The following is a 72,089-nucleotide window of genomic DNA, read 5'->3' as shown; positions in this document are numbered from 1 at the left end:
GGTTTCAAACCTGCGCGATCCTCCTGTCTCTGCTTCCCAAGCGCGGGGATTACAAGCGTGCGCCACCACGCCCGGCAATGAGACCCTATTTCAAAACAAAAAGAAAAAAAGGGCTAGGGGTGCCAGGCATGATGGCACATACCTATAATCTCAGTACTTGGGAGACTGAAACAGGAGGATCCCAGGTTAGAGGACAGCCTCAGCAGTAAGTGACTCTCAGGAACATAGCATGACATTGTTTCAAAACAAAACAAAAAAAAATTTTTTAAGGGCTGGGTGTGTGTCTTGGAGGTAGAATGCCTCTGAGTTCATTCTCTCATACCACAAACACACACACACACACACACACACGCTATTTTTGTTTGCTTGCACCCTGGATATCTTTTGAGTTTTATGTGTGATGCGCCATCTCAAAGCAAGTGTGTTAGGTGTGATATCCAGGAAAGAGTAATTTATCCGTAACAAGGATACTTGGCGTCAATAGAATAGCTTTTTGGATAGCTGCAATTTTAGAAACAGCGAAGTACCCAGGCATCAGAGGCGAGCAGCCGCCTTGCTAAGGAGGGGACAGTCGGGCGACCATCAGAAAGCCGGGGCTTAATAGCCGCTTGGGCCTGGATCTATCTCTACAGCCACGCCCAGAAAAACAAACTTCCTGGAACTTGTGAAAAGTGTGATTCTTAAAAAGTGACTAATTGCCAGACGTGGTGGCTCACGCTTGTAATCCCAGCGCTTGGGAGGCTGGCACGGGTTCGAAGCCAGCCTCAGCTACTGAGGGAAGCTCTCAGCAACTTAGTGAGACACTGTTTCCAAACAAAATAAAAAATAGGTCTGGGAGTATAGCCCAGAGGTAGAAAAGCCCCTAGGTTCCACCTCCAGCACCACAAAAAAGTGACTAATTCACAGTCCTAATTAATTTCCTTTTCAAAAACAAGAAAAGAAAATCAGGCGTGGAGGTGCACACCTATAATCTCAGTGCTTAGGGGTTAAGACAGGAGGATCCCAGGTTCAAGGACAGCCTCAATAATTTAGGAAGACTCTCAGAAATCTATATTTCGAGTTTTTAAAAAATTAAAAGGGCTGAAGGTATAGCTCAAAGATGTAATACCCCTAGGTTTAATCCCCAGTGCCACAAACCAAAAAAGAAAAGAATTTTAACTTTATCTTTTAAGCCTAAAAAATACACGATATTCTTTAAATGTCTTCACTCTCTAATGACAATCCATTCTGTATTGATTTGATTGGTTGATTAGATTGATTGATTACTGTCTCATTACTGATCATGTAGGCCGGTTTCTCTACATGCCTATTTTTTTTTTATTGGTTGTTAGACATGGTGAATCTGACTTTAACTGCCGAGCATTTGTGTCTTCTCAGGAATACTCTTGAGCTCTGTTTTGGGGTTCAGTTAAGTCACTCAGAAGCAGTTTGATCCTTTGAGGTCCTGCTTTTAAGATTTATTAGAAGCCAGGCGTGAGGGCACACGTGTGTAATCCCAGCATTCGGGAGGCTGAGACTGAAGGATCACGGTTCGTGGGCAGCCTCAGCTATTTAGCGAGGCCCTTCATAATTCAGTGAAATCCTGTTTCAAAAAATAAAAAGAGTAAAAAATAGGGCTGGGGGTGTAACTCAGAGGTAAAATGGCCCTGGGTTCTATCCCCAGCACCGTGTACTTGTAATCCCAGCATTTGGGAGGCTGAAACAGGAGGATCATGGTTCGCAGAAAGCCTCAGCTACTTTAGTGAGGCCCTAAAAGACTAAAATAGAGGGCTGGGGTGTCACTAAAAGGTAGAACCTCCCTGGGTTCCACTCCTAATACCACAAAAAACATTGTAAGACTGAACAGCCATCATTCTCCATTTGCCATTGATTACTCCCCATCACTCACGGCAGCAGACTCTTCTGGACACATTCGCCATACACCAGGAATCTCGAGGTTTCCTGCTGCAGCCAATGGGAGGAGGCGTCCTCCTCGGCTCTGTGGGTACCGAGATGCTGAACCCCGTTCTTTCTAGTTGTACTTCTGAGAGTCTAAAGTTATTTTCTCACACCACACAGGCATCAATGGATTCTCAGCTGAACAATGAGGGTGAAAGGGTTTGGGTGTAGAATGCCCCCATCCCTCACAGAGACAAGGTGGCAATGTTGGAAGAAGGATGGGCTTGGTTGCTAAGGAGGGTCCCAGGGGTTTGGCCTTGGAGATTATATATCCTTCATTCTCATTCTCTCTCTCCTCTCTCCTCTCTCCTCTCTCCTCTCTCTCTCTCTCCACCCCGCCCTTGACTTCCAGCCACCATGCTCTGAGCTTCAAAAACTGGTCTCACGTAAGCTGAATCCAGAATCTTCAAAAAACTGTGATGAAATATATCTTTTTCCCTCTGAGTTGTATGGTCCATTGTTTGGGATGACAGCGGGGAGCGTGTTGACTGAAACAGAGGGCCTCCCCAGTGCATCCCCTGAGCTCTTTGTACAACTCTCTTTGCCTGGTCCTTGGTCCTCGGGACTGTAGTTTCTATGGTCCTTCCCGGCTGTCAGATCCATCTCCTCAATGTGGTGGGTCTTCCGGGCACCTCCTTTCTTCTGACCTGCCCCACAGTCTGTAATCTTCAGGCAGTGAGCTAGAGGAGGCATAGGACTCACCTCCCTCGGTCCCTCTCTGTCTTTGTTCATTTATATTTGGTGTCTTACGAATCAGTGTGTGTGTGCGCGCGCGTGCGTGGTACTGGGCATCGAAATACTCACGGGCATTCTACCTCTGATCCACACCTCCAGCTCTATTTTATTTTTTTCTTGGAAGAGGTTTTTTTCTAAGTTTCTGAGGGTCTTACTCAGTTGCTGATACTGGCCTCAAAGCTGCCATCTCTCTTAGCCTTCCAAGTCCTGGGATTGCAAGCATGTGCCGCCACCACGCCCGGCTCGTTTCGTATATTTTCTAATCTGTTTTTTGTTGCTGCTCTTGTTTTAGGCAGAAAGCTAAAACCGGTCCCTATAATTCCATTTTTGCTAAAAGCAAAACATATCGCTACAGATTTTCTCTTTCAAGAATCCCTTTGTGTGCTTTGGTGCATGATTTTGCTACCAAAGAACTTTAAATGAAACACTCCCACGGAGGCCCAATTTGAAAGACGCACTTATTTGAAATTCAGTCACTCAATCACACACTGTAGATTCAACAACCAAAATTGAAATGTGACTTTTAAACTCATTACAGACTTCACCCAACCAGCAAGGACTGTTAGCAAGTAACGGCCTGCAGCCGTCTGCGTTGCTGGTGCAAGCATCGGCCTGTATTCTGGAGCAGAAATGTGGGTCAGCTGTTTACAGAGCAGTCTCCTCTAACAGATAACATCTCCATATGGAAGCCAGGCCTGTTTCCAAATGCAAGAAAGGTGCCACGGTGCTAAAGACCATCATAACGACAGTCATAAGAATTAACGTTATCAATGATGCATGGGCCAACATCAATGCTAAGTCTTACACGTCATTGGTTGGCGGGTTTAGACACAGAGTGTCTCCTGAAAAGCTCATGTATGTTCAGAGTTGATGTAATTAAGTCGTGCGGGTTGTAATCTCGTTGGTGCATAAATCCACTGTAATAGATTTACCGGATGGTAACCGAGACAGTGGGGTGTGACTGGAGAATGTGGTCCCTGGCTGGCTTGCTCTCTCTTGCTTCCAGCCTTCATGATATGAGAGTCAAGCTCTCTCTCGCTCATGAGTGCAGTCTCGGTCGGTCGGTCGCTCACTCTCTCTCTCTCTCTTTCCATCACAATGCTCTTAGCTTGCATAGCTAGCCTCACACGGACTGAGCTCTGGAATCTTATAAAAACTGTGAACAAACCAACAAACCCCACTCTAAGTTGTGTGGGGTTTTTTTTGTACCAATGAGAATGGATTTTGAGAAAGTAGAGTTGAAAATTAGTACAACCTGTATAGAGACCAGCACTGAGGTTCCACAGAAAACTGGTAATGGATCCACCTTATGATCCAGCTATGCTACTCTTGAGTATTTTTACAAAGGAATTGAAATTAAAATATCATAGTGGTACACACATAGCCACGTTTCTGGCAGCACGATTCACAAGAGCCAGGTCACCGAATCAGCCAAGGTGTCTGTCGACAGATGAATGGCTTACAAAGCTATGTGGAATTTTACCCAGAGATAAAGAAGAACAAAATTATATCATCTGCAGGAAAACGGGTGGACCTAGAGAACATGATATTAAGTGGGTCATATGGTTTCTCTCAAATGTGGACGTTAGGGAGAAGTCAGAATACAAAAGGGAATTAGATAAAGGAGGGGAAAAAAAAGGAGAAAAAAACAGTCAAATGACAAAGAGGTCTTGGGAAGGGTGGGGTGGGGATAATTAAGGAAAGACGCTTTCCCGTGATTCTATGTACATATAAGAAATTACAAATGACAATCTCAAGATCATGTATGGGGAGGGGGAGGGGGTTGGAAGGGAGCCAGGGGAAGCTCACCAAACGCTGTATGCATGTCTTCATTTTGATGTGAGACTACAAGGCACGAATAAAAGTATTTTTAATTCCCGTGTTATTTACCCTCGTCATTGCAGCAAACTGAAGAGGTGAATCCCACCATTTCCCCCCACTTATAAGATGGCAAAATTGGGGTCAGAAGAAGTACAGTAAGTTGCTGTCTGCGGTCACTCAAATACCAAGTAGCAGAGGTGGGATATGTATGCAGCCCTTTCTAACTACAGAGTCTACGGGAGCCATCTCTCATTCCTTCTGCCATCTTGTGTAAAACGAGACTTAGTCTATAAAAGTGTGTTTTACATAACTTTATTGGTGCCTTAGAGCCTCACACCATAATGAAGTTTAGAAGTTTAGCATGACAGGGACAGACGTGGACACAGCGTATGGTGAGCTTTCCCCAGGCTCCCCCCACTCCTTCCCCTCTCCCCAAAAATGATACTGAGATTGAAATTGGCAATTTCACATATGCACACATCAGTGAAAGTGTTTTGTTTCATTTTTTTCAATAATTCTCTGTCTCCCTCCTCCCCCAAACCCCTTCACTGGTCCATTGGGGTTTCTCTTCCATTTTCTCAAGTCCCCCTGGTATCCTGATTACTCCCTAGAGTCCCCATATGAGGGAAAATATTTGACCCTTCACTCTCTGTGACTGGCTAATCGCAATGTCCTCCAGGTCCATCCATTTCCCTGCAAATGATGTAATTTTGTTCTTCTTTGTGGATGAGTAGAATTCCACTGTGTGCATATTTCATAATTTTGCAATCCATTCATCTGTGGACGGACACCTAGGTTGGTTTCATGATTTGGCTATTGTAAATTGTGCTGATACAAACACAGATACGCACGTCTCACTATGATATTCTGAGTTCAGTCCCTTTGCAAAGATACCCAGGAGTGGTATATCTGGATCATATGGTGGATCCATTCCCAGTTTCTGAGCAATCTCCACAGTGACTGCACTAATTTACAATCCCACCCGCATGGTAGAAGCGTTTCTACTTCCTCACATCTTCACCAGCAATTATAAAAGTGCATTTCACCCGGCTTGCCTCTTAGCCCCAGCATTCTGCCTTGCAAAAGGAGAAGAGTGTTCTACCTGTGTCTCAGTCACGCTCGAAGCTGCCTATGGAGATCTGTGCTAAGGAGTCACAAATGAGCGAGGGCGGTATGCCAAGATCAATGTATACTACAGACCACACAACATAAACACCATGTAGCATATTAGGATGAAATGTGACCCGCCATAACCTTCGTACGGGGTGGGGGGGATTATTATGGCAAAATCGGCTCAGTAAATGTGTACTAGGGCAACATACTCGGAGCTTTGAATGGTATCACATCTCAACAAGTGTATTAACCAGGGCTCTCCAGAGATCAAAACCAACAGCATATAGAAAGATACAAAAAATTAGATTTGTTGCAGGAAGTGGCTTATGCCATTATGGAAGCCGAGGAGTCCCACAGGTGTCCCCTGAATGCTGAAGAGACAGAAAATCCTGTGGCTAAGTTCATTTGGAGGCCTAAGACCTGGGAACAGGGAGGTGGAGAAGCAGGGAGGTGGGAGTCTGGGGGTCTGGTGCATGGCAGGGTCGGCTACGTTAGTCCCAGAGTCCAAAGGTCCAAGAACCAGGAGCTCCGGTGTCCAAAAACAGTATGAGGTGCATGTCCAGGGTCAAGAAAAGGGAGGGAAGGAGGAAAGGAGGGAGAAAGAGGGAGAGAGAGAGAGAATATCTCCTTCTTTCACAGGCTGAGACAGGAAAGTCACAGGTTCAAGGCCAGCCTCCTTGGCAACTTAGTAGGGTCCTCAGCAAGTTAGTGAGAACTTGTTTCAAAACTCAAAAATATGATAAAACAGAGCTGGAGGTATATCTCAGAGGTAGAATTAACCTGGGTTCAATCATCAATGAAGAAGAAGGAGGAGGAGGAGGAGGAAGAGGAGGAGGAGGAAATGAGGAGGAAAGGAGGAGGAGGATGATGACGATGACAACAACGACAAAAACAGGAGGAAGAGGGAGAGAAAAAGGAAGACAAAGAAGAAGAAAGGTCTTCTTCAGTCAATAAAAATCAAAGAAGGAGGAAGAGGAGGAGGAGGACAAAAACAAGAACAAAAACAGGAGGAGGAGGAAGAGAAAAGGAAGAAGAAAAGTCTTCTTCGTAGTCAATAAAAATCTGCCTTTCTTAATGTTCAGAGCCCAGTCATCAAGAAGTCTCCAAACACATTAAAACTGCAGGCAGCTTCTTCATTCCCTCCCTCCTGCCTGGGGAGATACTGGCCCTTTGGCAGGTAGAGAAAAGCAGTTGTAACCTGAAGACTTTATCGATCACCTGCAACCACTGGCTGAGAGGCCGCCGTGTGCCTGGCATTCTGCTGGGTTCTGGGAACGTAGCAAGCTCTTTGTAGGCTTCCTAAGAGACTAGAATCCACCAGGAAAATTCCACGGTGACAACTTATGTTCAGGAGAACATTTTCTGTTGTTTCGCCTTCTTTCCTTCTTTTCTTCTTGCTTTCTTGCATTCTTTCTTTGTGTGTGTCTGGTACTGTGAACTGAACCCAGAGACGCTCTGAGCTACACCTCCCTCCATCTTTATTTTTGCTTAGAAACAGGGTCGCATGAGGTTGCTGAGAGTGTTGCTACGGTGCTGAGGCTGCCTCGAACCTCAAGTCCTCCTGTCTCAGCCTCCCAAGTACTCGGATTACAGCTATGCACCACCACAATGGGCCATCTTCAGATGTTTCCCCAACACAAGAAGAAAATACAGACAGCCATGATTCCTATATATTACAATTGAATTGTTGGTATATTAGAGATGGGGGTATAAGAGATGGGGGTAAGAGTGATAGCACTAGTACTATCTAGTAGACATCTGTTAGTACTCCTGAAATACTAGCACTAGATTATCTAATAATACTGCAAGAACAATCCAGTAGATTCTTGGTCTTATGCTAAACACATTTTATGCATTATCTCACTCCATCCTCTTGAAAGCTGAAGGAAGGGCACCATTAATGTCCCCTCTCCATATCTGAGGACAGTAACAAGGTTCAGAGAGGTGAGGTTCCCTGAGGACAGCCCAGGGCTCAGGTAATCTCACACCCACAGCACATGGGCTAAGACCTTGGTTTCTCTGTATTTAATTCTTGATTAAAATCATGAAATATTCATAATGAACTTTTTTTGCCAGAAGCCAACAGAGCACACACTGTCCCTCTATGCGCTCCTTCACCCCTCCTTAGATTTATTCCTGTTCTACTTGAGGAAAGTTGGCCAGATTCACAGGAGGCTGTGACCTAAGAAACCCTGGCCACACTTTTCTCAAGGGATTCTTTTTTTCTCTGACTTAACAAAGGAACCTTCCAGCTACCTCCCTTGTTGACTCCGTGACCACGCTAAAGGCTCAGCACTTATTAGAACAAATAACTTTTCTGCTCCCATCTATATAACAAAGTGGATCGGGAGACCAGGGGAGGTATATTCAGCCACCAATCGGAAGGCAGCATTTTCTCTCCCAGGTGTCTGAGACTTGAATCACAAGAGAATCAAGATTGAATCTGCATTCGGCAACAGCAGAAGGCCGCAGAGTCAAAGGGAATGATAACCTTTCTCCCTGGCTTCTCCTTGCAGAGAAGTCTCCAAGTATCTGAGATGTAAAGGCCTCTTTCATCCAAACTTACTCTGTAGAGCGAGAGGACAGACCAGATGAACTTTTGTGCAGAAAACTTCAAAGTGCAATTAAGCTGTTTGCCACTTCCTCTGGCCCTCTGACTCTGGAGGTGGAGAATTTTGGGGTCGCCTGTTTATTAATTATGGACCAACTTTGCTGGGTAGGATGCTGGACAGAAGCCATCAGCCTGAAAGACTTTGCCCAGAGGAATTGTAAGAGGGCCCTAAATAAGAAAGGGGATATTTAGGAAGTCAGAAAAAAAAAAAAAAAACAGAAAGAAAACCCAAAACTTACAGATGATTTTCAATTCTCTCCTCTGTAGGCAGTGAGAACCTGGGAAAGAATTCATAGCTTGATCTTGGATTTATTTTTTTTGTTTTTTGGTATGAGGTATTGAACCCAGGGACATTCTACCACCAAGTGACACCCCTAGCCCTGTTTTTATGTTTTATATTTTGAAACAAGGTCTCACTAGGTTGCTGAGGCTGTGGGGGTTATGAAGAGACAACCGTTTGCATCTAAAGCAAACGTGGGGTTCACTTTGATGGCTGGATGTAGTGGGAATACCTATATTGGAGACAACATAACATCTCATTTAATCCTCTTTAAAAAGCTGGGGAAACTGTGGCTCAGCTCAGAGTGCAGGGAATCGATGGTTTAGTATGAGAGCACCATTTGAATCCAGATCAGTTTCCCTGTCTGTGACCCTCCTGACTCAGTCCCCCAAGTACTGAGATTGCAGGTGTGGGCCACCACACCTGGCTTAAGCTTGCACTTATAAAGCCACATACTGCAAAACTGAAGTTCTGGAGAGTTCTAAAATCAAATGATAATAAATATCATCGGCCCGCTATTCTGATTAATTGTATACTCACAAGAAATAAATGACTCCATTTCAAATGACTTCCATTGGGGGTAAGGAAACTTCATAAGCGATGTAATTTATAATCCTTGTTTCTGGATAAAACAGATCCCAACAGTAAGCACTGGCAAAAAAGCCAGCATTCAACATGATCTTTCTGCGTGTCCTTTTTGGCATTTGGAATAATAAACAATAACAATAAACCCAAGTTGACCCTTGAATTTCAAGAAGAAAATAAATTTTCCAAGGAGATTTCCTCAAAATGCTATTTTTTTTATACTTTTTGGGAGAAGTGGGGGTTGATACTAAGAATAAACCCAGGGGCATTTTTTTTCTCCAAGCTACACTCCCAGCCCTATTTTATTTTTATGTTGAAACAGGGTCTCACTAAATTGATAAAAATCTCACTACTTGCTGAGGTTGGCCTGGAACCTGCGATCCTCCTGCCTCGGCCTCTCAAGCACCGGGTTGTAGGCGTGCACCAGCACGATGCCCAGCTTCTTTTTGTATACTTTTGTTGGCGTGTTGTAATTTTATATCCTCATGAGGTTTAGGGTGGTAGAACATACATGAACACCACACTTGGTGTGTTTCTCTCTGCATTCCATCCTCTCCCTCTCTTTCCTCGCACATGTCATTGAGATTAGTATCGATAATTTCATATATGCATACTTAGCGCTACAGAGACATATAAAGGTAATAGAAAGCTATCTTTCATATGAAACCAGCTAAGGAATTTTGCTTCATCTACTAGCGAGACGTGTGGATTTTCAAAGCATCTCTGACTGTTACTCATTTTTAGCCACCAGGGCGTGCCAGGTCCAACTTTTACCCGGTTTCACTTAGTTAAACAATGTTTAAGCTAAAATTAGTTTACTCACAGCAAGAGTAAAACATAATTAATAGGGAGAAAGCTCAAGATAATTCATCTCAAATAGACCAGTTAGGGAAAGAACTCTGGTGCATGAACCCTGGGAAACACACACATACTTTAATCTCTAAAGATCCTTCATTGCCAAGGCCAATCTCATTGGTGGCCCCAGGCCAACACCTTCCTGAAAAACACCACAACTTTATCCCCCCATTCAAAGTCAATATAGAGTCACAATTTTAAAGGGGTGGGGTGAGAGGAAGTAAGGTATGGTAACGCATATCTGTAATTCCAGTCCTTCGGGAGGCCGAGAGGCAGAAAAACCGCGGGTTTGAGGCCAGCCTCAGAAACTTAGTGAGACTCTGTTTCAAAATAAAAAGAAAAAATGGGTTAGGGAGTGTAGCCTGCAGGTATAATTCCCCTGAGCTCCATCTTCAGTAACAACAAAAAAAAGGAAAGAAAGGAAAAATGAAAACAAAAGGAAGGGAGAATCATTTGCAATTCACCAATCCTACCGCCCATTATGGAAAAGCATTTTTTGTGCATGGTCCTGGGAATTTAACCCAGGGGCGTTCTACCTCTGAGCTACACCTCCATCCCTATTTTATTTTTTGTTTTGAAACAGGGTCTCATTAGGTTGCTGAGAGTGTCACGGAGCTGCTGAGGCTATTCCCGGACCTCCTTGTGATCCTCCTGTCTCAGTCTCCGAAGTGAGAATCCAAGGGTGTAGCAATCGTGCGGAGTCCCAGAAGTCTCCCGCCGTGGGTATGGAACACCTTGATTGTTTAAGAATTAAATAAAACTATAAACCAAATAAACCTAATAGACATATACAGTATATTTCAACCAGGAAGAGTAGAATACACAATCCTCTCAGCAGCCCATGGAAAATAGATCACATCCTGGGCCACAAAGCAAGCACCAGCAAAATCAAAAGATGTAATATGATTCCCAACATCTTTTGTAGATGACACAGAACACAATGGACTGAAAGTTGAAATCAACAGGAAGACCAAAAGAAACTATGTAAATATTTAAAAACATGGAGCTTGAATGATACATTATTCAATGATGAGTAAGATCAGAAATAAGGAGGAAAATAAAGAAATTCCTGGAATTAAATGAAAATAGAAGCAAGACTTACCAAAATCTATGAAACATTTTGAAGGCGCTGTTAAGAGGAAGGTTTATAATATTGAGTGCCCACCGAAGAACAGAATCGCCAAGTAAACAACGTAATAACACATTTCAGGGACCCAGAAAAACTGCAACAGCCTAATCCCAAGGCCAGCAGAGGGCAGAAAATAATTAAAATCAGAGCAGAAATAAATAGAATAGAAAAACAATTCAAAGAATCAACAAAACAAAAAGCTGGTTCCTTGAAAACATTAATAACATTGACAAACTCCTGGCCAACCTAACCAAAAGAAAGAATCAACTAGGCTGGGCGTGGTGGTGCGCCCTTGTAATCCCAGCATTCGGGGGCTGAGACCAGAGGATCGCAGTTCGTGGAAAAAGCCTCAGCTACTTAGTGAGACCCTGTTTCAAAATAAAGAATAAAAAATAGGGCAGGGGGTGTAGCTTGGAGGTAGAATGCCCCTGGGTTCCATTCCCAGACCCTCAAATCATTAAAATCGGAGATGAAAAAGGAAAAAGGAGACATCCCCACAGACATTTGGGGAAATTTAAAGGATTATAGGAAACTATTTTGAAAATTTATTCTCCAATAGACTGGAAAACATAGAAGAAATCAATAGATGTCTAAGCACATATAACCTACCTAAACTGAAGCAAGAGGACATAGCAAGCCTAAACCAAACAATATCAATCAAAGAAACAGGAACAGCAATAAAAATTCTGCCATCAAAGAAAAGTCCAGGCCCAGACAGGTTTCCGGCTGAACTCTACAAAACCTTCAGTGAAGAACTAATCCCAATACTTCAAAACTTGTTCCGGGACATTGAAAGAGATGGAATTCTCCCAAATTCCTTCTATGAGGCCAGTATTATATTAATCCTAAAAACAAATAAAGATACTTCAAGAAAAGAAAATCACAGACTAATATCATCAATGAACATAGATACAAAAATTCTAAACAAATTCTAGCTATACGCATTCAAAACCATAGCAAGAGAATTGTACACCATGACCAAGTTGGTTTCATCCCAGAAAAGCAAGGCTGGTTCAACATATGCAAATCAGTACATTCCATTCACTACATAAATAGAACTAAGAACAAAAACCACATGATCATATCAATAGATGCTGGAAAAGCATTTGACAAAATCCAACACCCATTCATGTTAAAAACACTGCAAAAAAACTGGAATAGAAGGAATGTATTTCAACATCATTAAGGCAATATACAATAAACCCAAAGCTAACATCATATTGAATGGGGAAAAACTGCAAGAATTTCCTCTAAAATCAGGAACAAGACAAGGATGCCCACTATCACCACTCCTTTTCAATATAGTTCTCGAGACTCTTGCCACAGCAATAAGAAAAGAGAAAGATATCAGAGGAATTTAAATAGAAAAGGAGGAATTAAAATTTCTTCTCATCAAAGGAAACCATCAAGAACCTAAAGAGAAAGCCTACAGAATGGAAAAAGATCTTTACTAGCCACCACTCTGATAAGAGCTCAAAAGACTCTATGCTAGCAAAACAAACAACCCAATCAAGAAATGGGCAACTGGATTAGACAGAAATGTCACAAAAGAAGAGATACATGGGAAAATGTTCCACATCATTATAATCATCAGGGAGATGCAAATCAAAAGTACGCTGGGACTCCATCTAACCCCAATCAGAGTGGAAAACATAAAGAAGTCAAATAACAAATGCTGGCAAGGATGTGGGGAAAGAGGAACTCTTTTACACTGTTGGTGGGAGTGCAAAGTAGTTCAGCTGCTATGGAGATCAGTGTGGAGATTCCTTAAAAAACTGGGAATGTATCCACCATATGACTCCCACTCCTGGGTATCTTTCCAAAGGGGTTGAAATCAGAGCCCTACAGTAACATATGCATACCTATGTTCATAGCAGCACAATTCCTAATAGCCAAAATATGGAACCAATCTAGGTCTCCATCAACAGATGGATAGATTGCAAAATTATAGGAAATACACACAATGGAATTCTACTCAGCAATCAAAAAGAACAACGTCATGTCATTGGCAGGAAGATGGAAAGACCTGGAGAGCATTATGTTAAGTGAGATCAGCCAAGCACAGAAAGAGAAGGGACATATTTTCTCTAATATGCTCAAGCTAGGGAGTAGTGGGGATGCCAGAGGGACTCCAGATAATGAAGGGGAGACCTCAGCAAAGCTAGAATGGAAGGATAGGAGAGGAAGAAGGCTGAGGTTGATTAATGGAGGCGCTACATTCAAATATGTGTAGAAGTGTGAATAGTCAACCTGGACACTTATTGTTGGGAGGGGAGAAAAGAAAGCAGGGGGGGCACCAAGTACTGTGTGAATGTATGCCATTGTTAATATGATCTACAATATGATGTGAGACTATCACGCACCAATAAAAAATAAAAAATGTGATTTTAAAAAATATTCAAGAGGATAAAGATCTTTTAAAATACACCACATGTCAGCCATGGTAACTTGATTTTAAAGATGTAATTGTCATTTTCTCACATCATTAAGGATGTTTTGGCAGCGTGACTTTTCAGTGTGTCTTTGTTTTCCCTTGTATGGGTCGATTAACTACTTTCCTGTCATTTCATGCATGTCAATATTATTAATAACACTGTGAAAAAGCATTCTTTTGGAATCTATGATTGATCACTTCTCTAATTACTTTCCAGGATAATTTCCTGGAGGTCGAATTTCTGACTCAAAAGTTTTGCAAAATGCATAAGATGTGGAAGGGGTATTTACCATCTCCCTTCTCAGGAGCTTCAGGCCTTTCCTCCCTCAGTAGCATTTATGAGAAACTGTGGTCCCCACATCTTCTTTTGCCATACAGTTGCCTGGACAGGAGTCTTCCTCTCCAGCTTCCTCTCTGGTTTCAGGTGATCAGCTAATGAATATTCACAAGACAGAAACCTCAAATATGGCTGAGGGCTGAGGATTCATGAGAAGTATTATATTTGAGGTTTGTAATTCTGAAACGGGGGTTTCTTGAGAGGAAACCCGGCGTTTCCTTGAGATGAAATGGAGTTCCCTAAGAAGGAACTCGACGTTTCCTTAGCGGGTTCTTGTCTACGGTGAGCGAAGAATGACACCCGCAGACCTCAGGAAGGGGAGTAAAAGGTTTACTGGAAGCAGCAGGGAATGGGGGGAGGGTGGCTGAAAACCCCAAAGGGGCTGGAACTCTGGGTCCAGCAGCTGCCTTCAGGACAATACTTGAGAGTAGCCCAAGCCGAATTGCCTTCAGGTGCAGGCTGCTTTCTTCCAGAGTCCACGCGATCTGCCAGAAGGGAATAGAGAAAAGTGGCTGAACACCCCCAAAGGGGCTGTTGGGTCTCTGTTGTCCAGTAGCTGTCTTCAGATCACTACCCAAGTGTCGCCTGAGCCAAGTGCCGTCAATTACAGACTACTTTCTCCCAGAGTCCACACGACCTGCCAGAAAAGAGGTGCAGGTCACCCCTAAAGAGGTGCAGGTCACTCCTAGGGGCCCTGGTCAGCCTTGATGTCCAGCAGAGGCCTTCAGATCACTACTCAAGAGTAGCCCGAGCCACGTGTCCTCAGATACACTCTGCCCTCTCTCAGGGCCAACATGACCTGCGAGAGAGAGAACAGCTCCCCAAAAGGGGAGGGGTCCCGAGAGGGAAAAGTCCCAATTTGCTGTCCGACCAAGGCAAAGGCCTGACCGCTTGCAAGTCCACTTTTGGTTAGTGTGACTTTGGGAATTCTGGGAAGCAGCTCTCAGAATTTGCATAGGGTATTTGCAAGTCCTTTGAAGGGTTTTATCTCCTTTCTTTCAGTAGGAGTGTTTGACTTGCTCTGTGCTGGCTCCTGGGTTTGTTGATTAGTAAACAGATGGCTTTGCAAAGCTCTGGCCTTCTTATCTCTGAGCCTTTGGAATTTTAGGTATTTGTCGCCCCTCAGGAAACTCAGGAAATTAGCTTTTTCTACCAAGGCCTTTTCCCTATCTGCCCATTTCCTTTCTATCTCCTCAATTCCAGGTATTGAGGGTTGTAGTTCCAGAAGGATAATCTACTGTAATGGATGTACCTGAGTAGTACCTGGTAGTATGTGGCTGGAGGAGGTAGTCCCTAAGGGTGAAATCTTGGAGATTATATATAGTTTCTCCTTCCCCTGCTCTCTCTCTCTCATCTCCATTCTCCATGATGTGAGTACAATCCATGTGTTTTCCCCTCTCCACGTCCCGTCCCCATGCCCTAAAATCCATGGTCCCTGTCCTCACATGGGCTGAACCAAAAATTGTAAAAAACTAAATATTCTTTCCTCTAAGTTATGTGGTAAATCTTTTAGATTATAGCCACAGAATGCTGACTGGAACATAGGCATTGCCAATGGAAGAAGGGGTCATGATTTCCTGAAATTTAGGTTTCAGATTCATCTGTTCTCAATGGAAACCCTGGTTGCAAAGCAACCATTAAGTACAAAAACAAAAAGGTGCATCAATAAAGTTCAATGAATGACGAGAGTGGAGATCTGAACTATAAACAAGACCACGAATTCCTGTGTTCCTGAGCTGCCTCGCTGAGCCAAGGTCAGATAATAAGGGGCAGATGAGCAAGCAGGTGGTCATCTTGGCCTGAGGACTTCACACCTGACTTTCACACCGTGCTGCTAAGAGTGGGCTTGGCCCTTGTTGTGGTTAGATATAGAATTTCCCCCTGAATAGCTCATGTGTCAATGTTTAAAGTTGGTGTAACTAAGTCGTGAGAGTTGCAATCTCATCAAGAGACAAATCAATTGTAATGGTTTGCTGGGTGGTCCTCTAGGTAGGTCCCTGGGACTATGGCCACAGGGCCTTTGAACCTTGTGTCTTTGAGTCTCTTTGCTTGCTAGCTAGCTCTCTTGCCTCCAGCCTCCCTGATGTGAGAGCAGAGCTCTGGCTCTCTTCTCCTCTCTGCTTCCAGATGCCACATGAACTCAACTCTAAAAATCTCCAAAACATTGTGAGCAAATCAATCTTCCTTGCTCTCAGTTGTGTGGTCAGTTTTTTGGGATCCCAGCAGTGAGAATGGTTACCTAGATAGCCCTTTGGTCAGAACAAAAATAAGCACTTGTCCTCGGCCGGACCAGACTTTTCTGTCTTTTAGTTTTAGAAACGGGAAAACAAAACAGAGCTAAGAGATGTATTCCCAACAGATTCCATTCCTAACAAGACTCTTCTTTAAGGATGATTCATAAAGATGCATCTCTGGGAAATGAGTCTGCAGAATTATCACTCCACGCAGAGTGTGCTGTCTCATCTGCAGGCCCCAGGTCTGCTGTGAGCTCCCCGCCCTGAGCCCAGGGTCTCCCATTCCTTCGTCCCTTCTGTCCCTCCAGCTTATTGCTTCTGCTGCCTGGGAATTTGTTCCACTGACAGCTGCTCCTGGGTATTTATTTCCTAATTAGCATTTTTATCACGTTGATCAGCATGCTCCATCTCAGTGCCTGGCTCATTTGACATGGACTGCATCCTTATGTTTAACTTAAAGGCAGTGTTTGTTTTCTGGGGCGGTTTCTGTTTGAATTAATAGGGTGAGAATCTGAGAGGAGAAAGAGAGCTGCTTTCCTCTGGAGAGTGGGGGAAAGAACCATCTTGAGTGGTTGGTGAGGGGCACCTTCTGCCACCCACTCTTTCATTAGACTTGAAGAATTTCACTGACTTGCTCCAGGAGCGCAGAGTTGTTTGGGGGATGCCCAGTCACTGTGTTTGCAGCTATGCCTCCACCTGCCAAATCTGCAGCATAATCAAATGCTTGGGGGACCCTCCCCATCTCCTTAGAGGTCAAGTGGTCACCTTCCCAGAGAGCCAGCTATGTCTCATGCCACTAAGGAGATCAGGCCAGCTATTTCTATCGAACCTATCCATTCTGATAAATGGATTTATCTGCATGCAATGGATCCTGAAACTTTACATAGCCTTGGTGTGAACATGGGAAATTAGGCATGCATGCTCAGTACACACAGTAGAAAACGCCACCAGCCCTTTCTGTACTGCAGTCCCACAACTCAGTGGACGGAGTCTCAGATACACATCTCAGTATGGTCCCCATGCACAGGATGAGAGCTGGGTCACATTTGTTAGGTAGTGCGGATGCTTAAAACATTTTCAGCCGGGCATGGTGGCGCACGCTTGTAATCCCCGTGCTTGGGAGGCAGAGACAGGAGGATCATGCAGGTTCAAAGCCAGCCGCGCTGGCTTAAGAGACCCTGTTTCCAAATAAAAAAGTATAAAAATAGGTCTGGGAGTGTAGCCCGGAGGTAGAAGGGCTTCCAGGAACCCCAGTACCACAAAAAAAAAAAAAAAAAAAAACATTTTCAGCTGGAATCTATTTACCCTTATTCATTCGAAGTTCATGGTATAATCCAAACACTAACCTCAGCCACCATTTAACAGAAGTGGATGAGGAAGACCCAGTCCCAGCCTTCAGAGAAATGAGAATCAAAAGAATGTATCTGTTCCCAATTGCTGCTGTAACAAATCACCACCGGAACAACAGCTCACAACCCAGACTTTATAATTATCATATAGTTCTGGGAGTCATGAGTCTGAAACAAATCACACAGGGCTAAGATCGAGGTGTTGATGGACGCAGAATTTTCTGGAGCGTTTCTTTCTCTACGTCCTCCAGCTTTGGAGGAACTTTCATTCCATGGCTCATGCAGCTTCCCTGCAGCCTCTGATGTTATCACCACAGCTTTCTGTGATGCTGATCTTTCTTTCAGTTCTAAGAATCCTCCTTATTGTCACATTGGGATCCACCTCAATCAGCCAGGGTCATCTCCCCATCTCAAGCCCTTATCCTAGTCACACCTGCAGACTCCCTTTTATAATGTGAGGGCCAGAGTGTCCAGGTCTTGGGGGTTGGAACGTGGACATCTCTGGGGCATCCATACCATGGACATTCACATTCTGTCTCCAGAGATAGCTCGGCATCAGGTAACTTACAACTACGGAAAATATGAGAAAAGAAGGCTTACTGGGAGCCATAAATCTACATTAGCGTTTATGCCAAAACCCTTTCCTTCCGACACAGATTTTGTCTTAACCTGGTGATCTGAGCCTATTTGCTTTCTATCCTCCAGTTTAATCTGATTTTTTTTATATGAGTGTAATCTATTCCTCACCACTTCTGTTGAATTTATGATGTATTTTTATCCTGGGCATTAAATATGTAAAAGTGCTGATAAACTTCATTAGAGAATATTTAATGAACTGCTAATGGCTGCAATTTGGCTCTTTACGACAAGGGAGACATAACGCACTCCACGCAGTGGATATTAATAACATATTGACACAGTAAATCAAAGGGAAATTTCTGGAAACAGTAACAAGAAAACTGAAAGATAAAAAAATGCCCTTCTTGGTTTGTATGTGGAAGAGGCCAATGGTGAGACTGTGTTTCCTCACGACAAGAAAAAATATTGAGGTGTGAGAAGCCTCCCTACAGCCCAGCAGGCAGAGAACAGCCTGTAACCCAGCCTCTGGGTTCTGGGCTTTAGTTCTGATCCAACACATTCTACCTGCATGAACAGGGCTCGGCTTCTTAGCTCCTCGTTGGTTAGATGGGCGTGGTGTCAAATAGCAAGCAGGTTTGCCACCTTTAAGAGAGAAGCAAGGCCAGGCGTGGTAGCACACGCCTGTAATCCCAGCACTTGGAAGGCTGAGACAGGAGAATTGCAGGTTCAAGGGTAGCTTTAGCAACTGGGAGAGTCCCTCAGCAACTCAGCAAGACCATGTTTCAAAAAAGGAGAAAAGGCAGAGATCTGGGGATAAAACACGCCTAGGTTTAATCCCTAGTACTCAAACATTAGATAAAAGAGGAACAACATATAATCAGTGCCAACTGCTGGCACAATTCAACTGTCATGATTATCCTAATGGGGAGTTAATAGATGCCAACCTCTCCCCTTCCCTGGGAAATAGGAGAGCGCATGGCATAGCCAGGCATCTGCCTTGTCTGGGTCCTTCCCTTTGCTGTATCCGGGGATCCCACTGTCTCAGAGCTGTGCCACCTCCCACACAGGAGGGCACAGGTCCCAGCTCCATATCGGATGTACCTGCCTGACGGTACCCCACGATGGCAGTGAGGTGGCCTCATTCAGTGTGTGGCAATAATCCCAGGGCAGCTTCAAGGTTAGGGGTGTCAGAGATTCAGGTTGGGGTCCCCAAGTTTGACTTTGCCCCTTACATACTGTGAGAATCCACAAAAGTGACTTCACCTCTCTGTGCTATTGTTCCACCTGCTGGGATAGCCAGGGTAATAACAATGTCTCTGTCAAGAGCTACTGTGGACATTTAAAAGCTCCTGAGAAAGTGCTCAGTCTCTGGACCAGATTGAGTGCTATATAAAAGTATGCTATCACTAACATAAATAATATAAATAATAAGCACAGTCTAGAAAGAAGATTAAGCCAGGCATGGTGGCACATGCTTGTTTTGGGGAGGCTGTGACAGGAGGGTCACAGGTTCCGAGACAGCCTCAGCAACTCAGTGAAACTCTCAGCAACTTAACCAGACCTTGCTTCCAAATAAAAAAATAAAATAGGGTTGGAGGTATGGCTCAGAAGTAGAATGCTCCTGGGTTCAGTCCTTAGTACCAAAAAAGAAAGGAGGATTAAATGCAAGCTAAGACAGTTAATTGTCCCATCTTGTCCCTGGCAACTGTTCCAAAGGAGCTCAGGGCATATTGGGAGACAGGAGTCCTTTGAAAATTTCTCTTTCAGGCAAAAGAGCTGCTGAAGCTCCTGCAATCCCAAACCCATTTTCTATGGCTCTGTTCTGTGGTAATGCATAGAAATAATAACCACAGAAACATAAAAAATGTCTTTCAGGGCCCGGGCGTGGTGGTGCACACTTGTAATCCCAGCATTCGGGCGGCAGAAACCAGAGGATCGCGGTTCATGGACAGCCTCACCTACTTAGCAAGGCCCCTCGCAACAGAGTGAGACCCTGTTTCAAAAGAATAAAGACGCTGGGCATGGTGGCGCACGCTTGTAATCCCCGTGCTTGGGAGGCAGAGACAGGAGGATCGCGCAGGTTCGAAGCCAGCCGCGCGCTGGCTTAGGAGACCCTGTTTCCAAATAAAAATATAAAAATAGGTCTGGGAGTGTAGCCCGGAGGTAGAAGGGCTTCCAGGAACCCCAGTACCACCAAAAAAAAAAAAAAAAAGAAAGAAAGAAAAAATAAAAAATAAGACTGGGGGTGTATCTCGGAGATAGAATGTCCCTGGGTTCCATTCCCAGTACCACAAAAAAAAAAAAAAAAGTGCCTTCCAGGTTCTCTGGAACCTTCTGGAATCCAGACAGAGCTGGATGTTAATTACCTCTGATGGTGGTCACGACACATGTGGAGCTAGACATGAGATAAAAGAAATTCATCTTTTCCTGTGTTTAGTGAGCAGAGAACATGGTTAGGAATCAGAAGTTATTCCTACTTGATCCTAGGAAACAAAGCAAGCTGGGTTACCTTTGTCCCTTCCTAAAGATTGCCCTTTTAGTTAACATTTTTCAGTTTAAAAAGCGTATCTGTGGCCATGCATAGTGGCACACACCTAAAATCCCAGTACCTGAGAGGCGAAGACAGGAGGCTCGCAGGTTTAAAGACAGCCTAAATAATGTAATGAGCTGTTCAGAAAACCGGCAAAAGTCTGTTTCAAAAGATTTTTAAAAAAAAATTTTTAAAGGGCTGTGAGCAGTGTATCTTGGGAGGTATCATGTCCCTGAGTTCAATCCCCACAAAAATTAAGTAAAATTTAAAAAGCATATGCGGCCGGGCGTGGTGGCGCACGCTTGTAATCCCCGCGCTTGGGAGGCAGAGACAGGAGGATCGCGCAGGTTCGAAGCCAGCCGCGTGCGCTGGCTTAGGAGACCCTGTTTCCAAATAAAAATGTAAAAATGGGTCTGGGAGTGTAGCCCGGAGGTAGAAGGGCTTCCAGGAACCCCAGTACCACCAAAAAAAATAATAATAATAAAAAATAAAAAATAAAAAGCATATGCGTATACATATAGACATATATCTACATGTATATATATTGAAATGTATATAAATATGTGTATGGTAACTCATGCACATAGGAATCTTTGTGCTTTCTGCAAAGGCACAGAGACCTACTCTAAAAAGAGTGTTTGCCATCACCCAGGCTCCGAGCACGCAGGGTAAAGGGCTCGCTGCCTTCGGTGACCAGCAGGCCAGGGCTTCTATGACGCGAGCTGGGTAGTGGGCTGGTAGAAGCTTGGCAGCACAAACTGAGCCACCCGCTCTCAGCCCAGGCACAGACAGGTCAGAACTGGTGGCAGGCTGAGGAGTGTGTCTCAAAACAAGAGCACCAGTAATTGCCACATCACAGTGGGAAGGGATATTCCAACCATGCCCAAAGATGACACCCATCCATTAGCCTTTGCAATGCCTAAAAGCCCAGCCCTGGTAAACCAAAGCCACCAGCCACCCATCTTGCTAGAGTGTTGGAACATGTCCCCATCGGGGCAGGAGGAACAGCCCATCGTTAGCTCTTTTCTTGTTCAACATCTAATCATGGTGTCTCTAGGCTCTGCCACAGTCAGAACCCTGCTGCTACCTCTCTTTTATCTGATAAAGCAAAATAGAGATAAGTGATCTGTTCCCGGCACAGCACCTGTCTAACAATCCCTCTCCTTAAAGGTGAGCTATAGGCACTCGGTTTCCTGGTGCAATTTCCCTCCTGAAGGCAGAGAGGCTACAGCAGGTGTGCCCCGGCCAGGGACGCTGCTCTGGAGGGGGTCCTCATCCGAGACCACTCCCTCCTGCTCTCTGTAAACTGTTCCTGTGGTGAACACCAGGCCTGGTCATTCCTTGCTGCCATCAGCAAGCCACATGGTCTGCCTGGCTCATTTTATGTGGCCTGAATACTTGTGTTCCATGGGAAAATAATTGTTTCCTGGCTGGTTTTTTGTTTGTTTGTTTTTAGTCAATAAAGGCTGTAGAGGAGGAGAAGTATAATCTTCTCCACTCCGGTTATAGAAGCAGTCAGGAACTCAATGGTGCCTCTGCCCTGGAACTGGGGATCTGTGTGGGGAACAGCACGGTGTCTTGTGTAAGGAAGAAATCATCTTGTAAGATAACTCCAGTGCTGGAGTTGGGCCAGGAGCCCTCCACTCCTCTACTTTGTAGCCTAATAATCATGTTCTGAAAGATCCATCTTGCCTGTAATCGCAGTACTTGGGAGGCTGAGACAGAAGGCTCGCAGGTTTGCAGCCAGTCTCATCAGCAACTTAGGCCCTCTGTAAGTGAGCAAGACTTTGTTTCCAATTTAAAAAAAAAAAAAATTAGGTAGGGCTTCAAGTGGGGCTTGGAGGTAGAAAACTTCTGGGTTCAATCCCCAGCAACAACAAAAATGACCCAGCTCTGCCTCCACAGAGGGCTGGCCCAGTGTTCACGTGCCGGTCCACTCTGATGGACTGGCTGTGTCTACCAGGGTTGGATAGTTCACAGAGACGCTGAGGCTCGGCCTGCCTCAGTAGCAGTGCTGTGATTGGTTAGCGATGCCTGATGCTTGCCCGAGGACCCATGCTAGAAGGAAAAGAGATGGAGGCTGGGTGTGGTGGTGCACACCTGTAATCCCACTTTCTGGGAGGCTGAGACAGGAGAATCACAGGTTGGAAAACAGTCTCAGCAAGTAGTGAGTCTCAGCTAGCTAGCAAGACGCTGCTTCAGAATAAAAATAAAGTAGGGCTGAGGGTGGAGTTCAGAGGTAGAAAGCCCCTAGGATCAATCCCCAGTGTGAAAGAAAGAAGAGAGGGGGGAGGGAGGGAGGAAGAGAGAGAGAAAGAGAAAGGGAGGGAGGGAGGGAAGGAGAGAGGGAGGAAGGGAGGAAGGAAGGAAGGAAGGAAGGAAAAAGAAAAGAAAAAGGATGGAAAATAGAAGCCATCCCAAAGCTCAGGTGAGCAGTCTGCAGATTAACTGGTACTGGTGGCCATGATACCACAGCTGTACATGGGACCATCATCTCAGATTGTAACCATAGCAACAATCAGACTGCTTAATATGTGTAAGTCTCCGCGGCCCACACTGTGGGCAGCTGGATTCCAGGCTGAGCTGATTCTCTCATGCTTGCTGTTATTGGGTCACCCAGACAGCAGCGTGAGGCAGGACTGTACCTCGGATCCGACACCAGAGGATGAGCAGAGGCTTCCCTCATGCTTAATTCCCACAGATTATGACAAGCGTTTCGTGCAAAAATAAAATAATATTTAACTTCTCATCATCAAAAGTAAATGTGTTGCGTGTGATGCAATGCATTAAATACATGCTAACCAGATGAATTTATTGACTTGCTTATTTATCCATCCATCCATTTATATTGTGGTACTGGGGATAAAACCCAGGGGAATTCTACTTCTGAGCTATAACCCCAGCCCTTTTCGCTTTTTATTTTTATATGAAACAGGGTCTCACCAAGTTGCTCAGGTCAGCCTCGAACCTGCAATCCTCCCGTCTCATCCTCCCAAGGCCTGGGATGACAGGCCTGTGCCATCGAGTTCCTCTTCAAATGCATTTATTGAAAAGCAAAAAAGTAGCAGTCAAAGAAAATAAGCTTCGAATCACAGAGGTAAAAGGGATGATGGGCAACGGGTCCACGGGAAACATGCGGAATCGTGCAATCTCGGTAAATTGCTCAAATTTCCTGAATAAGTCTCTACTCTCTATTCTAGAAAAAAAGACTTCACACACAAAAGCCACTGGAGAGTGAGTCAGGGGGTCCACAAGCGACAGGCCCCATGCTCTTGGGGCTCAGTCCTGGGCCTCAGGGAGGTTTGGACCTGCACGGCTTTCCCGTGGTGGTGCTACTGATGCCACCCACGGAGGGATGGATCTTCATATTATGAAAGTGGCCAGCATCTGCCAGAACTTTTAGCATCCCAGCATCCCTCTATTCCTGAACCTGAGATGTCACGGCATCTTTTGCTTGTTGTGGCAGCTAGAAATGCCCCCGCGTGTTCAGCAGCGCTCTTGGGGACGCTCGGCCCTCTACTGGGATGCCCTTGTGGTCAGTAGACAGTGCGCTGGCACTTTGTGAGAAGAACCACGGAGACGGGCAATCCTGAGTGCTCTCTGCAATGGGAGAGGCGTCCTTGGGTGCCGCATCAGCTCCTGGTACTTCTTTGAAGCTGACAGTGGGTGGTCCCTGCCTGGGCAGAGTATGGAGCTCTCTCGAAATAAGCATCTGTGCTATTTCTGAACTCTAACTTGGTCCGTGGAAAGTAACTTCTTTACCCATCTGGGGAGAGGAGACCAGAATGGCATCAGATAACATATCCTCTGAGACATCCCTAGTTTGCTCTCAGCCTAATTAAAGACTTTGATATTGAAAGTTGAGAGTTTGCTGTCTGGATTCTAGGGATCTCATGAAAGTATGCATCTTTGAATAACGTCGAGGTGTGAGCGAGGCACTCACTGCGGTGAGCCCAGAGCGGGGTCCCTCTGGGAACCCCCTATTTTACCTGCCCACGTCTTGCCCATTATCCAATTTTACCACCTTAAATTGGAGAAAGGGGAGTAGGTTAAAAAAGAAATCAAAGATGGAGCAGGTTTTCAGCAGATAAATATTTCAAATTATTGAGTAAAGCCTGCCAACGCAGCTTTCTGGGAAATGTGAACGAGAGTCCATTTGTGCAGAAAAATGGTACAGCCTTCTTGCAAAGGCTGAGAGGTGGTACCCTGCTGGGTATCCCCAGAGACGCGGCGGGGGTGGTATGGGAGAGAAGGGGGGTGAAGTAGAGTTCTAACCTTCCCAACACAGGGAGAGGATGAATTTTGAGAAGATGAAAATGCTGGTTGTCCTGATTTGACCATTACATATTGTATGTATGGATCAGATTATTATTAGTAGTAGTAGTACCATCAGCAGCATCAACATCATCATCATTACCATGGAGTATATTATCATATACCCCATAAGCATGCACAATTATTACATGTTAATTAAAAATGGAAACCCCAGGTAGATCGGTGCATTCCTGTGATCCCAGTACTTGGGAGGCTGAGACCAGAGGATCACATGTTTGAGGACAGCCTCAACAACTTAGCGAGATTCTCAGCAACCTAACTATACCCTGTTTCAAAAAAAAAGAATAAAAAAATAAAAAAGGGCAAGGGGTATAGCTCAGAAATGAAATATCCCTGGTTTTAATCCCAAGTATCACAAAAAAAAAGTTTTTTAAAATGTTGGAGAGAAAAATTGACTCTTGAAAAGTGTCTCTTCAGTTTGGTTGCCCATGGTTTTTTTTGTTTGTTTGGGTTTTTTTGGTGGTACTGGGGTTCTGGAAGCCCTTCTACCTCCGGGCTACACTCCCAGACCTATTTTTACATTTTTGAAACAGGGTCTCTTACACCAGCGCGGCTGGCTTCGAACCTGCGCGATCCTCCTGTCTCTGCCTCCCAAGCGTGGGGATTACAAGCGTGTGCCACCACGCCCGGCTGGTTGCCCATGTTTTAATTGGACTATTTCTTCTGTAACGTTAAGCTTTTAAGCTCTTTATATATTCTACATACTAGATCTTTGTCAATGAGAAGATGGTGAAGATCTCCCATCTGTAAGCTCGCTCTCTCTGTATATGTTTGATGATTTCCTTTGCTACACAGAAGGTTTTTAATTTAATTCCTTCCCATTCATTAATTCTTGTTTTAATTTCCTGAGCTTTCCAGGTCTCATTGAGGAATTTTCTACCTGAACCCGTATGTTGGAGTGTCAGTACTCTACCCTCTTCTAGCAGTTTCAAAGTTTCTGGTCTAAATTCTAGGCCTTTGAACCATCTTGAATTAACTTTTGGGCAGGGTGAGAGGTTAGTGTTTAGTTCCATTTTTCTACATCTGAATAGCCAGTTTCCCAGTAGCATTTGTTGAAAAGGCTGTCCTTTATGCAGTGAATATCTTTAGCACTTTTATCAAAGATCAACTAGCGGTAGACACGAGGCTTTGTTTCTGAGTCTTCTATTTGTTGCATTGGTCTCTGTGTCTGTTTTTGTGCCAGTTCCAACCTCAAAGACTTGCAGGGTAACGATGGTGAAGGAGGAGACCCAGTGGGAAGGGCGACAAGAATCGTGAGCATGTATTTTTAATACTCTGTGCTCTAATGTAATGTAAAGTTACAATGCACTCAATTTAAAAAAAAATTGACTCCTGCAATCATGAACTTTTCCACCCTGAAAAAAAAAAAAGTGCTACTATATGCAATAGGAAAACCAGGCCATACACAGCAGTACAATACAGACAAGGATGGAAGGTGTTACGCTAAGGGAATACAGCGCCATTCCATTTATATGATCTATCTCGGCAATCAAAGTCATAGGGAAGAGAAACCAGGACTGTGGTTTTTCAAGGGCTGGGCGTGGGCAGGAGACAGAAAGTTGGCGTTCACCGGTATAAAGTTTCAGTTACGCAAGATGAATGTGTTCTGGAGCTCAGCTCTACCATGTCATGACTGCAATACCAGCACGTGGAGGGTGCTTAAGATACCGTGAAGTGGTACAATCTAATGCTAAGTGCTCTTACCACAGGAGGAAGTTTAACGTTAAAAGGGAAAGGTAATCTGATCTTTACATGGGAAAGCCTAGTGATTTGGGTCTGTGCGGGAATTAAAGCACTGCTGAATTCGAGCTTTCCTCTAATTTAAGTTTAATTCACTCTAAACTAAAAAGGCTATTATGTGAAAGAACCTAAAATTTATAACAGTGGCCAGTTGAAGTCACAGAGTCACTGCAGGAAGTCCTTTGAACACAAATTATCCCCATGCACGACGCTTAGCTGGATGACATTGTAATTTCATGGGTCAGAAGGGTCAGATATCAGCAATTTCACAGGGCCACTCTAATATGAGGCATAAAAGCAACCACGTGTTGACCAGAATCTTCATTAACCTATTTACCAGCTTTCTCTGGCTCCAACAGAATGGTGCCCTGGATCTCCTGAGCTATCACCTAGCCCTGGGGCCCCCTCTACTAAAATCATCTCATCTCCTCCATCTGAAGCCATGTGAGCCCCACCCCCAGGGATATGTCTACGGAGGGAATGGCGAAGACCGCTTATCTATTAGGTATTTTGTTTGCCTCTCAGTATTCGCTTAGAAGCACCAATTTGACAGCAAACCACAGAACCTTATGTGAGTCACAAGCTCAACGCATAGAGCTGCAGGGCTCGACTCTCTGCATCTGTCAAAATTATGCACTTTCTGCCAGTAGTGTTGGAGCTATTTAAGTAGGTGACAGGGTACACCTAGAAGAACATATATAGGGAAATAGTAACAAGAAATTTCAGTGTAAAATGCCAGCACTATTTAACACCAGGATGTGAAAGGGCACTCGCGCCTTCCCCCCTCTCTCCTCTCTCCCTCCCTTTCTCTCTCTCTCCTCCCCCCCCACCTCCCTTTCTGAAAAGCATAGGCCAAGGAGCTTGTGATTTCAACATGTAAAATGTGGAAAGCGCGAACATTCAGCCCACTGTACCCATAGCATCTTGGGACCTCCCGCTACACACAGCCTTTGCTTTCTACCTCATCTCAAATCAGGTCCCCAGGTGAGTTTATTCATGTCAGGACAGGATCTCCGCATGGTCTGTGCAAAGCCTCATTAATAACCCAGCAGTCTACAGAGAGATGGAGATGGACACAGGGAACCTGAGCAGGGCTCAAAGGTGTGTGGGTCCTCTGGAGTAATTCCTGCCCCTCCCTCCCTTCCCATCTCTCCTTAGCAGTCCTTCATGCACAGAGCCTGAATGGGGGTGTGCGGAATGGAGTCAGGAAGGAGCAGAGAAAGATGTTCTCTTCTGCAGACTGACAGGCTACAGAAGCCAGCGCTAGTGCGCCATCACATTTCGAATTTTGATTAACAGCTTGGAGAGGCTCTTTTTTAAATTAGGCAGGACCACTGGATAGCTGTTTTACCTAATAGCAGGGTAGAAGTCCTAGGCTATGTTTAGAATACCCTCTGATCGCATCCCAAGAGCTGCTCCATCAACCAAACCATTACCCATGTTTCTTCCTTCTCCTTTCAAAAGAAATTTCTAAGTGAGTGGAGAGATCCCTCAGTGGAGAAATCACTGTGGTAAACTCAGCTTACTTCACACCTTTCTTTTAAAGTTCAAAGCATTGCCTCAAATGCTCTCATTTATTCTTTTTGATTTTCTCTTTTAATACAAATGTTTTCCCCTCGGCTGGATGTGTAGAAAACTCTCCTGAAGATGCACCGAATGCATGCAAATTCTAGCTTGTGATAACACAGCCCTAGTCTTAAGATGCTCTGTCTGAAGGCCCTCGTGTGTGTGTGTGTGTGTGTGTGTGTGTGTGTGTGTGTGTGTGTGTTGAAGCATCTGGCTGTGAGGTCATATCAACCTGGAGAACAGCTCCTCAGCAGAGGACTTGGGGGCTCATCGAGGATACCTCCAAGAAAGAGTCATGAGAAGACTTTGAAAACAGGTACCAAGCTCATAAAACTGCCTTAAAAATTGCCAACCCTAAGAAAGTATTGGTAGAACTTTATTCTATGTCTCAGGCTCTTTAAGGTGCAAGAAACAGAAATACACTTAGGAACACCTGAGAGTCAGAAAGGTAGTTTGGGGCACATATGACTTAAGGGAGATGAGGTGAGACCGTCTTTTAAAGCATAAGTCATATCTGATGACTTTCTAGCTAAGCTCTCACCACAGGGCTCTCAGAAGAAGGCTTCATTATTTTCTTAAAATTGCATGCTTCTGTTTTGGTTCACTTTTTCATTGCTGTGACCAAAATATCTGACCATCACAACTTAGAGGTAGAAAGGTTTATTTAGGGCTTAGGATTTCAGAAGTTTCAGGGGTCCTAGGGGTCGGTCCATGGTGAGCCAGCTCAGGGAAGCAGAACAGCTTGTGGCCAGAGCCTCGGGGCATGGCAGAGGAGAAAAATACGCCCTCAGTCTATGGCGATAAAAAGCAGAGCGAGAGAGACAGAGAGCGGCCAGGGGCAGACATAGTCCTCCAGGCCACACCCCCAGTGGCCCACTGGCTATACTGCCAGTACCTGAGCTCCTCTGGGGAACAGTTCATGGCCAAACCATAACAATCCCCCCCCCAACTTTATTTTCAGAACATGAGAACAATTTTCTCAAATCGTAAAATTTTCATCAGAACAAAATGTTGCAACTGTTCACTTTTCATTCCCTATGACTGCTGGATAGCTTACATTTAAACTGCGATGGCCCTGGATCAATGGGTTCCCAAAAAGACAACTTCAGGAGGAGGCCGGGCATCGCATCCTTGCCAAAAGGACCATTCTGAGCACATACATGTATTCTAACCAGAACAAATATTTATTGAGCACAGGCAGTTAGATGAGCCCTAAACACTACTCATATAGTGGCCCAGGTACTCTATGCTTCCTGCACAGAGGTCTCCCTTTTATGGATGCATCCACCGTGGTACTGGATGGCTACCGCCTTGGCTCAAGCATGGTCCCTTTGGTCAGTGCTACCTCTCACCTCTGACATCACAGGTCCTCCTTCTGAGGCGAGCCTCCTTCCCAGGACCTTTGTGGCTATGTTGGTCCATCTAGACCCCCCATTATAATCACCCCATCTCGAGCCGGGCGCACGCTTGTCATCCCAGCATTCGGGAGGCTGAGACTGGAGGATCGCGGTTGGCGGACAGCCTCAGCTACTTAGTGAGGCCCACTGCAACTTAGTGAGACCCTGTTTCAAAATAAAGAATTAAAAAATAGGGCAGGGGGTGTAGCTCGGAGGTCAAATGCCCCTGAGTTCCATCCCCAGCCCCCCCCAAAAAAATCACCCCATCTCCAGACCCTTCATAGCATCATAGCATCTGCAAAGTCCCTTGCCATGTAAAATAACATATTTGGCCGGGCGCGGTGGCGCACGCTTGTAATCCCCGCGCTTGGGAGGCGGAGACAGGAGGATCGCGCAGGTTCGAAGCCAGCCACGCTGGCGTAAGAGACCCTGTTTCAGAAATATAAAATAGGTCTGGGAGTATAGCCCGGAGGTAGAAGGGCTTCCAGGAACCCCAGTACCACTAATAATAATAATAATAATAATAATAATAATAATAATAATAATAATATAAAATAACAGATTTGCATATTGGCTTTAGGACTTGGATACTACCAGGGACAGTTATCTATCAAGCACACCCGCTGATTTGGACCTCAGGAACACCATCAGAAACCTACATTTTTTAAAAGCCCTAGAGTTAATTTTTCTTAAATCTCATATTTTTAAATATGCTTTCATCGGTGCGTTGTAATCACACACATAATACCCAGAGTAATAGAGACATACAGACACACAGTCCTCTTGCCCATACACAGTATTGAGATTGGCGTTGATGATTTCGCATATAAGGGTCTTAAATGCATTGAGAGCAAAAGTCTGGGCTATATTCAGGGGTCAAACAATAAGAATCACTCTGGACCCCTCAAGCCAAATCATGAAATCCAGGAGGGCTCAGAATAATGTACTTCAAGTCCTGAAACAAAACAAATTCCAGCCCAGACTGGTTTTCAGAAAAGATATCCTTCAACATCGACAGAGAAATAAAAATCCTCCAAGACAAGCAGAAAATTGGTTTGGTATTTTAGAGTTTGAGAACTGTTTACCTCTGATTGGTGCAGGGTACGCGGGCACCTATAACTCAGCTTGGTTCCTGTGGCTTTCTCTGTGGGTCCCTTGACATGATTTCTAATGGGCAGATCTCAAATACAACCATTAAGTCCATCAAACATGAAATATCACTGATCCCAAGAGGGAAGGGGGTTTTCTCCAGAGGCACAGAACAGGGCGGCTCTGTGAGCCACCCTCAGCCTGCTACCCACACCAGGGGAACATTCCAGTGACTTTCATAAAAACTTACTGGCTGTGTTAAATACCCCAAGAAAAACAGTAATAATAGCTTATCTTAGAGAGAGAGAGAGAGAGAGGGTGGGGGGGCAAGGAGGATTCCTGTTTGACCAAGCCTGTTATACTTTTTTTTTTTTTTTTGGTGGTACTGGGGTTCCTGGAAGCCCTTCTACCTCCGGGCTACACTCCCAGACCTATTTTTACATTTTTATTTGGAAACAGGGTCTCCTAAGCCAGCGCGCGTGGCTGGCTTCGAACCTGTGCGATCCTCCTGTCTCTGCCTCCCAAGCGCGGGTATTACAAGCGTGCGCCACCATGCCTGGCGTTATACTCCTATTTTAATTTAACAACTTCTCCTTGACAGCCTGAAGGCTTCATCTGTGCTGCTGTCTGAAGTTCACCTGGACTACAGAAGAAGTTCCAGTCAACAAGCAACCTACAAGACAGAGTCGCCTTTGGATGTAAACACATATATGCGTGTGTACATAATTCATAGATTCTCTCCCTGCCTCCCACCCCTGCACACATTTATAAGCACACGTGCATATCTGTGTATTTCCTTAAGTGTGTCTTCACATGTATTGGCTTTGCTTGGACTTTGTCGCTCGAAGACATTTAAACAGACAGACACAAAGCGATGTGAAGAATCACAGGAGAGAAGCAGGTGTCTCTGGGAATCGGCGGCAGGCGGGAAGGAAGGGAAATGCAGTAGGTACATGAGCCCCGCACGCTGTCTGTGGGAGTAAAGACTATGACATTCTAATCAGATGGAAAACAGGAGCCCTTTCTAATTACAGTCTGCCGGCGGTTCCTTTTAGACTATTGGTACTAGGGGAGTAGTTTGCATTTAAATTAAAATTGAACTCCAACGTGGTTGGCTGAGGTCACTTTCCAGTGGATGGAAAAATGTGACAGGCAGGTTACTAATTACTGGGGAGCTCGACTCCAGTGGCTGGGGGAGCGGAGGGGAAACCACCACGAAAGCATCAGAACAGGTGAGGGCGCGCTTGGCATGAGGTAGGGAAAACCAGCTGGATCTCAGAAAGCAACTTCTGAAATGCATTCTACTTGGTGCTATATAGTGGATACACAATACGTGTGTGTGTGTGTGTGTGTGTGTGTGTGATGTCATTTTTACATTATCTTTGTGAAATATGTATGCAAATATATAGAATATACATAGAACAATGCAAACAAAAATAGAATACTATAATATATGGTATAAAGCACTCTGGTGTTGTCATACATCGTCTTGCATGACAAAAATTAGATGGTACACATGATGTATAATACATATTTATATATTTTAATGTAAATTATACATTTGTATATACAATATGTAATTTTCTCTTATGGCTTATTTAGGTTTGTCTCCAATGACAAAAGAAATCTTCTCTCCAGGGAACTTGGAGTATAGCTCAGTGGTAGAGCGCTAGCTTAGAATGCAAGAATGCACAGGGCCCTGGGTTTCATTCCCAGGGACACACACGCGCCTCGTCTCACTAGAAAAGCTCTAAGCCTGAGCTAAGGAGTTCCTGATTTGGGACTTCCTTAGATGCCCACTTTGGTCTCCTCCATATTTATGGGGTTATTAACAAATGAATATGTCTTTCCCCCCTACAAAACTTGGCAGGGCGTGATGAAAAGGTACAGGTGGACTTTGGCCCAAGGACTCTTAAAATAATTATGTTTGCTGTATGTTAAACTAAACTTGGCCTGAGGCTGCTTCCGCACTGGTGTCCTGACATAAAGAGCTATAACCTGACTTAGTAGGCAAATTAACTAAAGCCCAGCTAGGAATTTCTCTCCTAACACATACTGAAGTCTCAGCTAATCACAGTAGCAAGCTATAGCCCAAGTGGTGTCTCAGCCAATCAGAACAGCAGGCTATAACCCAGGTGACATCTCAGCCAATCATAGCAATGAGCTGTAACCCAAGTGCCGTCTCAGCCGATCAGAGCAGTGGGCTGTAACCCAAGTGGCGTCCCAGCCAATCATAGCAGTGAGCTGTAACCTAAGTGGTGTCTCAACCAATCGTACGAGTGAGCTGTAAACCAAGTGGAGTCTCAGCCAATTGCAGCAGCAGGCTGCCACCAACCACAGGCAGCAGCTGGTTGGAGAGAGTAGACCACCAAGCTCAGACAGCGAAAGCGCTGATTCGCTCCCCTTTTCTGTCCATAAATGTAAGGCCACCTTGTAGGTTGGAGCGCTCAGCTCCTGTGCTAGAGAGAATATGTAAAGGGGTTCTTCCTTTAGTTTTTGTTGGTGCATTGCAATCAGACATCATAATGAAACACCCCGCTCACTTCCTTCCACATACCTGGTATTAAAATTGGCACTGATAATTTTGTGTGGGTACATTTTGTTGACTGAAGTTTCTCTCCATCAGATCTTCCTCCCCCCTAGACCCCTCCATCCCTCCTTCATCTGAGTCCTTTCTGTGTCCCAACCTCTTCCTAGCTGCGACATATGAGAGCAAACATAGGAGCCTTCGGGGTGTGTGTGTGTGTGTGTGTGTGTGTGTGTTTGACTGCTCTCACTTAGCGTGCTATTATCTGGACGCCTGTGTTGATAGCAGCACAATTCAAGCTAGCTCAATTATACACCCAGCCGAGGTGCCCATCAACAGATGAATGGATTATGAAATTATGGGATAGACACATAATGCCATTCTGCCCGGCCATAAAGAAGAATCATATTATGTCATTTGCGGGGAAATGGATGAAACAGAAGAATACTATGCTGAGGTTTTCTTTTAACCGTTGTTTCTCACAATTGTGGGGAAGATAACCATTTGGGGCTGATTTCAAAGAGCCTATAAAAGTCTTTCCTGAGAAGTTTCCACACCTCTGGTATTGGGGCAATGTGGGCAGTCTCTGGGTTCATATCCTTCCCTGATGGGTGACTCAAATCTACTCACCTGGCCGGCTTGGATTCTGTTCACCTGCATGATGCTGTCCCTGCCTGTATTGGGGGAAATTGGTCAGTGAGGACCAATGGAAAAGTCACCTATTTTCCAGGTGAAGAGAGGTCTGTTGAACAGCAGAGAGGGTGCTTGTAGGCCCAGTTCACTAAGCAATCACATCAATCTCTACCTTCGCTTTTATTAAAATATGGAGAGTCACAGACATGAGGATGGACGCACCACAGAAAGTGCCTGTCTTTCTCACTCCCCGGCCCCAGGCTCCTGCCCATAATTCCTTCAGTTTCTCAGAATAGATGACAGACAAGAGCTGTATTTACAGCTAATCTGGATAGCTGCTCCAGCTCAAAGAATTATAACATTCATTCATTCTCCCCCCCCCCTCTCTCTCACACACACACACACACACACACACACACACACACACACACACACAAAACTTCTGCCCACCACAACCCGCCTCATTTGTGGAGCCAGAGAAAGTGCTTTCTAAAATTTATGTCCCTTTCTTTTCGTAAATTTTTATTTAAAGAAAGAATCTTCCCGTTGTGTTCCAAACCTGCTAGACATTTACTCCTAGTTGCTATTGAGAAACTAAGAATTTTCTTTGTGTAACTGGATTCCAGTATCTGCCATATTTAGCCCAAATCAAATCACTGGGACAAGCCTTTGAGTAAAAGAAAATTTGAATATACTGATTTGCTAGCAAATTGGAGAAACCAGAGAATTTGGGCACTCAAGAACAAGCCCTGGATTCTCTCCAACAAAGGAATCAAGTCCCTTTGAAGAGTGAGCTCTTTGGGGTCATGCTGGTGTGTTAGCAGGAGGAACACAGTTCATGTCTACGTCTTGCTTGAGTTAGCTCTGATCCACAGGCCAGGGTCTCGCTGGTGTGCTTATCAGAAGGGACACAGTTTAAGTCTTTCTTGAGTCGGTTCTTACTCAGACCCACAGTGCCACGTCCCCCTCCCATCAGTAAGCGGATAAGAACATTATTATTTGATAACAGGGGTGAAGGAAAAAGGAGATGACCAAAATGCAAAAAAAAAAAAAAAAAAAAAAAGTCAGCTTTGAAACAGGTCATCTGTTAGCTGCCAGGGTCAGGAGCAGACGCTGTTACAACTGGATCGCCTTCCCGATTGATTCTGAACTCACCTGGTAGGGGACGGTCAGGACGAATGTGCAGGAACCCAGGGGCCTAGACGATAGGAAAGGATGTGAGGCTATCGGTGGTCCAGAAAGAGAGTTCCTTCTTGTGATGTGTCCAGCCCACAGATGGTCATTCCATTGCAATAGATTTTAGTTGCTGTAGCTGCCTTTTTGAATGGGTCTCTCTCATGTTGACCAGTTCACATGGCCATCCCTAGCCCCTTCTTCAGGCTGCTCTGTCCAGGAAAAGACTGTGCTGTGCTGGGCCCTGCTTGACATCAGAGCTGCCTTGCCCGGCTTCCCATCAGGGCTGGCTCGGGGTCTCCTGAGGGCTCCCAGAGATGTGGGCCCAACTGCCTTCGCTCCCACATTAGGACAGGTGGCAGCCTCCTTCAGGACCTCCATACCTACAGGTCTGCTACTGTTGGCAGGGGTTAGAAATAAATTTCCATGGCGTCACAAGAAAAGGCATATAGTCAAAAGCAACTGAGCAAGGGAAATTTACTTTTTGCTAAAAGGGCCCCTGCCATCAGTTAAATCAAGTGTGCAGGAACAGCGTGGTGGAAAACCACTGGGTATTTTATTTCCAGCATGGGCTTCTGTGCTGTGCTCCTATTGGTGGGAGCCTGGCCTCCAATCTTTATGCCGTTGGCTGGAGGGGGTGCTAGGGAAGGCTTGGCACCCACAGTTTCCAGGAAATGCTAGCTTTACCAAAAAACACAAGGTCCCACAATGACAGTTCTACAAAATGGAGCCTAAGTCAAGCTATTCCTTTGATGGGAAAGACTTAATTATATTCTCACACAGGTATCGGAACACTCCACTCAAAGCCAGGTTCGCCAAAAGAGCAGCTTAATGTTCTCAGATATAAATAAAACCCACAGGAGTGTAAGTGTTCAGATTCAGGGGCTCAAGAGAGCTATCAGCACTCTATTCCCTCCTCCTCTGCCCTCTGGAATATGGGCAAAATCCACACACCTTCCAGTCCCTGAAGTTTAAAAAAAGAAAAAAAGTTATCTGATAATTTCTTCAAGAGTTCTGGAATTCTAGCTGGGTGTGGCAGTGCAATCCTGTAATCCTGTAATCCTTGGGAGGCTAAAATAGAAGGGTTGCAGATTTGGGTTCAGCCTCAGCAACTTAAGGAGACTCTCGACAACCCAGGGAGACCCTGTTTTAAAACAAAATGAAAAAATTTTAAAGGGCTTTGCATATAGCTCAGGGGTAGAATGCCCTTGGGTTCAATCCCAACACACACACACACACACACACACACACACGCACGCACGCACGCATGCACGCACACACTCTGCAATTTATGCAGATTTTACCAGTTTTCATCCCAAGCACTCTGACCTGGAAAGCTGCTAGATCATGCTGTTTGGACAAGAGGATTGAGCATCTTGTTGAACAGGCCACCGCTACTAGAGGTAAAGGTGAAACTCTGCTTGGTCCCAGGACAATTTGAGGACAAGAAGAGAACTAGACAAAGGCTTTCTACCTGGGTGAAAAATTTTTATAAAAGCTCATCCCAAATCCCAAAGCCTTTGGAGACCAAGTCACCCTCCACAGAAGGGAAGCCAGGTCTTTGAACGTGTCACAGACTCTCTACGATTAGCAGCAGGATCTAAACATCTGACCGGGTCCATCTCTTCCTGTGAGGATAAAAATAGACCATCCCAAAGAATAATGATAGAGAGGGTCCCTAGGTTTCTTTTGGAGGGTGGTTTAAGCACAAGTCTAACAATGAATTCGGTTAACTAGAAGATAAACTAAAAGCTTTAAGATAATAATTGTTTAAAACAAAGTGCCTAAAACCCATTCTAAAGGAATAAAGAACAACTTAATTAAACTAAAGGGTAGATTGAAAGGAAATGCTGATTCTAGGAACTCCAGAAATTCACTAGACGCTGAAGAGTAAAAGAAGGGGAGTGCATGAATAGAAATACTATTTTTGGCGTCTCTAAAAGTGACATGGACAATGTTCTAAATGATAAGGGTGAGTGGGATGAATAGTCTGGATTGTCAAGTTGACTGGATCGTGGTCTAAGATTCTGTGACTTTGTGTGTGTTGAGTTGATTGGCTTATGTAACGGCGGATTGAGGGGGAGCCCTGCTCTGAACACGGGCAGCACAGTTCTGATAGGGGCGGGACTTGGATAAAAAGGAGAAAGCTTCGTGAAGGCATGCATGGTTCTTTCTGAGAAAAGTGGGTCTGCTCTTGCCTGGGATATCAGCATTCAGCTCTCTTCCAACTGGACCTTTTCGCCATCATTTCTCCAGAAAGTTTCCTGGCCTTTCCATCTTGAACTAGGACCACACTGGAGGCAGATGATTCTGAGACTCCAACTCTTGGCCCACTCGACCAGATGCCGCTCTCCAGCTCTCCATGTGCAGGCGGCCACTTGAGATTACACTACTTTGGACTGTGAGCTGATTTGACAAATCCCATCTTAGCACAGACATACCTTGTGGGTTCTGTTATTGCAGCGAATCCTGACTCATACAGCGAGGTCCTCCAGGACTTTGTTGGAGGCTTCAGAAGATGTTGTGCATGTGGGTGGACCTTCTAGAAGACCATGTGAGCGAGTCACAGAGTCAAAACCAACTGTACCATGCCACAGAGCATTTTGCAACAACCAAAGTCTGCTAAGTTGACTGCTTCTTTAAATACCCATCCAAGAAGAAAGACAGGAGCTGCACAAGGCAACGTCGGGGGAAAAAGCAAATAACTGAAGCTATGTGAGCTCCAATTAAAATTTCCAAATTGAGCAAGCCTCTGTGTAGTCAGAAAAAAAAAAAAAAAAACACGTACAACCAGAAAACAAAATTCAAACGCTTCAGCAGAATTCAAAATACCATCTGAGATACATGGGAACATGAAACAAAACTCCCAAGGAAAACAACCAGAGAAAAAACTTTACCACTTAGAGGATGAGAAGAGATTTGCTAGAGCACAGAAAAGCGTCAGCCATGCCCCCCAAGGCGCCTCTAGATGACCAAGGGCTGGCCAAAGTCCTGGAAGATAAATCAACATGAACCACTTATTTCTTTCTATCAATGCCAGATTATCTCCTATGGAGAAAAAGCTTCAGAAAATTGGCAGGCAGCGAGGTCTACTGAGAGAAAGAGGCTTAAGAAAAAGGAGCTGTGCAGGACAATCACTAATCAGCCCAGTGAGACTTTACATCTGAGCGTGCATCCGCTGGCCTGGTGGACCTCTGCTCCAAACTCAGCCCTGGACAGATGCTGGCATCTGGAATCCCCCGCAGGACCAGAGTCTAGGCAACAGAGCTGGGTTTCTGAGTGATAAAAGCCTGTTTCTGTCCTGTGTCCCATGCTCAGATCCACCAGAAACCACCTCTTATCTTGAAAGGGTTTGTGAATATACATTAGGCTATTTATTTATTTATTTATTTATTTATTTACTTATTTATGGTACTGGGGGATTGAACACAGGGATATTCTAATTCTGAGCTAGACCCCCCCAGCCTGAGTTTATTATTTTTTTAATTTTCATTTGAAATAGTGTCTAAGTTGCTGGGCATTTCGCTAAGTTACTGAGGCCTGGGATTGCAGGCAGGACTCACCCTAGGCCTTTTAAAATATACTTTTATTGGCCATTGTAATTAGACATCATTGATAAGTTCAATGTGATATGAACATACGTGCACACATTTGACATATGATTCCTTCCAGAACCACCCTGCACATGTTAGTGAGCTCGACAGGCAGTCCTTCATATATGGATAGAACATTACTGGAACTGTCTGCTTCCCCAAGCCTTCTTTTTCCCTTTCACACCACACACACACACACACACACACACACACACACACTCTCTCTCTCTCTCTCTCTCTCTCTCTCTCTCTCTCTCTCTCTCTCTCTCTCCAGTTTCTCCTTTCACTGCCCTCTGTCTTCCTTGGTTTGCTGATGTGAAGGGAAATCAAACATGTCACAGTGAGAGCCCCATCTATGCTTCACACATTAAGAACGGAACATCCAGCCTGGTGTGGTGACACACACCCGTAATCACAAAATCTGGGAGGCTGAGACAGGCGGATCGCAGGACCGAGGCCAGCCTCCGCAACTTGGTGAGACCTCATTTCAGTAAAGTAGGGCTGGGGGTGTCGCTCAGAGGTAGAATGCCCCTGGGCTCCATCCTCAGTACCAGCAAGAAAAAAGATCTTAATACGAAGAACTTAATATCTCCTGTTCTAAAAATAAATAAATAAATAAATAGAGAAATATTGAGAGAAGACTAGAGAAAGGGGAACGGAGAGGCAGTCGGGGTAGGAGGAAGAAAAGGAAAGGCAAACGCAGCTTGCCGGCCTCTCCCAGCTCCTCGCCCGCGCACCTCGGTCTCATCCTTGAAACTGAAGCTTCCAGCATCCAGGGACCATCCTCGCGGCTCGCGCCGTTTTCTGACGCCTTCGTGTCCACGGCACACTCTGGGTCTTCCACCCCGCCCCGTGGCTCCGCCATGGAAACAGAGCGCATGGGGAAGGTGACCCAAGGGGGGTCAGAACCTAATGGGGTGCTACACGTCAACAGGGCCATCTGCCCGTGCAGCGCCTGGTGTTGGGAAAGGCCTCTTCGTTGCAAACCTGAGTCGTTTCGTTTTACTCAAGACATTTACTTGTTTGCTTTTACTGCTGCATCCTCCCGAGGCATGGCCATAGCGGCGTACATGCGCACGGCTGGAGCGCTCTCCTCCTCCCGTCCCCCATACACTGAGATTGGCGTTGGGATCCGATATGTGGACGTAGCATTATTTCAGTTGTGGCTTTCTTCACGCCTCTGGCCTCTCTTGTCCCTCCCTCAAATCCCCCATCTCTCCAGGGGGGCTCTGCTCCCCAATCTGAAGGGACCCTTGTTTCCCAATGCCTTATCTGGGCTACTTTGCATCGATAGCTGGGCTGTGGCGGCCTACGCCTGCACGTGAAGGTACTTGGGAATGTTGCAGGTTTGAGGCCAACCTCGGCGACATGGGGAGACTCGGCAAACCTAGCAAGACCCTGTTTCAAAAATCGACCAATCCATCCATCAGTGGGCTGGGGAGGTCGCTCAGCAGTAGAATACCTCTGGGTTCAATCCCTAGTGCCACGAAGGAAGGGAGGGAGGGAGGGAGGGAGGAAGGAAGAGAGGGAGGAGGAGGGGAGGGAGGAAGGGAGGGAGGGAGGGAGGAAGGAAGGGAGGGAGGATGCATCTATTCAAAGCATAAAGTTCTGTGAGCTCTAACGTGTCTCCATAGCCAGGAAACTACCTGAAGACAGAGGACTTTATCCTCCTCCAAAGACACCTCGTGTCCCTCTAGCTCCCCCAGCCCCGAGCGACTGCTAATATCCTTTTTGATGTAATAAGTTTGTCTTCCATTTCAAGAAAGCTAAACTAAGTGGAGTCAGATAATAATGATTATTTTGCATCTGGCTTCTTTCCGTCTGGGTAACAGTATTGAGATTCATGGAAGCTGTCACATTTATAATTAGTTTCTCGCTATTGCTGAGTAACGATATGCCCTTGTACGTCTATGTCGCTTTTAATATCTGTACACAAGATGTCACTTTATCGTGGACCTACTCGCTGTTGGGCACAGATGTTTCTCTGTTGTCCTGATTTTACCTCAGCCCTAGGCAGGGTGTGTGTATCTGGGACTTGGATGTGAGGTTTCAGAGTCCCTTTTTCCTGAGAGGGCAGCCAAATTCTGTTTTTGGTAAGTGAAACCTCGCCTATATGGTTTCCTGCTTTTCTTGGGGAATTTTTTTTTGCGTCTGTGATTCTACCAAAAATAAAGAATCTCGGTCTGTTTACTGGGAATTGAAGAGACTTTTTTCTCTCTTAAAAAAAAAAAAAAGTAAGAAGGAAGTCGGGTATGGAGCACGCCTGTCATCACTGTACTTGGGAGGCTGAGACAGGAGGATCACAGGTTCACAGCCAGCCTCAGCTACTTACTGAGGCCCTCCGCAACTTAGTGAGAACTTGTTTCGAGATAAAGAATAAAAAATAGGTGTGGGGATGTACCTTGGAGGTAGAAGCCCATGGGTGCTATCCCCAGTATCACAAAAAAATAAATAAAATAGGAAGGTTCTACTGAACACAGTAATGCAGGCTGGTAATCCCAGTACTTAGGAGACTGAGACAGGTGGATGGAAGACTCTAGGCCAGCTTCAACAATTTAGAAGACCCTCATCAACTTAGTGAGACTTTGTTTCAAAATTAAAAAGGGGTAGGGGTATAGTTCAGAGTTTGAATGCCCTAAAACTCAATCCCTAGCACTAATATATAAAGCAAAATAGGAAGGTTTTGCTTGATACTTTTTCTGTAGAAGCAAAGGGTCCTTGCCCATGTCATAAGGGCTCCAGGACCTGCTTCTTCTCCTGTGAAACTTGATGTTTTTGATTAGTAGGAGAAAAATTGGGGGAAGCAGGCCAGACATTGTTCCCCAAGAAGGCCCCCATCCTCACCTCATGCCCCAAACAGCAGGAGTCTCTCCAGTGTAAGAAATACCCTTCCTGGTTCGGAGAAAGTACTTGTGTGTGAATTTGGACTCTTTGTTTAGAGCCTGCGGCTGCTCCCAGCGGGCACGCCAGGTCACATGTAGACTTTAGTCATTTATTAAAAGTTTTGTTGCTTCCTTCTGGCTACCTGTGTGACAGCCGTCTCCTTACAACACGTCTGGCACAGATGTCCTGTTTGTTCCTGAAGCATCTAATCCTTTACTGGAACTCGGTAGACTTGGTAGCCTTTGAACCTCAGCTCTCTAGGGCACTAGGACATGGATGATTTTGTACGGGACCCGGGTTTTCTCTGCTATTAGCGTAGGAGTGATAGTCTTTATAACTCTGTAAAAGCTTCTGCTACAGAACTCATCATGGATGGCCCCTTCAAGGTCAACCAGGAGTATCTCTCAGTTACTCTGTGCCTCTGAGCACAGGCAAATCTTTGGTTCTCTTACAAAGAGCTCATCTGATTAGGGCAGGCCCACTGGGGATGCTCTCTTATTTAATTTATTCAGGCTGTTGGCCCTGGTGGCGCACACCTGTAATCCCAGTACTTGGGAGGCCGAGTCAGGAGGATCACAAGTTCAAAGCCAGCCTTAGCAATGTAGTAAGACTCTCAGTAAATTAGCAAACCCCAAAACAAACAATGAAAAGGGCCGGGGTATAGTTCAGAGGTAGAATGACCCTGGGTTCAATCCCCAGCACCACAAGAATAACAATAATTAACTCAGTCCTCGAGTACATCTGTAAAATCCTTCTGCCTTTGCCATATACAACTGATATACTGAATCATATCCGTAGATCTCACTCCTAGTCAAGAAGAGAAACACAAACAAGAGATAAGATCCATGCCTGCCAACAGAGGTCTCTGGCTACCACAGCCCCACATGCATTTTTGCAAAGAAAAAACAGAGAAGAATTGCACCAAAGTCAGCCCACGGTCTCTTCTCATTGTTGAAACGATGTATGCCTTTTTTTATTGTTGTCTTGTAATTATGCATCATAGTAAAGTTCGGTACGATGGAAAATGTATGCATTTTATTTTATCTTTGGACTTACTTACATTTTCCAAAATCTCCCTTGGATAACATATTTTTGCAATAAGAATAAAAGCTAGTCAATCCTGAAACCCTGGATTTTCACCTGGGTGTGTTTTCCCATTAAAACAATAAGCAACTCTGGAGTTACATTTTTCCTCTCTCGCATCTAAAAAGTACAATGGATTTGGAAATAGCACCGCTAGGACCTGTCGGCCAGCTCAGGTCCTCTCTCCAAAGCTAAACCCAGACCTGCAATACGTGTCCAGTACTTCCTGGGCATGAGGCTTCTTCCTTAGGCTTATTTTTAAATTTGACCTATTTTCTGTTCCTAAAGAGGGCAAGAATCAACAGGAGCACCATGGCTCTGCAGCGTCAGGGAGAAAGGCAGCTGAATCATTGATTGCATGGCACAGGAAAAACCGTGTGTCACCGGGAGGGACTGATCCCAGCAGCTCCCAAAGCTCTTTGAAACAAAGAAAGGCGAATCGTGGCACATCCTGGCCTATGGGGCACTGGAAGAAAGATCGGGGCCATTTTCATACAAATGAGAGAGAGAAAGACTTTTAGGGATGCCTTTTCTGTTTTAATGAAGCCTCACGTGATACAATAAGATTGCACAAAGTTTTGTACAGAAAAAAAGGAACTTAATGACCAGCTTCAAAACTCAGAAATTTGCAGCCAAAAATCTCGGTGTCGTGGCACACACTTGGAATCCCAGCACTTAGGAGGCTGAGACAGGATGATCCGGGTTCCCAGACAGCCTCAGCTATGTAGTGAGGCCCTCTGCAACTCCGTTAGACCCTGTTGCAAAATAAGAAGAAAAAACATGGGGCTGGGGAGGTGTAGCTTGGAGGTAGAATGCCCCTGGGTTCCATCCCCAGTACTGGAAAGGAAGGAAGAAAGAAAAAAAGAAAGAAAGAAAGGAAGGAGGGAGGGAGGGAGGAAGGGAGAAAATTTGCAGCTAAAAAGTCTATCATAGTTCACACATGCACCACCACGCCTGGCTGAGAAACTTATTTTTAAGGCCTGAGAGTGTGATAGTATTGTCACAAGACGGGTCTCTGTTTTTGTTTGTTTTTTGGGGGAGGGTTTTTGGGGTTTTTTTTGTTTTGTTGTGGTACTGGGGTTCCTGGAAGCCCTTCTACCTCCGGGCTACACTCCCAGACCCATTTTCTATTTTTATTTGGAAACAGGGTCTCTTACGCCAGCACAGCTGGCATCAAACCTGCGTGATCCTCCTGTCTCTGCCTCCCAAGTGCGGGGATTACAAGCGTGCGCCACCACGCCCGGCTCTCTGTTTTAATTAGGAGATTTGAGAGTGCTCTCGCCAACCTCTCTCTGAGTTGCAGAGGCCTCACTGAGTAGCCGAGGCTGTCCACAAACCACAATCCTCCTGCCTCAGCCTCTCAAATGCTGGGATTACAAGTGTGCGCCCCCACGCTTGCCTATTTTTTATTTAAAGCCAGGATCTCACTAAGTTGCAGAGGGCCTGAGTGGCTGAGGCTGGCCGCAAACATGCGATCCTCCTGTCTCCCAAGTACCGAGATTATAGGCGGGTGCCACCATGCCTGCCTCCCCAGACATTTTTTTTATTTTTTATTTTGGCCAAGGGGCTCACTAAATTGCCGAGACTGCCCTTGAGCCTGCGATCCTCCTGTCTCGGCCTCCCAAGTACTGGCACCACAAGGGTGCGCCACCACGCCCGGCTCATCTGGCTCTCTTGAGAAGAGAGTGCCGATCTACTGGATGTTTGTGGATTTGGGGGGTATTTTATTTTACAACGGTTAGGGAGGGCGAAGATTTTGTCATTTCATAACGGAAGTTTGAGAACACAAACTCTCAAATTGGAAACTCTCCCATCTCCAGAGAGCCTCCCACTCTCCCCGAGGCTTTGAAAAGCCATCTCATTTAGCCATCAGAAGGAAAAGCAAACGATGTTTTATAAGCAAATAATTGTGTTCCTAATCTTACTTTAGGGTTATATTTTATTTATGGGTTATGGTCCTGATTTGATTTGATTTGATTTCATGGGAGAAGTAGACGCATTTTTAATTAGATTTTGCAGCTGATATTGCTTTAAATGAAGGAAGAGAAAGTCGGTAAATCAAAAAGCATTTAATTCCCACTGATTTTTTTTTGTCTAACTATTGTCTCTGCTCAGCCATTTTTTTTCAGTTTAGTGACTCCAGATGAATTAATGGATAAGAAATACTTTGACGCTCTTATCTATATCAACGAAAACATACCTTTGTTCATGGTTTCCCAAAAGGCCTGGTCCACCACTTATGTTTCTCTTATTTTGTTTCGTTTGTTTGTGGTACTGGGGATTGAACCCAAGGGCATTTTACCTCTGAGCTACACTCTCAGTCCTATTTCATTGTTTTTATTGGGTTTTCGCCTTCTGTTCCTGAGGCTGGCCACAAACCTGCAATCCTCCTGTCGCAGCCTCCAGAGTACTGGGATTACAAACATGCGCCATACCACCGCGCCCGGCTATGTTACTCTTACATTGCATTCCTGGGCTCCACCTCAGTGTCCTTCAACGATGACAGGGAAGGGAAACCCCGCAGGATTCCGTGGAAGAAGTCACAACACACCTTGCGTTTCATCTACCCTCAAATGGCAGGCTGCCCGAGGTAGGACTTGAATGATGAACACTACATTGCCAAAGCTCTCCCGCTTCAAATGGTCAAGACGTCCACACTCCGCCATGTGTTCAAATCTCACGGAATACTGTAACTGTCTTCAAGGGAAACTTGTTTTCTATCTCCATACTGCTGTACTGGTCTTATTGCTACTTTTGGGTCCAGACTTGTGTTGAATTCTGGGATTGTGAGGGTTAACTACCTAGCTCCTTCCCTAAAGGAAATAAGAATGGTAAAAAAAAAAAAAAAAAAAAAAAAATTGCAACCAAATAATGGTGAGTCTTCAACATTGAGGTGGGATGAACGGCAACTGGGAAAGCTCTCTGAAGCCATTGGAGGCAGAGCTGACCCATCCTAGAACACAGAATGTGAAACAGGAGTCATGAATGGGGAGATACGGATAAAGGGAATTTTAAGAAAAACTTGACATTGTTAAAGGGACCTGGATGTCATAACTATGTTAGCATCCTACTGCCATCACTCATTAGCGGTGTGTATTAGTCTAATTTTCATGACTGTAATGAAACACCTGAAGCCAGAAACTTATGAAGAAAAGAGGTTACAGAGCTCACAGTTTTCAAGGTTTAGCTCACAATTTACAAGGTTTAAGGGCCGGATCCCGCCGTGAGCTCAGCTCTCGTAAAGACCTTGTGTGTAGCAGAATGGCATCAGAAGGGCAGAAGTATGTGTGGGGGCAAGAGATAATATTTTGAGACAGGAAGCCAAAAAGGCTGAGTAGCACCGGGTGTGGTGGTACACGCCTGTAATCCCAGTACTTGGGAGGCTGAGACAGGAGGATCGCAGGTTCGCAGCCAGCCTCAGCTACTTAGTGAGGCTCTCAGCAACCTAGTGAGACCCTGTTTCAAACCTAAAAGCTTAAGTAGGCCTGGGGGTGTGGCTCTGAGTTACACACACACACACACACACACACACACACACACACACAAAAGGTTGAACAATCACAATTTCTTCCGTGGGAACTCCACCATGACCTGAGTACCTCCCACGGGCTCAGTCTCAAAAAGCTCCCCACCTACCTTCAACTCCCATTCTGAGAACGCACGTCCAGTACATGAACACATGGGGAATACGTCACACCCAAATCACACGTAACCAAGGGTACAAAGTTAATACACAAAAATAAGTCACTTTGCTATACATCGACAGTAATTCCAGGACTGGTGGTACATATGTCCAAAAGCATAAATTAAAATATACCAAAAGAAGGAAGATGAGCAAGCTGCATTTCAATGCTATTGAGATAATTTTAAAATATCATGTTTTCTAAAAATATTTAGTAACAGAGAAGTGTTTATAATATGCTGAGTTGGGGAGGCTGAATGAGTCCAATTTTTCAAAGAGCAGTAAAATAAAATCTATTTCTAAATGTTCACGCACGTTATTTATGAATGCATGTATTTATTTTCTTCTTTTGTGCCTAAAACAAACAGCAAGAGGAAATAAATCAACACATTAGCCATGGTTATTTCTCCTGGAGATGGAGGTGATTTTTCTTTTCTTCTTTTTCTTATTTTTTTTTTTTTTAGTTTCAGCTTATCTATAATAAGCACATACACTTTTATAGCTGTGATGTCTTTAGTAAAAAAAAAAAAAAAAAAAAAAAAGTTAACTTGAATTGAAAAGCCTGGTGTGGTGGCACGTGTCTGTAATCCCAGTACTTAGGAGGCTGAGACAGAAGGATCACAGGTTCGAAGCCAGCCTCGGCAACTTAGTGAGATCCTGTTTCAAAAAAGAAAAACAGAAAAATAGGGCTGGGGGTGTAGCTCAGGGGTAGCATGCCCCTGGGTTTATCCCCAGTAACAACACCCCCCAAAAAAATAATAATGAAGTTACCTGAGTTAGTGACATATACCGATGCAGGAATGCAACTAGCACTTTAAGTCAACTATCCACATGTCAGAGGCGACCTGGGTCTGTTTGGGGGCAGTTTTCACGCAAGAGGAACAGCAGGAATGGAGAGGCAAGAATTGGGTTCAATGTGACGTCCTGTTAGTACTCAGGCGCCGTGGACAAAATTATCATGCTCCCAGTTTATTTTTTGCCCCATTTAATTTTAGAGCAGAACATCGGGCCCGATTTATCAGAACCTTTTTCTGGGGACTGATTTGCAAGACGTCAGCTGACGGGGAACGGGGTGAACACAGCGGCTCGCGCTCCGGGAGCGACCGCTGGGTGCGCTGAACGTGCGGCCTCCTTTCCCTCCCCAGCGCCGCTCTGGGGCTTGTCCCGCTAATGCACAGAGTCCAGGTATTCTCTCTGAGCCGTATTTCAGCTGCCACCACGACAGTCCCGTAACGGTGGACGCGATTCTGCAAGGTGAGGACCTGGGTCCCCTTCTGCTTCCCCGGCCCCCATGGCAGCCTCGACTTCTGACCTTCAGGGCTGCGGCTCTGTGGACCGCCAGCCCCCACTCCAGGACCATCTCCAGTGCCTCCTATGGAATAGGAAGCTGGCATCCTCAGATGTGCACACTGGAGCCTCAGACGGGCAGAGTCCAGAGACGCCAAGAACAAGTCCTGCCCATCCTGGCCCCCATTTCAACCTGTTACTGCTGCTCCTCCATCAACCCATCGCAACAAGCTCACCTTCTGGGCGGCAGCAAACAGCCTCAAGGCTCTTAGGTAGGAACAGCAGATCACCCTCGCTGGAGTTGTTCTGTACACACATGGTAGCTATCGGGACTTTCCCCACATACGCTCTTTCCTTCTGGGTGTAAGCTCACCGTTACAAACTAAATACACGTGTCATCCCCCCAATATAGGTTATTAAAATTTGTTTTAGTAATGGAGACTGGACTCAGGAGCATTCTACCTTTGAGCTACACCCCATCCCTGTTTGTTTACTTACTTATTTATTTACTTATTGGCAGTATTGGGGATGGAACCCAGGGGCATTCTACCTCCAAGCTACACCCCCAGCCCTATTTTTTATTCATTTTGAAACAGGGTCTCACTGAGTTGTAAAGGGCCTAAGTACCTGTCTATTTATCTTTTCATTTTGAAACGGGGTCTCGCTAAGTTGGCCAGGCTGGCCTCAAAGCTGCCATTTTCCTGTCTCGGTCTCCCGTGTACTGAGATTCCAGGCACATGCCACCATAGCTGGCTAAAGAACATCATGTGTTGATGGCTAGCCAACCTCAGCAACTTGGCAAGACCATGCTTCGAATTAGAAAAATAAAAGTGAAATAGGACTGGAGGTGTAGCTTAGAGGTAGAATGCCCTTGAGTTCAGTTCTCAGTTCTCAGTAATACACACACGCCCCACAGTGATTGACCCATGGGCCCTAGAGCCCTTCTGGCCAGAGTCTCACTTATCTCATTTAATTTTTATCATGAATTCCTGTGTCAGGAACCTTTTTTACCTTCATTTTGCAGACCAAGAAATGAAGAAATTTGGAGAAATTCAGCCAGCACCCCATGTCCCAGACCTGCTGTTGCAGAAGTCAGTGGGCTAAGTCCTTCATCCTCTCTGTCCTCCTGCCAGACAGCTGATGCCCCTCAAGGTCTTTCCTGTACATCTGTGCCAGTGGCCCTCTATCTAAGTTCACTCTAAAACAAAATGCCATCACTGGAGTCGTTTATACACAACAGAAAGGTGAATCTCACCGTTCTAGGGGTTGAGAAGCCCAACGTGAGGGTGCTGGGAGATCTCGTGCTTAGTAGGGGCCCACCTTCTGGTCCAGAGACGCCTCTTACTAAGTTGCAGACGGTCTCGCTAAGTTGCCAAGGCTGGCCTTGAACCAATGATCCTCCTGCCTCAGCCTCCCAAGTACTGAGATTACAGGTGTGTGTCATGGTGCCCGGCTGATGCTTTTTGCAGTGTGCCCTCACACGCTAGAAGGGATAAGATGGAGTTCTGCCAGGTGCTAATCCCATCCACAGGGGCCTGATCTCCTGGTGACCTAATCGCCTCTCAAAGACCCCCGCCATCACACTGGGGGCCGGGGTTTCAACATATTAACTTCCAAGGACACAAACATTCATATCGGAGCGCCATGCCAGGCTTCAACTGTATCCTTCACGAGAGATGAAAGTGCACATGGTATCAGGCCTGGATCACCACAAGATCACGGGTCATCAGGTGCTCACACTGACCTCGCCCCTTCTCAGACTTCAACCACAGGGCTTCTGGAACCACTAACAGCATCACTCCCGCAGACAGAGGGGGTAAGAGACAGCAACCGACAGGGCTGCTGATGGCATCTCTCATCCAGGGTGCCGTGGCTCACCCCCACCCAGGGTATGTTGTGAGCAATCTTCTGGGTCCCCTGGGGCAATATATTAAAAATGAGAAAACACAGAGAGCCTAGAACAAGCTCTGAATCTTTCAACCCGACCTCAGAAAGCCAGCCAGGTAATTTAGCTTCCTGCTCCCTCATCTATAAAATGGGGTGCCAGCAGTATGTACCCCAAACGCTCCCGAAAAGGAGGAACTGAGGAAGTCATCAGTACCTCTTCCAGCTACACCCCAACTCTGACCCTCACTGAACTGGAGGTTCTCGATGCATAGGCTTCTGGGGGGAAACACTTCAGATCCAAGCCATAACCAGAGGGTTTTATATAAAGTACAATTTCTGCGCTAGAGTTACATTTTGAGAATCTAGCTTTGGCCTAGATAAAAAAAAATAAGTACAATGAAGTTTCTGATTTTCCCCATTAGACATCAGTTCAATACATAACACCTCCATCAGCTGACACAAAATCCATCGCAGTAGAACTTTTCCCTCTCTCTTTCAGAAGGACCGGGCAACATTCTTCAAGCAAGCATGGAGATATTGGTACAGCAAAGTAATTCCACAGAGCTCTCGGGGTGAAGCGTCTCTTGGAGACAACATCTGCCTCCAGCTAAGCGCCAGGTAAAAAAATGCAGGTCTTTGGGGGGGGGGGGTCAGCTTGTTTCTTGATGAAAAGATCGAGCGATTCATGGCTTGGGTACAGAAAATGGGTAGAAGGCTGCTGAGGCAGGTGTCGTATGGGGAGGCAGGCTTGGAGTGTCCGAGGCATGGACAGACCCTCTCTATACAGCAGAGGATAAAGAAAGGGGCTCCAAAGTCCAAGGACTGAGGGGTACGTTCTCAGCATCCACATTCCATGTCTGATGCTGTTGTAGGAAGCTTGGTCCATGGAAAACAAGAGACAGGGACCGGCGTAGGATAGCAGGGTTCTTTAATCACTGGTGAGGCCCAGTGAGCAAAGTTTCAGGTCTGAGGCCCAAATGATGTCATTACATACTTTCTGTAGCCTCCAAGAGACAGGTTTTGATTGGACCAATAACAGGGGCTGTTTTGATTGGACCAATAATAGGTGCTCGGGTCAGGTTTCATTTCCGCTTCCTGAGCTAGATTTTCTGTATTAGCCTCCAAGTGGCTGACACTGGGCAGTGCCATCTTGGGCCTCATGGTTGGGACTGGGAGGCGCCATCTTGAGGCGCCAGTGGCTGGGACTGTCAGCGCCATCTTGCGAGAATTAGCTGACTTGTCTTGTGGTCTTAGCTGCTGTGATAGGCCCAGTTTTGTTTAGCTCAGAGGGGGCCTGTGAAGAAAGCTTTATTCGTTGATGTTATCTCTAGGCTGTTAGCCAAGAGTCATCTTTAAGGAGACAGCCGTCCTCCTTCCTCAATGCAGTGAGAGATAGGAGGACCTTTATGTTTCACAGTGACACGCACCACCCAGGGTCGTACACCATCGTGAGGAACAGCAGCTCACCTGGGTCTCACGTGAACAGCTGCGCCCACACCGCCTCTGCTGAGGAGGAAGATGGATTGGAACCCGTGACATGCAACAGAGCAACTCTCTTCCTGGAGAGATGGAGAAAGCCTTAGCCAAGGCTAGCCCGCTATTGTCAGAGATGTGCCAGGTCTTGAAAAAATAATGTAGGTCTTGAAAAAATAATGTCGCTTTATCTATTTTGTCTATTTTGCTTATTATTTCCTGGGAAAGTAACAATCACTCCTGGTTACTCTATCTTATTCAGAAATGAAGTCATTGCCTGGTTTTTTTTCATTGTTACATAACATTCCACTAATCTGTTTCCAGTTGGGGCGATTGCTAATTAATCCACTATGAAGAACCAGGGCATGTCTCATGATGGGTATTTGCACACATTCCTCTTGGGTGAATACCAAGGATCATAATTTCGGTGACTGCAGGTTTAGCATCTAATGATCCTGCAAAAAAAATAGTTTCTACTACCAACATGGTTGCATCCTAACACATTATAGACTTTAGTTCACCAAGAGTGTGTTGTGTGTGTGTGTGTGTGTGTGTGTGTGTGTGTGTGTGTGTGTGGTGGTACTAGACTGAACCCAGGGGCATTCTGAATCCAAGCTACACTCCCAACCCTTTTTATTTATTTTTTTAAACAATCTCCCAGGTAGCTGGGAGTCTCACTAATTGCAGAGAGTGTCCTTGAACCTGCGATCCTCCTGTCTCAGCCTTCCGAGTACTGGAATTAACAGCATTCACCACATCACTCTGTCAGAGTTTATGACAGAAAGATTTTTCCCCTGACCTTAAACTACAGTTGTCGCTGCTCTTAGTAAAATATTTTGCAGCTATGATTCTTTGCTGACTGCAGTGTAACCTGGATACCATCTGTCCTGTGAGAGCCAGAGGAAAAGGACTTGCCCATCCCTCCTCCATCGTCTCTCCCACCCGAGATCCAGCCATCCTGCCTGAGTGATTAATCCCCTTACAGGCGCTGCATTCCAAGTTCCTCTCCTGTCTGCATCTCTAAGACATCCGTTTTCATGTTCTCTGCTTGGCCACAGACAATATAGCCAGGCCCCGTAGGGAAAGTAATAAATAAGGAATAAAGTAGTGTTGTCTGCGTTTCGGTCTTTACACCTTTCCTACTTTATAAGCATCTCTAGAAGAAAAAAAAAAAACCTTTATAAACATCTCTAGAAGAAATAAAAACCTCAGTAACTCTTCCGGACAGCCCAGAGCGCATGTGAGTGGGGCGCTCATGCCTCGGGGGTCTGTGTCCTCCGAAGGGTCTTCGTACGCACCTACCCGCACAAGCAATGAAGCCAAGTGCGATTTTGCAGGCTCGCTGCTGGCAGCGTCTGCTGAGAGCAGGGACGCTCTCTTCGCTCTAAAACAGTCAAATTAAGGACAAGCTGTGTCTTGCCTCTCAAAGATCAATCTCAGCACTTTCCCAGAAGCATAAAAATGCCCCTTGGGGTGAAATAAATGTCAACAGAAAGTATAAATACCCCACACACACACACACACGCACCATCACCACCACCACCACCAAAAATAGCTCAAATTCATTCCTGTTTCTCAGGCTCTAAAGAGGGGGGAAAAATGACCCTGTGGTTTTGCAGAGACTAAAATACGTCAATGTTCATGTTCTGTTGTGTCGGCCAAGCAGAGCCGGGAGCACACAGAGGGGCTGGCCCCGGAGCAGAAGTTGTTGTGCATATTTGTAGACTGTGAGACATTATCTTCCACAGGGGTCTCAGTGTGTGGGTATTTAACAGCAGCCCCAGGAGGTGAAATTACAGATCCAGGTACGTAGAGCCTCTCAGTAAAGGAAAATTATGCAGAAGTCTCCTGGAGACAAAGTTATGGAAGGGCCCGTACATTTGCCACCGGCGTCCTGCGTGCCCTTCCCTAAAGAATAATGCCAAGGCAGGAGTGGTGGTGCACACCTGGAATCCCAGAACTTGGGAGGCTGAGACAAGAGGATTGCAGGTTTAAGACTGGCCTCAGAAACTTAGTGAGACCTTCAGCAACCTAGTGAGACCCTGTTCCAGAACAAAAAATAAAATGGGCTGGAGGTATGGCTCAGAGGTAGAACGTCTTTGGGTTCAATTCCAAGAACCACAAAAGAATAATTATTTTATATAGGCATTAGAAATCAATCAAAATCTCTCTCTCTCTCTCTCTCTCTCTCTCTCTCTCTCCCTCCCTCCCTCCCTCCCTCCCTCCCTCCCTCTCCCCCCCTTTTTCTTTCTCTCGTCTCTTCCCCCTCCTCTTCTTCCTCTCTCCTCTCTCTCTCTCCCCCCTTTCTTTCCCTTGTCTCTTCCCCCTCCTCTACCTCTCCTCTCTCTCTCTCTCTCTCTGTCTCTCCCTCCCTCCCTCCCTCCCGCCTTTGTCAAACAAAACAGAGACTGTTTTTAACTATGATAGAGCAGGCGCAGTGACACACACACCTGTAATTCCAGTATTTAGGAAGCCGAGACAAGAAAATTGCAGGTTCGAGACCAGCCTCAGCAACTTCACAAGACCCCCAACAACTTAGTGAGACCTTGTTTCAAAACTAAAAAATAAAATAGGGCTGGGGATGTAGCTCAGAGGTAGAATGCTCCTGGATTCAATCCCCCACACAAATAAAGAAGGAAGGAAGGGAGGGAGGGAAAGACGGAAGGAGGAAGGCAGGCGAGAATGAGTCAGACCCTCGCGCCCTGCATACGTCTCAAGGGCTGCGTTTCAGTGCATGGCGGGGACACTGTTGCTGTCAACACCGCAGAGACAGAAAAGGAAAGCAGGAGAGGAAGCAGTTTTTCTTTGACCAGAGGACTATTCCGTGCCCGGCATGTTCCTGTCTTCTTGTCCCACTGACGGTGGCCCTGAGTGACCCTAATGACAGAAAAGGAGCCTCTCAGACAGGCATCAAGCCCCGCCAGCGCTGCGCGTGGCTCCACAGGGCATGGCCGCCATGGGCTGCGCGGGGGGAAGGAGCAGGAGAATTCTCCGAGGTCAGCAGGGCCACCCAGCTGTCCGGGCAAATGCCAACGCTCTGGGAAGCAGCTACTTTCGAGAAGAGTCTGACGGGGAGAAAAAGATCTGGCAGCTGTCAATTCAGCCTTACCAAGAGGGGCGCCCATTCTCACGGGAAGGGAAGACCATGCAGGTCCAACCCTCCGCCATCGCTGCTAAACCAAGGGCTTCCGACGGCTCTGTGGAGAGGCTTCCTCGGCTTCTCTGCCACATCTGCTCTGCAGCCCCTGTGGCCTGGACGGTCAGCGGAGAGCTGAGGGCTCCAAGCTGCGGCTGCCATTTGTCAGATGGATTCTAAAGCAGGAGACGCTGGCTGAGATGCCGAGCGGCAAGGAATGCCTAAGAACTTTTCAGGTTCCAAAACAATTTATTTTGTTGGTGGTATTGGAGATTGAACGAACCTAGGGGCACTTTACCTCCATCCTACAGTCCTCAGCCTTTTTTTTATCTATTTTGAAACAGACACTTGCTAAGTTGCCGAGGGCCTTGCTAAGTGGCTAAGGCTGGCCCCAAATTGTGATCCTCCTGTCTCAGCCTCCTAAGTACCAGGATTATAGGCGTGGGCCACCACACGGGGTTCCACGATGATTGTGAAGAAAAGGAATTGCCTTTGCAACCTCCCTCTGTGCAAAACAGCCTTTGAGTCTGTTACACGGGCTCTCTACTCTCACAGTCCTGCAGAGACAGACACAAGTCGAGGCCGGCTTCAATCCCTACTTCTCAGGTGTGGCCTGTGCTCAGTAAAATTCTTCCAAACAATACAGGACAGAACAGGAGGAAAACAGAAACTGCATGGTGGAGAAATCTGACCACCTCTGTGTCATCTACGTAAAAGAGGCCAATGCCAGCCATGCTGAATTGTGTTGATGGTACACATCCTTGATACGGGGTGTCAAAAATGTTACTTTATCCCCCTACTTCTATAACCTCAAAGAAAACACCACACAAACACAAATTAATGGATACTCTATGATCCCAAACTCTCAATACTGCCTAAGTTATCAAAAATAAGGGGGTGTCTGAGAAATGGTTACCGCAAAGAGGAGACACACTGACCGAGTGTAATGTGTTGTCCTGGGTGGGATCCCGGAACGCAGAGGACGGCGGGGAAAATATAACAAAGTCTAATGAAGAGCACACTTTAAAGAGCATATCGGCACACACGTGTCATCCCAGTGCTTGGGAGGCTGAGACAGGAGGACCCGGGCTTGTGGCCAGCCTCAGCAACTTGGTGAGGCCCTCTGCAACTCAATGAGACTCTGTTTCCAAATACAAGACAAAAATAGAGCTGGGGGGTGTAGCTCGGAGGTAGAATGCCCCTGGGTTCCATTCCCAGTACCAAAAAATATGCTCTTTAGTTAATAACAGTATATCCATGTAGAATGCACTTTAGTTAATAAGAGTATATCAGTGTCGGCTCATTAGCTAGGACAGATGTATCAAACTAACAGGCAGTGATAACTGTAGCAGCCCCCCATCGATGGGGGAAACGCCCCAAGTCTCCAGTGGGTGCCAGATACCACAGATGGTACTTAGCCCTATAGGTACTGTCTTTCCCATGCATGTGTATCTAGGATAAAAAGTTAATTTGTAAATGAGGCAGGACAACAGATTAAAAACAGTGACTTGCCCTGCATCTTAGCAACCTCCCTGGCACACAGTTTCCCTCCTTACTGAATTGGGAATGTTTACCTTCTCACTTTGAGGAAGCGTCTCATAACGCTGGCATTCTGAACGGGCGGCCTCGCTGTTTTTAACACACTGGGGCCATTCTCAAGTATACTGAGAGGTACTTAAGCACAAGCACTGCGATCCATTCTCACAGTCAGTCTGATAACCCAGGCAGCTGATTCCCCGGGTGGAGAGTAGCGATGGCTCGGTCTCGCTGGACCAAGGGCTGCTGTGTGTCCCACAAAGAGGGAAGACAGCGCAAGTTCCCGCCACACCTCTCAGAGCGGTGCGCAGTTTAAAATGATAAACAACGAACGTCTAGAATCTTCCAGTTAAGAGTGTCGGGCTCTGGATAAAGGCAGGCAAAACAAAGGATCGGAAGTGAGCACGGCAAAGGGGAAAGCGCAGGCAGGGTGTTCGAGAACCTCCACTTACCGGCTGCAGCTGGAGGGTGCCTTGCCCGAAGTCATAACCTGGCCCTTGGGTGACCCCTGACCAGGAGTTTTCAGGTGAATCCCAGCAGGCTATAATTCAATGGCCTGGAGACAAGTTTGGGAAATTCTTTGTGGAAAAGGCCGGGTAGCAAAAATTTTAGGATTTTTAATTTTTTTTTTTTGGTGGTACTATGGATTGAACCCAGAGACATTCTGCCTCTGAGCTACATCCCCTAGCCCTATTTTATCATTTTTATTTTGAGACAGGGTCTTGCTCGGTTGCTAAGAGTCTTCTATAGGCTGTCCTCAGACCTGTGATCCTCCTGCCTCAGCCTCCCAAGCACTTGGATTGCAGAGGTGTGCACCACCACGTCCAGCAATAGTTCAGATTTTAATAGACATAAGCTCAATGGCACAGCTATTCTGTTCTGTTCTTGAAGAATATCAGCAGCCACAGTAGATGTGAGATTGGGTCCTAATAAAACCTTATTTACAAAAACAGAAGATACATTTTGTTGTTGTTGTTGTTGTCGTTGTTGTTGTTGGGGTTTGTTTTTTGGGGGGTTTTTTTGTAGAGCTGGGGATGGAACCCAGGGGCATTAGACCTCCAAGCTACACCCCCTTCCCTATTTTATATTTATATTGAAACAGGGTCTCACTAAGTTGCGGAGAGCCTCATGCAGTAGCTGAGGCTGTCTGCCAACCACGATCCTCCAGTCTCAGCCTCCCGAATGCTGGGATGACAAGTGTGCGCCACCACACCCAGCTTAAGACAGACTATTTTTTTACCTTCAGGTCATAATTTTTTGAACTCTGTTATAGAAAACTATTTCTCAACATTGACTTTTATTTTTTTTTAAAAAAATGCCAGGGCTCTCTTTAAATATTGCCACTGAGCTATATTCTATATATATTCTATATAATATATTCTTTCTAATTTTAAAACAAGGTCTCGCTAAGTTTCAGAGGGCCTTCCTACATTGCTGAGGCTGGTCTTGAACCTGAGATTCTCCTGTCTCAGCCTCCCAAGTCCTGGGGTGACAGGTGTGTGCCACCACATCCAGCTCATTTGCTGTCTTGTTAATTTTTTAATTTTTGTGTTTTTATTGGACATTATAGTCTCACATAATTTAAATCATGTTGACAATGACACACATGTACACGGCACTTGGTGCCCCCCACCCCCTCCCAATACAGAGTGCCCAGTCTGAATCGGTATGTAACATGTACGCACATAGTCGGTGGTAGTTTTTCCATTAATAAATCTGTCTTCCCCCTTCCCTGCCCTTATAGCTCCTCCCTGGCTTCACTAAAGTTTCTCTTCCATCGGCAGGTGAATGAATTACAAAATTGTGATGAGAAATACACACGGTGGAGTTCTACTGGGCAATAAAAGAAGAATGGGAGGGCCTAGAGAACATTACGCTAAGTGAGACTGGCCAATCAGAAAGGGTGAAGGGTCATACGTTCTCTCTAATATTGCGTTACAGGGAGTAACCGGGATATAAGAGGGATGTGTTTGTTGTTTTAAACTGTTGAGTTTTGGAGAAATTTGCTCTGATGCAATAGAGATCTAAACCAAAGTGGAAGGTGATCTCATGCTTAAAGTACAAAGCATTTTCCATTGGTTCCAAATAAATGAATTAGGAAAATATGAAAATGGAAGAAATGAGATAAACACATTCGTAAATGATAACTTCTTCCAGTCCAGACGCTGAAAATACAAAATATTTTAGGATGTGTTACTTGGCCACTGTGCCATTCAGAAAAAAAAAATGACAGATACAAGAGTATTTTATGAAATTTTTCTAACAGGATATGCTGAGAAGACAATTATTCAGTATCACCATTAAAATATGTGTCCGAACTGCCACAAAAGTATGTTTATGCCAGATGAGAAGTGTTTTACAGTCTGTACACGTTCCAGTGTGGGAGGGTGCACAGAAGACTGCTTTGGGTTTTATCAAAGAAGCTGACCAACTTCTTGAGACATCGGTCTCCTCCAATTGACCCTGAGTGTATTATCAGTCCAGTTATAGAAGGACAAGATTCTGGCGATGCCACCTTACACGATTACTTGTGGTTTCTCAGAGCATCTAATCTAGCCAAAGCCTTAATGTCCCTAACGCTTCCCCAAAGTGCTTAACACAACCCCAAATCCTGTCACACGCCTTCTGTGACACTTTCATGTTGAGAAAACCATGAATCCCCATCGTGTGCATTCTCCCCGGCCGCCGCGAGTCCACAAACCCAAATCCGTTCCATCACAAAGCTCGGAGATTTGCAGAGCTGCTGTGATCTCGGCATTCTCCTGTGTGTGTGCAGGTGTACGTGTGTTTATTCTCTCGTGTGTGTGCAGGTGTACGTGTGTTTAAACAAATGAAAATTCTGTTTTGTTTGCTTGCTTTTTTTTTAGCCATACTCTGAGTATTAGATGACACATTTCTTCTTATTTCTTAAGCCAAACGCCAAGGAAACATGGGAAGAAAATAAAACACCACGAAGCCAAGTGTGGTGGTGCAGGCCTGTAATCTTAGTGCTGGGGAGTCTGAGACAGGAGGATCTCAGGATCGAGGCCAGTCTTAGCAACTTGGTGAGATCCATGACAACTTAGCAAGAGCCTGTGTGTAAATTAAATAGGGCAGGGGTAGAGCTCAGAGGTAGAATGTACCTGGTTCCTTCCCCAGTACCACAATCCATGCATCCATCCATCCATCCATCCATCCATCCATCCATCCATCCACCCATGCATCCATCCACCCATGCATCCATCCATCCACCCATCCACCCATCCATCCATCCACCCATCCACCCATCCGTCCATCCACCCATCCACCCATCCACCCATCCGTCCATCCACCCATCCACCCATCCACCCATCCACGCATCCATGCATCCATCCATCCATCCATCCATTCATCCGTCCATCCACCCATCCACCCATCCACCCATCCATCCATCCACCCATCCACCCATCCACCCATCCGTCCATCCACCCATCCACCCATCCACCCATCCACGCATCCATGCATCCACCCATCCATCCATCCACCCATCCACCCATCCACCCATCCGTCCATCCACCCATCCACCCATCCACGCATCCACGCATCCATCCATCCATCCATCCATTCATCCGTCCATCCACCCATCCACCCATCCACCCATCCATCCATCCACCCATCCACCCATCCACCCATCCACCCATCTATCCATCCATCCATCCACCCACCCATCACCACCACAGCTCCTCAGTATCTTCACAACTGTTCAGGACACATCTGTAATGAGTGCTCATCACAAGAGAGATGTTGCTCACTGCATCCCAAGACATGCTGAGACTCCAATCCTACTCTAGAACGGATGCCAGGAAAGGTTTTCATTTCAGAAATAATCTATTCTCATTTGTGTGGTTTCTTTCCCTTCCCCTAAAGCCTTGTTTTTGTGCTTTTATTGATGCATTCTAGTCTCACATTGTAATGTAAATCATGTTGACAATGGCGTCCATGCACAGGGATCTTGGCTCCTCCCCTTCCCGTTTCCCTCCCTCCCAATACAGATTACCCAGATTGGCTTTGGTATATAGTCACATGTATATTAATGAGACCCAGTCTTCCTCCATCCACCCCTTCCCTTAGGTCTCCTCCCTGGCTCCCGAGGTTTCTCCTCATCATCTGGTGTCTCTTTTATATCCAATTACTTCCCTGCTCATATTAAAGAAAACATATGACCCTTCACTCTCTGTGATTGGAAAGCCTTCTTTCCTTTCATTTAGTTACTCTTATGTTCTTTGTGGGAGAAGGGATTGGACAGGTCTTTGTTTGAGGATGGCTCAAGCATGAGCCTCAGTATGGTTCACTGAGAATGGAATTGGAGGAGAAGCACTTAATCTCACTAAGCCTCTGCGTCCTCATTAGCTAAGGGCTCCATCTCTGAGGCTGTCATGACATTAAGTCTGATAAGTGTCTGTGAAGCAATTACCTTATTTCCCAGCACACAGAGCTCTTATATATTAAGTGTTCAGTAAAAATCTATTGTATTACGTGGATTTTCAAATAGTCCATCTACCTCCAACCCCTCTTTTTTTCTGTAGGCCAATGCTATTTTAAGACCAGTTAGAGCCAGGCAAGGTGGCACACACCTGTCATCCCAGTACTTGGGAGGGTGACACAAGAGGATTGCAGGACCAAGGACAGACACAGCAAGTAGTGAGATTCTCATTAACCTAGTGAGACCCTATTTCGAATAAATAAATAAATAAAACAGGGCTGGGGGTACAGTTCAGAGGTAGAATGCCCCTGGGTTCCATCCCCAGTAACACACACACACACACACACACACACACACACACACACACACACAGCAGTTAATGTTTGTCCAAGGCAAGAAGTAACATTTATGTGTTTGTGGTATACTCTTTATGTAGAGAAGGCCTGTTCTCTAAAAGTGCTTTCCTAAAATGGAAAATAAGATATTTGTATAATTCTGATTTAATCATCCTGAAGAAGTAGCAGGTGTATCCATTTAATAGTCAAAGCAATAAAATAAAACCAGTTATGACCAAATCCATAAGTTTTAAAGCTCTACAGTTATAAAGAATTATTATTTTTGCCTGATTACTGTTACAGTAAGCTTATGAAGTGAGATGCTTTAAAATATATTTATATCTCTGTATTATCAAACTTTGAATTGGCACCAAATGTCAGTTTCCACACCCAGTTCGAGCTCGTGCCTCATTTTCCCCCAACGGCTTTGATTTGGATTTTTGGCTTTGTTCTGTTTGTTGTTTGCTGTTGTTGTTGTACTGGGGATTTGGATTTTGAATATACAGATCTTACACTTTCCAAGGCTCCCCTAAATCTGGAGGAACTGTTCTTCCTTCCCAGGAGGTGATGGAACTATGTCCAGGAGGGCGAAGCCCTTGGCGGGCAGCCTCCCAACAAGTCTTGGGCCTCGGGGAGCTCTGCAGAGCTTGAGGTCCGATGGGCGCCCCGCCTTGCCTGGCAGGAGTTCTCTACAGATCAGCGTGTACTCCCAGGCCAGCGTGGCGCCTCCCATAGCTCGTGGGCACTTCTAACAGTAGCTTGGCCTTTGCAAATACACACACCTGAGAGTGTGTACACACACACACACACACACACACACACACACTTTAACTAATGCAGTCCTCTTCAGTTGCTGAGATCCCTCCGAGACTTGTACCCAAAGGAGTCTTGAAGAAGGAGAACATATTTTGACACCCTTCTCGGTTCCATTTTAAGGTCAAGACAGTGGTCCTCTCCGGTTGGTTAGGCACCAGAAGGCAGGGCCTCCCTTGACACGCTGGTAGAGGTGTAAACTGGCTTAACTTTTTGAAGGCTCTTCAACAACGTAGAAACTTTAATATCCGTACTAACTAAGCCAATCATAGGAATATCTTCAATTGGTATTTTATCACAAGCAAGCAAAACTATACACACAAGGATGTTTATTGTTGTGTTATTTGAAGGGAAATACAACTGGGGCGGATGTTGACATAAAGTGGCATTGATCATTCAGTAGGAATGATGAGTATTTTCTATGTGATAGCTACAAGCTCATTCACTTTTTCAAGAGATCCTTACTGAGGGCCTCTTGGGAACCAAGAGCCGTTCCTGTCACCAGAGTTACTACACTGAACAAAAGCAATTTGATTTCTCCTCTATTTTGAGCTGATATCATACAGAGAGAGAAAGCACCTAAGCTATTAGCAAAGAAATAGATATAATGATTTTAGATAGAGATGCGTATAGAGGGGCGTTTACAAAGCGACGTAATAGAAGGTGGCTGTGTAGAGAATTCAGACTGGAAGGCTTCTTAGACAGTGTCCAGCATCTGAGGAAAGACGTGAAGCTGAGAAGGAGTCAGCCATGCCAAGATCTAGGGAAAGAAGCGTCCAGGTACAGATCATCAGAGCAGGGGCAAAGGTTCTGAGGCAGCTGAAATGGGACGGGCCCAGGATGGCCAAAACACCAAAGCCAGAGGGTACTCTCCCCAATGTTGGGGCAACAGATAATAAAAACAAAGACATCTAAGCGCAGCCACGTGGATTCAGCGAGTAGTACTCAACATGGGTCCTCAGTGCCCAGTCTAGAATTAGCCCTGATAGTACCATCTTTGCTCCTTAATGACTGATGGGTGGGATGCCATCCGAGTGCAGCATCCAAGCCGTCACCAGCATGGAGCCAGCCAGCGCCGGGAGAGGGGTCCCACGTATGCACCAGGCAGGCAGGCTCAGTGGGAGGTCCCTCCAAACAGCTGGCTGCAGGGGTATTAAACTTTAGTAAGCACCATCCTAGCAGAAGGCGACAAAGCCTAGTTCCCTTCTGTGGGAGGGCAAAAGTGGGAACAACTGACCCTCAGCCTTTGCTGACCTTTAAAGCGCCGCCAGGATGTATTTGTCTAAATGTCACCGCCATCGCCAGAAACTGTCTAAAGATTGGATGGACCTTCGACGGTTTGTTTATTGGCCTTTCTGTTAAAATCCTCAGGGCCCAAAGATAAAATAATAATGACGTTTTATGCATGACCTTTTCTTTGTGTTGCATTTTTTTTCTCCTTTTAAAATATTACGGTCCTGCTCGTGAGCTAATTTCTCCCCAATCTGAAAGGCTCATAAGTATAAAGGGGGGCTCTAAGAGGGAGAGCTCAGAAGGTGGGACCCGCCCCTGCCGCCTTTAAACACCTTTTGCTGTTAACTTTTTTTTAGTTTTTGCCACTGGGGGTTGGACCCAGAGGTGTTCTACCTTCGAGCTATACCCTCAGCCCTTTTCTTTTTTTAATTTTTTATTGGTGCGTTGTAGTCATACGTCTTCATGGGATACGCGATGGTGGAGACATATATGCACACATCACCCGATTAGCCCTTACCCAGTTCCTTCCCCCTCCTTCTCATGTTTGGCTTGGTGATTGGCATTGATATGTTTGTCAGTGTACATCAAGTGCATTAGAGAGTTTCCCCCTTCCCCTTCCATCCCCTCAGGTCGCCTTATTTGCTCATCTAGAGAATCTCCTTCTTCGTCTAGAGTTCCTCTTATGACCCATTTTCCCCCTCGCTTCCGCATATTAGGGAGAACATCCGATTTCTAATTTTTTGTGACTGACTAATCTCACTTAGCATAATGTCCTCCATTTCCATTCATCTCCCCACAAATGATGTAATCGTGTTTTTCTTTATGGCTGAGTAAAGTTCCATTGTGTACCTAGCCCATAGTTTTGTAATCCATTCAGCTGTTGATGGACATTTTGGCTGGATCTATAGTTTTGCAATGGTGAATTGTTTTGATTCCAAAACAGGGTCTTGCTAAGTCGTGAGGCTGGCCCGGAGCCTGAGATCGTCCCACCTCCGCCTCCCAAGTACTGGGGTTGCAGGTGTGCACCACCATGCCCGGCTTTTGCTGTCACCTCCAGGTTGCAAAATGGAGTGACCACACCAGCTAGACAGGTGCTGCCGCAAGGAATGTGAGCCTGGTCCTGGAAACTACAGAGCAGGTGTGATGGTGGTGCAGAGACCCTTCCCCACCAGAGCCCAGTGGGAGAGGCTCTGCAGGAGAGAAGTCCAATGCTGACCATGTCTGCCATGCACGAACCCTCCCGCCCCGCATTGTCTTTGGGGGAAAAGGAGCTACAGACCTGGCCTGCTGCACCCCCTCCCCAGCCCGGCTTCCCAGACGTCCTATTTGCTGTACCCAGGAGAAGCCAGAAACACCTTCCTCATGAACCACCAAGTTTAATCTTTTTTTTTTTTTTTTCAGTACTGAGGATGGAACCCAGGGGCATTCTACCCCCAAGCTACACCTCCAGCCCTATTTTTTATTCTTTATTTTGAAACAAGGTCTCACTGAGTTGCAGAGGACCTCACTAAGTAGTAGCTGAGGCTGTCCTTGAACCACAATCTTTCTGTCTCAGCCTCCCAAATGCTGGGGTTACAAGAGTGCACCACCACACCTGGCTAATCATTTTTTAATTGTTATTTTTTTCTGTTTCTTTTTGGTGCTACTGGGGCTAGAACCCAAGGGCATTCTACCTCCAACCTATACCCCCAGCTCTATTTTATATTTTATTTTGAAACAGGTCTTATCAAATTGCAGAAGTCCTCGTTAAGTGGCTGAGGCTGGCTGAGAACTTGTGATCCTCCTGTCTCAGCCTCCCAAGCGCTAGGATTGCAGGTGTATGCCACCATGCCAGCTGCTCTTGCTAACTTTTCAAATTAGCAAAGGTAAAATGTATATAGGGTAGCTGGGCGTGATGGCACGTGCTTGTAATCCCAGTACTCGGGAGGATGAGACAAGAACATCACAGGTTCATGGCCAGCTCCAGCTACTTAGTGAGGCCCTCTGCAAATTATTGAGACCTTATTTCAAAAATAAATTTAAAAATAGGGTTGGGAGTATAGCTCGCAGGTAGAATGTCCCTAGGTTCCATCCCCAGTACTGCAAAATATATATAAATAAATATATATATATGCATATATATATGTGTGTGTATGTGTATATGTATATATACACATATACATACATACATATATGTAGGCATATAAGATAAAGGTTAAAAAGACACCTGGTGTGCCAGCTCCCAGCTCTCTCTGTAAATCATCAAGAAGATGCTTAATCCTCCCAGCAGTGAGGCTCAGAAGCACATTAAGTTTCCCCAACCAGGGAAACTCACCTGCACCTTGGTGTGCAGAGTTTTTATTGGAGGTCGACGGCATCCCCATGCACGAGGCTCACTCTCCAGCACCTCCAAACGTCAATCCGATGCCACAAATCACATTATTAACATCGAATATCTGGCGTGAGTCAAGTCCACAGAGAAACCCCACTTGAGTTGTGCAGGATTTGGACGTCCGGGGCCTGCTGCTGAGTTAACCCTTCATAACTGTGTGATGCCTAACATTTTTTAAATGCCAGAGCTCACACGAAAACTTTGCCATTTCTACCTTCTCTTGAAAACATCAGAGAGCTGTAACCTTGGCCTTGCTCTTCTACAAGGAACTGTAACCCCGGGTTTACTCCTCTACAAGGAACTTGCCACTCCTCGCAGAGCAGCTGAACCCGCTGACATTGTGTGTGCTCTGCTGAGACCCTGGAGTCCGGCCCTGACGTAACTCAGTGGTTTCCCAGCTGAGAGATCCATGAAGGAGAACCCACATGGTCTGAGCGGTCGAGGGAGCCTGCTGCAGGACACGCTCCCGTCTGCAGACATGGGGAGGATTCTTTAAAGACATCTTTCCGGCACAGAAAACGCCTGTACTAGCCCATTACCAATCTGAGATTTTTGACTCAACAAGTCCCCACAAGGAACTAGAATGTAGTCCTCAGCCCATTACCAAGCTGAGATTTTCGACTCAAAAGATCTCTGTAAAAAAACGATGTCATTGTTCAGACACGCATTCATAAAGTTGCCTGCTGTCCATAAATAAAAATTACAAATTGACTTAACAGCACGCCTGTGCGGCCCGCCGTCATTTTTCCCCACTTGCATTTATATTTTCATTGATTATAAGGATACATCACGCCACATTTTCAACATAATTGCGCTTTGATCTTACAAATCCACTTTCAAAAATAACTGTGTCGAGCCCAATCTCTAAGGGGAGATGCAGAGGTACGGTAGTAAAAGTTGGCGTGTGGCCACTGAGCTGAATGAGCTCACATATTAGGGGCAGAGATGGACTCTGGACAAACAGATGCCTATGTCAGAAGCCCACCAGCCCACTGCCACAAGAAGACCAGTTCGGCTCTAGAAGAGATAATTAGATGGGGGAGATGAGAGTCCCAGGGAAGAAGGTTGAGCCTCATTTCTCAAAGGCTGAGAAAGACCCAGACCAGGACCTTACAAGTCTGCTGAGGCTTAGGCCTAGACTATCCCCCGAAGGCCCGAGGGCTGCAAGCTTTGTCTGCAGCTTGGCACCACTGTGGGCCGGTGGAGCCTGGAAGAACTAAGACCTCGTGGCAGGCTTTCGGTCACTGGGGTTTTGTCTTCAAAGGAGATTGTGGGACACTGTCTCTTCCTCTCTTTGCAGCCAGCTGCCCCAAGGTGAGCATCCTGGTCCACCTGTCTTGCCGCCATGATGTGTGGTACCCACCCGCAACCCAAAAGGGCCTACTAACCTTGGGCTGAAACTTCTGGAGGCATGAGCTCAAATACCCTTCCTCTTAGGTACTGGTGCTCTCAGGTATTTTGTTATAGTGATGGAAAGCTGACAGATACCTAAGTCTCTGTGCCTATTAAAACCCAAGAAAGCTACCAAAACACATAGTATTTTATTTTATTTATTTTTTGGTGGTACTGGGGGTGGAACCCAGAGGCTTTCTACCTCCGGGCTATACTCCCAGATCCATTTTATATTTTATTTGGAAACAGGGTCTCACTAAGTTGCTGAGAGCCTCACTAAGTAGCCGAGGCTGGTTTCGAACCTGCACGATCCTCCTGTCTCAGCCTCCCAAGCGCGGGGATGACAAGCGTGCGCCACCACGCCCGGCTCACACGTAGTATTTTAAATGCTCATGTTTAACAAAGCCATGCTTTTAAATATGTACTTCCAAACACAGTGATGGCTTTTTGGGATAAATAAATATCTGTGAGGCCCTATGTGTGTTCCAGACCTGGTGAAACATTCCCTCTTCTACTTTTGTCCTCTCCTACCCCCACAATACTCTACACATTTGGGTCACCTAGACACGTAGGGTTTAGAAACAGAAGGTCCCCTGCAGAGTTCAGATAGTAATGCTCAGAGCTGCTGTGATTGAGCCAAGAGAATTCTAGTCTCATCAGTGGGTAAAGTCATTGTAATGGGTCCACTGGGGGGTCACCTGGGCAGGAGGGGTGTGGCTGGAGAAGGTGGGTGCCTGGGGGTGTGGCCTTAGGGCCCGTGCCTGTGTCTTTGAATCCCCTTGCTTGCTGGCTCTCTCTTGCTGCTAGCTTTCACGGTGTGAGAGCAGAGCCCTTGTCCTCTCCCACCTCCGTGCCTGGAGTTCTGCAGACCTGGCCTCCCATGGACTAAACCCTAAAATCTCCAAAACCGTGAGCAAAGCAATCCTCCTTGCTCTCCATTGTGTGCTCCCTCCCATGACACAGCCTCACCCAGAGATCTCTCCCTACACCTGGCTGCACATGGCACCTGCCCTGGAAGGTCCACGACTCTCTCTTCAGGACCCTGGTGAGCCCCTCTCTCGCAAAGCCCCCAGTCACAGCAGCTAGGACAAATCACTGCTGATGGCACAGCTGTGTTTCATCTTTTTCTAGCATCCTCGAGGTCCCCCTCTGGGGGGACTTTCTCTTCTCCATTCCAGGAGGAATATCACCACTCCCTCATAATCGTGAAAATCAGAAAACAGCCTGGGGATCCAGCAGCAGAGAAACAGTCAAGTAAAATGATAGCGTGGCCATATGCTGGAGTATCTCTGAGCCATAAAAATTATGTTTACGCAGATTGTTTTAATAGCGGCAGTAAAATGGTTTTTATATAATACTATAAAGAATAAAGGCAGAGTCAGATTCTCCGCAGAAGGTGGCTCAAGCTGGGACAGGTGTGGGCCAAGATGCTCTGCAGGCTTACACACGGCACTCACACGGCCATGTCTCTTGTCTTACCACCAATCCAAGCCTTTGGCTCCAACTCACATTCTCCTCTTTCCATTTTATTCAATGTTTGCAGAAGTTTGGAAGCATTAAAATGGGGAAGTCTCAGCCGGGCGTGGTGGCTCACACACGCTTGTAATCCCAGCATTTGAGAGGCTGAGACAGGAGGACTGCGGTTCGCGGACAGCCTCAGCTACTTAGTGAGGCCCTCGGCAACTCAGTGAGACCCTGTTTCAGAGTAAAAAATAAAAATAGGGCTGGGGGTGTAGCTCAAAGGTCAAGTGACCCTGGGTTCCATCCCCGGACCTGCAAAAAAATAAAAATAAAATGGGAAACTCTCTAAAGCACATGATGTACTTAAAAATATATCAAAGTCGATCATTAAGCCAAGTATGGGAGGGAATGAGGTGGAGATTGAGTAAGGGCTGATTGAGTGATGTGTGCACGTATGTCTCCACCGTCTTTTATCCCATTAAGATGTATGACTACAATGCACCAATACAAATAAAATAAAACAGTCTCAGATGCAGAATGAAGAACTTTTTCTTTTTTTTACACATAGATATTTCCCTTTTTGTAGTAAATTCACTTTTTTTTCCTGGCTCCTGCTGATTTGAACTGGTGTTAGAATCAGTGGCAGATGCTTAATTCAGATCAAACTTTTGAAAAGAGATCCAGGCAGAGGGAGATAAATGGAAAATTACCGGAGGAGTTGCAGTCATCAGGGCCTAAATAGAAGTTCTTTGTTAATTTTTGATTTTTCGCTCAAGCGGAATGTGGCAACACGCTGACTTGTTCTAAAACCTTCTATGTTCCACAATTTTTCCCGTGAAACAAACAAAAGAGAACAACCTTTAAAAACAGAAGAAAACCCCAAATACTCTATCCAAAGTGTATACAATTGACATTTTGGAAAGATAATCATTGGTTCGTTTTTTTCAAATATGTTTCTATGTGGTAGATGTTATTTTTATACTCCCTCTTCTCAAACTCACTCCTAATCATACAATACAAATGTGCAGAGAAGAAGCATTTGAAAAAAATCAAAAGAGAATTTGAGAAAAAAATTAAAATGCACTGGACATACAATATGTTATGTTTTAGTAGGTGTTTTGCTTATAATAACAGTTGTAATCATCATAAACCTAGCATATACCAGACACTGCAATTTTCAGGTTATACACAATGTAAATATCAGCTACCGCTCATTAAACACTTTTGATGTGACAAGCAATGAGTGCTTTGATACTTTTCCCAACTTTATTCTAAGAGAACTGGTGAGTGAACCCAACGAGTAGGCTTATTTGTATATGAGGAGGTGGGGTTTAGGTGTTAGGTAATTCTCCCCTGATACTCTTAGTTAAAAAGTGATAGGGTTCATCTAACTCCAATTAGAATGGCAATCATTCAAAACACAAACAACAACAACAAATGCTGGTGAGGATGCGAAGAAAAAGGAACTCTAATACATTGTTGGTGGAATTGCAAATTAGCACAACCACTTTGGAAAACAGTATGGAAGATCCTCAGAAGAATGGGAATGAACCTACCATATGATCCAGCAATATCACTCCTGGGTATCTACCCAAAAGAATGGAAAACAAACTACTAAACTAATGCATGCTATCTATGTTCATAGCCGCACAATTCACAAACTATGACACCAGCCAAGATGTCCACCAACAGATGAATGGATTACAAAACTCACAAAACTATGGGGTAAGGACACAATGGAGTTTGACTCAGCCATAAAGAAAAAGGAAATTATGTCATTTATGAGGAAATGGGTGGAACTGGGGAACAGTATAGTAAGCGAGATTAGCCAGTCACAAAAAGTAAGAAATCGATGCTTTCCCTAAATATGCAGAAGCTGGGGAGGAAAGGGTCATAGGAGGAACTCCAGAGAAGGGAGGAGAAACCATAGATGAGCAAATAAGGTGACCTAACTGAGGGAAATGGGAGGGAGAAGAGGGAAATTCCTTCATGTACATGATGTGCGTTCACAAACATATAAAAGTCAATCACTAAGCCAAACAAATTAGGAGCCATAATTGAGCTACTTATTAAAAGTATACAACGAAACAGTGTTGATTCTAGCCCTGTCTTTTCTTGCCCACTTTACAACCTTTTTTCTAAGTAAGTGGCGAATTACATATCTGTATCTTGACTTAAATGAGCCCCAGGGACGTTACTGTCAACGTAGTTAGCATATGGCGTGAGGCAGGGATCTGAGGGAATGTTATCGTCTGCCTGAAACCCCAGGTTACCTGGCCAGTTCTACCGTGTAGAAAGCTGTTGTACTTTTATATTCAACACAGGAATAAAATTCAGTGGATATAACTGTATAAAGAGCTGGTTCAGAGATGAGAAAATGTTCCCAGAGAACTTAAAATACTTGTCAAAACTCACACGTGACCCCGAGCTAGTTTTCTTATCATGAAAACAGCCATATTCTCGGCTGGGTTCTGTGTTGGGAATACAGTGTTTTTATTTCCATTTCAACATTGCATAATTCCCATATGGCAACATCTAAAACCTTTCTCTGATATTAAACAGATTATAAAATCTGTGACATACCAAATGTAAGAACTGTCACAAATGAGAGTTTTAATTATGAATAATTTTTAACTCAATTTATGTGGTCTGTGGTGATAGGTCTGGCGTTATGCAAAAAGTCTAAGACATGGAAATGTTTCAAATAACCCAAAAGCAGAGTCTAATTTTTCTGAATCCAGGTTTAGCTAAGGCTACAGAAATATTGCCCTTTGTTTGAAAAGACAAATTTTGTTTCACTAATCTTTTTGCTTTTTCTGTCTTCAATTTGATTGCTGTCTGCTCATATTTTTATCATTTTTTTCTTTGCTTTGGGTTAATTTTTCTTATTTTAGGTTGTTAATCTGAGATCTCTCTTTGCTTCTAATACAAGTATTTCATACTATAAAGTCTCCTCTTAGCACTAAATTTTGGTAAGTGATATCTTCCTTCTTATTCAGTGTTACAGGTTTTATTTATTTCCTCTAGACCTTCTCTTTCACATGGGGATTTTTTAAATAGAGTTAATTTTCATCTGTTTGGAAAACTCTTGCCTCCTATGATTTCTACTTTAATTCCGTGATAGTGAGAAAAGACGTTCCGCATGACTTCTAGTCCTTCAGGTTTGTCAACCTCTGTTTTATGGTCCAGGATGTAATCTACCTTGGAGAATATTCCATGGATATTTGAGAAGAGTGAGCTTTCCATCATTGGGATATGTGCCAATTAAATCCCGTTGGTTAGCTGGCTGTTCCCATCTTCTGTGCCCTGTTTGACTTTCTGTCTAGTTGTCCATCAGTGGCTAAGAGTTTATTGATGCTCCCCGCTGTGGGTTTCCCATTCCTCCTCCTCAGCTCCATCAGTCTTTGTTCTGTGCTGAGTCTCCGGTGCTTCATGCATACATAATAAGCGTGGTTATGTCTTCCTGGCAAATTGGTCTAATCATTACATAATTCATATTCTTCTCCTTCTCCTTATTCTTCTTTTCTCTAGTAATTTCCTTTCACCTGACTTTCACACACCCAAGTAATCCCAAGATTGAGACTGGGGGATCACAGGTTCAAAGCCAGTCTCAGCAACTTACCAAGACCCTCAACAATTTAGTGAGATCCTGTTTCAAAATGAAAATAAAGAAGAGCTGGGGGTAGAACTCAGAAATAAAATGCCCCTGGGTTGGATCCCCAGTACCAGAAAAAAAGTCCCTTCCCTGATTATATCCTGTTATATGTATACAGGTATAAAACAGAGAATAATAGTCATGTATTCAGTACCTAATATATGCATTAAAATTATAAACAAAATTTATACTATCTCTAAGTTTTAATCTCTCCATGAAAAAATGCAAGTTAATTTTTGTGTATGGTAATGGGGATTAAACCCAGGGGCATTCTACTTCCGAGCTACACTCCCCAGCCCTATTTTTTAAATTATTCTTTATTTTGAAACAGGGCCTAACTAAGTAGCTGAGGTTGACCTCTAACTTGCAATCCTCTTGTCTCAGCCCCCCAAACTTGGATTACAAGTATGCACCATCATACCCAGGGGGAAATAGTCTTTTAATTGGGGTATTAGAACTTCTTGGCATGAAAACTTAAAATACCATTTATAATTGGAAGATAAGTTTTGTATTTACTATTATCCGGTATACTATCTACTAATATATTTCGAAAAAGTTCTAATCTATTTCATTACATTTTATGGTGTTTGATCTAATAAATTCCTTGTAACCAGCCATGCTGATAAATTTTAAAAAGGTTTTAAAATACTGTCGGTCGATAGGAAATCAGTCATAAATTTACCCGACCTTTGGAAACCGGCCCGGCAGATAATTTAAATGGCCCCTTGCAACGGATCCATAACTCATGATTATCATTGACTTAAATGCAAGGTATTTAATCCTGTCAAATGCAAGTTTTTGTTTGAATAAAAAGTGATTCTCTTCTAATTATAGGTTT

Source organism: Muscardinus avellanarius, assembly GCF_963383645.1.
Source record: "Muscardinus avellanarius genome assembly, chromosome: 21".
Classification (NCBI taxonomy): Eukaryota; Metazoa; Chordata; class Mammalia; order Rodentia; family Gliridae; genus Muscardinus; species Muscardinus avellanarius.
Note: the sequence above shows the minus strand (reverse complement) of the source record.